This window comes from Elephas maximus, chromosome 5 (genome assembly GCF_024166365.1).
Source record: "Elephas maximus indicus isolate mEleMax1 chromosome 5, mEleMax1 primary haplotype, whole genome shotgun sequence".
NCBI classification, from domain to species: Eukaryota; Metazoa; Chordata; class Mammalia; order Proboscidea; family Elephantidae; genus Elephas; species Elephas maximus.
In genome coordinates this window covers 116,507,004-116,579,092 of record NC_064823.1, presented here as the reverse complement: position 1 = coordinate 116,579,092, position 72,089 = coordinate 116,507,004, and positions in this window count along the sequence as shown.

The window sequence follows — 72,089 nt, the reverse complement described above, 5'->3', positions numbered from 1 at the left end:
AAGAAGTTGTTTTTATTGTGTCACATGGATATTTCTTATTAGAACTTATAATTAAATATCTCTTCAGCTTTGTAACTAAAGAAGATTGAAGCAACAGAGCAAAACATCCAATTTCTATTCAGTTGTCTTGTTCACAGCTTTTAACATAAACAGAGTAACATATTTTCCTCAAGCAATTTGAATTAGTTTTCTTCAATTTACAACGCCAAGAAGCTGTGTGTAAAATTCATATGTATTCACCAACCTGCTTGCAAGTCTGCTGTGAACCCAGAGTTTTCTGTGCAATTTAGATATTATTTTATTTGACAACTAAATTTTATTTTAATCTATAAAAGGTGTTAGTGAGACTGTTTTTCTGTTCTTCAAACATTTTTATGCAGGCAGAGATATTATCATTATTCACATTAAAGAAACAAGTTCACCAAAATGTCATTGTCTTTGTATCCAATTAAGCAACAAAAAAACTCTTCAGACTGTCATTCTTCTCATCCAAGAGAGTTATCAGCAAATACAATTTAAGAAAGAACATATATTAATAACAAAAAAGTATCCACAATTATTTTAAAGCTATATGTGAAGATACAAATATTTTATTGAATTCTAAGTAAAACTTTAATTGCATAACTACTACTTTTTTCGATCACTTCAAATTTTTTTTTGAACGTCTGCCATGCAAATCATGAAACTATTAATTCTTAGATTTTCAAAAACAAGTGTAAGTTTCTCTGAAGACTAATTACCTTAGTCTAGGTTCTCTACAGGAACAAAATCAGTGAAACACATATTTATATATATACACAGAAAGAGAGAGATTTACTTCAAGGAAATGACTCATGTAATTATAGGGGTTGGCAAGTCTCAAATCTGTGAGTCCAGTGGCAGGGTGGAAATCTCTGCTGGCTCTTGGGGTTGCAGGGGCTGGTAAACCCAAAATCTGCAGGTCAGGTGGTAGGCTAGAGATTTCTGCAGGCTTATGTGCCAAGAACCAGGGTCAGGCAACAAGAAGAGTGCAGGCGCAAGAGGGAGAGAGAGCTTGTCCAGAACATCCATTTTCATACTGGATGAAGGTCACGCCCCCAAGGAAATGCCCCTTTCAGCTGATTGGCTGCTCACATCAGATCACAAAATGGAAAGTGATTGCATTATGGAAAAGCACCTGGTCCAGTGTTTGTCAAACCGCCAAGAATCATAGCCTAGTCAAATTGACACAAAACATTAACCATCATGCTAATAATGGAGATTAATGCATTTATGTTTTATTTTCTCATATAATGTCTTATAAAAACTGAAATTTATTTTGCAATTCATTATTTATACTACCATTCACCCTTTAAAATTGAATTAAATGTGCATAGCATATTTGGTTCAAATATTTTACAAATACAAAACATTTCTTGGGGATACATTTTGGTAATACGACATATAAATGCATCTTATTTGGACAAATATCCAGTAACTGCTTCAACAGATCAAATAGCTGAATGATTTGCTCATGGTTATTTTTATCTTTTAACATTTTCACCTTTTCTTTTCTTCAGTAAGTTAGCTGTCAATCCCAGCTTAACACTGAGAAAAACAACCTCCCAGGAATCATGTTCTTGATTTATATTGTTCTTAATTTTACAGATATCTGAAAACTGATGCAAAATTTCTCCCTTCCCTACTTGCTAACCCATAAGGCTGGATGGCTTTGAAATGCCCACCACAGATGCTTTCCTTTTCAACCAATTAATTAGAATCCTCTGTTAAAATTACACTCTTCCAGACCTTGGATTATTTTATAACTCTTGGATAACTACACAAACTTAGAAGATATTTGATGCCTGAAAGAGAGCACTAAAATGTCTAATGAAGCCCAGTGTCTTCAGTTTTTATGGTTGAGCTCTTAAATCACAAAATGTCAGAAGTCATTGGGCTAAAATAGAATCAGATATAAGTCTTGTCAAAGGGCATGGGTGGGCAAAGTAATCTGTCCCTCTTCATGAGGTTTTCTCTGCTTGTGACTCAAGATAATTTCTTTCTTTACTTTTAATGAAGTTGTAGCCGGATATGAAAGGGATTGGTGAAAGATAACTTGGAAAGTTATTATATTTGGAATTCATCATATTATTTTCTAAGTTTCTCTGAGCCAGGTTTGGCCTGTGTATAGCCTGGCTTACATCATGTGGAAAATTCTATGTGGACAAGTAAGTTCCCCTGTTTTAAGGACTGGCCAATCCCATCACTGCCAATGCTGAGTACCAAAGTAATATTATTTCTTTTCAAATGTGGGACTAGAAAATATTTAGACCATATTAGGAAGCTGTAATTTACAGTAGTATCACGATTAATTCTGTCTCAGACATGACAGTGACAACTTTGAGAGGGAAGTAGGGTGGACAGAAAGAGTTGTACAGAAAAAAGTGTGTATGAATCGACAAGTGAGTATAAGAATAAAAGAGAAATAATTCCTAAATTATAGAGAATGAGTGTAACAGAACATCTACCTCTTTCTTTCTCTCTCTCATATTTAAATATAAAAACAGACCTCAAATATCTCCTTTCTTCCACTCCGACTTTTTCAATCTTAGGCTATGCTTAAAAAAAAAAAAAGTAGCTATCAAGTTGATTCTGACTCATAGTGACCCTATAGGACAGAGCAGAACTGCCCCATAGCGTTTCCAAGGAATGCCTAGTGGATTCAAGCAGCCATAGTTCTTAGCCACTATACCACCAGGCTATGGTCAGTTGACATAAAAACAATTTTTTAACACTTGCTTTAAAATTTAACTTTGACACCAAGTGTTAAATGGTTTAGGGATATGAGGAAGATGATGTAAAAAACTAAGGAGTCAAGAGATGTAACAATTATATTTTATGATGTGTGAATTTAATTACCACCATCCTACCTACTCCAGGTCCCTTGAGTTTTGAAAAAAATATTGTGCATGATTTTACTGCTGGAAAGACAGAGTACAACTGGAAATTAAATATGCATTTCTCAGTCAGGTTTTTTTTTTTTTTTTTTTAATATACTTGGCACTGAGGCATTATTGAAATTTATCATGATATCTGTACAAGCTATTCTTTTGAAATGTAATTAAGAATGCTAAGGATAAATAAAAACAATGGAAAATAGTTGGAAGAAGAACTTAAGTACATCAGAAATTTATTTGCTGCAGGGAAATCATTTAATTATTTCTTCTAAGGACAAAGAATAAAGTGAAATTATAGATATAAGTCTAGGATTAAGACAGTATTGATTGTTTTTATGGCCTAGAATAAAATGTTAAGGGGCTCCTTAGAAACAAAAGAGATTGTCACGTACCTATTTTAGGTATAATTTTGCCTGAGGAGCAAGAAGTAGACTAAATAACCTCTCAAAGGCCTTTTGTTCTGATCTTTAAATAATTATTTAAATGAAATTAAGAATTAAATGCCTGCTTTGACCTGCAATCTCTTAGTGCACTGACCTGGGCTTTGTAACCTAATATCTATGAGTACTAATCTATTTTAACTAGGTAGGAACAGAAAAAATGAATTGCAAAACATGTTAATGAGATCAAAGATCTCAATATATCTTGCATGTTTCCAAGACCCAGAGGTCAAAATCCAGAAGAAGGAAGAATGAAGTGGAAGAGAATGAAAGGGGGAGCACTGTTCTGAATTTAGCTTTTAAATGTAGACGCTGTGGATGAGGGACTAAACATAATTATGTTTTACTGTGTACGTGATGAGAACAAGCTTTAGTTAAAAAAAAAAATCCTTTCTATGGGTCATTATAACTAAACAAAGTTGCATTTCATCTGAATAAAGACTTTATTTCCCTATTATGACCCAACAGTAGTCATTTCCAATCATAAAAATCATCTTCTGAATAGCAGTTTTAATTAGTTGAAACTGTAATCCTTAAAAATGAATAAGTACCTTTCCGAATAAAAAGAACCTGGATAAGCAAAGCATTATTGAAGAAGAAGAACAAAGTAAGAGGCCTCACATTATCTGACTTCAGAACTTACTGTGTACAGCTATGGTAGTCAAAACAGCCTGGTAGTGGTACAACAGATACAGTGACCAATGGAACAGAATCAAGAACCTGGATGTAAATCCATCTACCTACAGCCACTTGAATCTTTGACAAAGTCCCAAAGTCTGTTAAATGGGGGGAGATGGGGACCCATTGCAGTAGAGTCATTCTGACTTATAGTGACCCTATCATACAAAATAGAACTGCCCCAAAGAGTTTCCAAGGAGCACCTGATGGATTCAAACTGCTGACCTTTTAGTTAGCAGCCATAGCTCTTAACCACTATGCCACCAGGGTTCCCTTAAGTAGGGAAAAGATAGTCTTTTTTAACAAATAGTGCTGGCAGAATTGGATGTTCATCTGCAAAATAAATTAAACAGGACCCGTACTGTAACCTGATGCTCCAAGGTCTGATGTGAAGACACTCGAGATGAAAATAAAACAAGAAGTATTATTTAGTTGGCCAAGTAAAGGACCACACGGGGACTTGGGTCCCCAAGATGCCTCCTAGAATAGTGGCCCAAGGGGTTTATACAGATAAAATAAATCAGGTCTGGGGTCCCCAAGAGCTCCCCAGCGTGGGGCCAGCTTGCTGATTGGTTTGACGTGAGAGGGCACTCTTGCGGTGGTCCATCTTCTATGGCTATTCAGTCTGACAGGGGCCTTCAAAGACTACATTTTGCCCATGTCCAGGGCATAGACGAGGGTGTGTTTTTTGGCCTCTGACATCAATAAGATGTCTGAGGGGTAAGGTCATCAGTATTACACAATCCAGGAAAGCCTGAGCTGGTTCAAGACCAGTTTTAGCTGGACCCTAGTCTCATTTTCCTTAACTGAGTGGGAGCCAGAAGTATACCTAAATAAGGAGATACTCTAAAAGCAGAGGTTAGTTCCTGTTTTGCCTAATAAGAGGATCGCTTTCACACTGGGAGTTAACTCTTTATGTTACTGAAGATGGCAGGCTCGTCCCCTTGGTACTGCCCCTTGTTTATTCAATATGGCCAGTATACTGCCAGTCTCACTACCTTACATCTTACCCAAAAACTAATTTAAAATGGATCAAAAACTTAAATATAAAACAAAAACTATAAAGATCAAGGAAGAAAAAATAGGGACAACACTACCCCCACACCACCACTCACTGCCTTGCAGTCAATTTCAACTCATAGCAACCCTATAAGACAGAGTAGAACTGCCCTATAGAGTTTCCAAGGAGTGCCTGGTGGATTTGAACTGCCAACCTTTTGGTTAGCGGCTGTAGCACTTAACCACTATGCCACCAGGGGTTCTGGGACAACACTAGGTACCCTAATAAAAAAAAAATAGGATACAAACCATAACTAACAATACTCAAACAGCAGAAGATAAGCTAGATAACTGGGGTCTTCTAAAAATTAAATGCTTCTGCTAAATCAAATGATTTCACTGAAAGAGTAAAAAGAGACACTATAGACTGGGAAGAAAAAATTGGGCTATGACATATCTGACGAAGGTCTAATCTTTAAAGTCTATAGGAAAACCAATACCTCTACAACAACAACAACAAAAAATCAATTAAAAAGTGGGAAAAGGGTATGAAAGACACTTCACTAAAGAAGACATAGAGGCCACTAACAGATGCATTAGGAAATGCTCACCATCACCAGCCATTAGAGAAATCCAAATCAAAACTATAATGAGGTACCATCTCACCCCAACATTACTGGCACCAATCAAAAAACCAGAAAATAACAAATGTTGGAGAGGCTAAGGGGAGATTGGAACTCTTAAGCACTGCTGATAGAAATGAAAAATGCTAGAAATAAAAATTCCATATGATCCAGCAATACCACTCCTAGGAATATATTCCAGAAAAATAAGAGCCATCACAGGAATATACATATGCACACCCTTGTTCACTGAAGCATTATTCACAATAGCAAAAAATGGAAGCAACCTAAGTTTCCTTCAAAAGATGAATGGATAAACTATGGTACATACACACAATGGACTACTATGCAATGATAAAGAACAATGATGAGTCTGTAAAATATCTCACAATATGGGTGAATCTAGAGGGCGTTTTGCTGATTTAAATAAGTCAAACACGAAAGGACAAATACTGTATGAGACCACTGCTATAAAAATATAAGAAAAGGTTTATGCCCAGAAACTAACAATCTTTGATGATTACTGGGGCAGGGAGGGGGGAGGTGAAGAGGGAAAAACACTAACCAGATAGTAGATAAGTGGTAACTTTGGTGAAGAGTAAGACAACACACAATACTGAGGAAGTCAGCAGAACTTGACCAAGGCAAAGTCATAGAAGCTTCATAGACACATCCAAACTCCCTGAGAGACAGCGTTACTGGGCTGAGGGGCGGGGACCGTGGTCTCAGGGGACATTTAACTCAGTTGGCATAACACAGTTTATAAAGAAAATGTTCTATGCCCAAATGTGGTGAGTAGTGTCTGGGGTCTTAAAAGCCTTCAAGCGGCCATCTAAGATACATATACTGGACCCATCCCAGCTGGAACAAAGGAGAATGAAGAAAACCAAACACATAAGGGAAAGATTAGTCCAAAGGACTAATGGACCACAACTACCACAGACTCTGCCAGACTCAGCCCAAGACAACTAGATGGTGCCCAGCTACCATCAACTACTGCTCTGACGGGGGTCAAAACAGAGGGTCCCAGACAGAGGGGAGAAAAATGTAGAACAAAATTCAAATTTACACACACAAAAAAAGACCAGACTTGCTGGTCTGACAGAGACTGGAGAAACCCTGAGAGTATGGCCACTGGACACACTTTTAACTCAGTACTGAAGTCACTCCTAAGGTTTACCCTTCAGCCAGTGATTAGAAGGTCTATACGGCCAAGAATAACACACTCAAAGAATGTGCTTTGTAGTTCAATCATGAATATGAGCCTAAATGAGCACACCTCCCAAAAGCAAAGACAAGAAGGCAGGAAGGGTCAGGAAAACTGAATGAATGGAAACAGGGAACACAGGGTAGAGAACGTGAGGCTGCTGACACATCTCAGGGTTGGCAACCAATGTCCCAAAGCAATTTGTATATTAATTGTTTAATGAGAAACTAATTTTCTCTGCAAACTTTCACCTAAAGCACAATTAAAAAAAAAAAAAAAGAATACATTGATTTTGATTCATATCCTTCACATTAAACATTCTCTTTTTTAAAAAGTATAATATTTCAAGGTTCTTCTTCAGCCATTTTCTGTACAGCTGATATGAAAAGAAGACTGAAACTTCAATTTTTTGAAATGGATCTGCAATGGATACATTAATTTAGAATTTCACATTTAAAAATAATGTTGATAATATGTCACAATTTTGACTGGACTTCAGTTTATCCTTGGATTAGTTTTCTTTACATCAATCTGATTTCATTATTGTTTATTATCTGGAAAGTTACAATAATAAAATTTAACATTAAAAGAAAAATCTGAACAGAATAACTAGAATTTGAAAAGTTGCAGGGAGGGACAGGCACTTGAGAAGGCCATACACAACAGACAGAATTTCAAACTGATATACATCTTTTTTTACTAAACATAGTTTGGTAGGTTCTGTGCGTGCATGTACGGGTAGATGTGTAGGCATGTGTGTGTGAGTGTGTACGTGTATACACATGTACCATGTACATTTTAGCATTAAGAATTTCTTCCACAAAAATGTTCTCTGAAGTGGCAAAGAAAAATATGTCCCTTAACTTAATTTCTAACTTCAACTTCCTACATGCCTTCTAGTCAAGAATTCTGCTTCCCTACAATTTTCTTTTTTCTGTTTCTGAAGTTCCCAATATCCAAATACTACCTCATTCCTTCTTTCCTAACATCATCTAAAAAAAAAAAAAAAAAAAAGAGGCTGCATTATCCACACCTACATATCTTTCCCTCATTTTCTTTTACTCAGACTGATCTCCTCGATCTTACCATTTGAATCTACTTTTGTCCTACTACAGCTAGGTATTTTCATTTTACACTATAGTAATGTTTTCCTTTACCTGTACCAACAATGAACACTATCATTGACCGATTGCTTGCTTTGTATCGGACATTGTTTTGAACCTTTTACATGTGTTATATAATACTCACAGCAACTGTATTAGGTTGCTCATTGCTGTCGAGTAGATTCTGACTCACAGCAAGCCTATAGGACAGATTAGAACTGCTCCGTAGGGTTTCCAAGGAGTGGCTGGTGGATTCAAACTGCTGACCTTTTGGTTAGCAGCCATGGCTCTTAACCACTGTGCCACCAGGACTCCACAGGACTGCCCCATAGGTTTTCCAAGGAGTGACTGGTAGATTCGAATGGCCAGCATTTCTGGTTGACAGGCAAGCTCTTAACCACTAGGCCAACAGGGCTGTGATAGCAGAACTTTTCCACAGTTTTCTAAGGAGCTGCTGGTGGATTCAAATGGCTGACCTTTTGGTTAGCAGGTGATCTCTTAACCACTGTACCAGTCAGCCTCCCATTTGGGAGATACATGTTTTATTCACAGCCAATGTGCCACATGCAAGCCACCAACTGTTTGTCAGTGGAGGCTTGCATGTTCCTATAATGCTGAACAGATTTCAGAGAGCTTCCAGATTAAGGCAGACTAGGAAGAAAAGATTGGCAAGTGATCTGCTACAAAAATCAGTCTTTGAAAACTCTATGAATTCTAGCGGCCAGTCATGGACTGGTGCAGGACCAGGCGGTGTTTTGTTCGGTTGTGTTTGGGCTCACCATGAGTCAGGGGCCTACTCATAGGAGGCTCATAATAATAGAAATTATAGTTTTTAATCTATAGCTGAGAAAACTGAGAGGCAATTGTGTTTAAGTAACTCAGTATTACCAGCAGGACTTGCAATGTTTGTTATGTTCTGTTATTATTAAAGTTGCCAGGAGTTGAGCCATCTTGACAGCAACTAACAACAAATGGAGGAGCCAGGATGGGAACCCAGGTAGGGTTTACTCCCTTCCTCCTGCCTGTTCCACTGTACACTGTATTACATACCACTTCCTTTGATAATACTACACACACAGTCTCCACAGAAGGACCAAAGACCCAAACTTGAAAAATTACTGGCTGTTAAGTTCTATCTGTGAACTTGGAAGGGAATGAAGTTAATTTCCCACATCCAATTCAAAACCATTAACCTAGCACATTTAGCATAATGCTTTCAGAAGTTACACTTAACTACCTTCTAAAGATCATTTCACAATTATTGTTTCTATCATTTTCTAGTTGTTGTTACTGTTTCCTTCACGTCTCTTCATTGGCTATCCACTAATACATCATTGCACTTCCTAGACTGTTGTTTAAAACAACAAAATCTCTTAGTTAAAACTCTTTGTGTTATTCTTTTTTTAAAATATTATTATTATATTATTATTTTGAGAAGTTAGTGATGTCTGGAGATTGGAACATTGGATGTGGAATTAAAATACAATTACATGAATTTTAAATTTGAGTCAGCTACCACTTATCTGCAAATCTGCTGCAAAAAACCTCTTTAAAGTGTTGAAAAACAAAGATGTCACCTTGAAGACTAAGGTGCACCTGACCCAAGCCATGGTATTTTCAAGAGCATCATATGCATACAAAAGCTGAACAATGAATAAGGAAGACCTAAGAAGAACTGACACCTTTGAATTGTGGTGTTGGTGAAGAATACTGAATATACCACAGACTGACAAAAGGACGAACAAAACTGTCTTGGAAGAAGTACAACCCGCATGCCCTTTAGAAGCAAGGATGGCAAGACTGTGTCTTACATACTTTGGACATGTAAGGAAGGATCAGTCCCTGGAGAAGGACACCATGCTAGGTAAAGAAGGGGATCAGCGAAAAAGAGGAAGACCCTCGACCAGATGGATTGACAGTGGCTGCAAAAATGGGCTCAAGCATAACAACGATTGTGAACACTACGGGAACAGGCAGTGTTTCGTTCTGTGGTGTATGGGGTTACTATGGGTTAGAACAAACTCGATGGCACCTAACAACAACAACAGCAACCATCACCACTTATCTGGGTGAAATAGGGCAGCTACTGCTCTAAGTTTTAACTGTTCATCTGTAAAATAGAGACAATACCTACCCTTCCACCTTCACAGGACTGTTGTAAGATTTAAATTCAATATCACACACATAAAAGATATCCTAAAATACACATAAGTTTTAGAATTATTCATTGTCCTTGATAAGCAGCTACAGATTATCTTTGTTATGTGATTATTCTATTTTAATCTTTACTTACCCTTTGTTTAAAATCTACCATCTGAAAATATAGGTTTTTATGTAGATGCTGCAACAGGATTCATAAAACCTTTAACAAAAATCTAAGCATAAAGTCATATCTCCTTGCTATTTCACATAAGGAAGAGTTGGAAAACAACAGTCCAGCTAATTGGCTTTCTGCACCTATCTTTAATTTGTCTAGCTGTAGGCTGGCTTACTTCATCTGTTTACTGGAAAGTTGTGGAAGAATTGAGTTAGTTCAGTAACTTGGTTTGGTATTCAGAAATATGATTTGCAGTTTCAAAAAGCCAATGTTAAGTGAGTTAGCAGACAAATGGACCTAACAGAACACTTGCAATTGTTGTGTGCTATTCCAGGTGGAACAATTAGCTATTGCTTTGAACAGATTTACAGTATGTTTTATTTATGTATTATACACAATTGCTGTTAGTCACATTACCTTGTTATTCACCACCAATTATCCCTAGATACACTGAACTTTGTAAACCAAACTGAACCATCTGTTATATATATAAAACTCTGAATTCTTTGAAATGTTTCAACTCAGAAAAAAATGAATGTTTATGTTTACTGAAAAATTGTAGTGATTTGCAACAGTCATTTAAAATCTGTTTCTATAAAGCTGTAGCGTATATAGCGTAAATGGATTCAGGACTATACTAACTATCCTCTCAAATTTTTTGTCTTCCCCAGTGTAAGAGTGATTAGAGAACTCCTCAAACATGTTTCAAAGAGCCAACAGTTCTGCTCTTAGTAAAATCCTTGCTATAACTGAAGCTCACTTTGGAGACTCTATAAAACAGACTCATAAACAAATATAATGCAACTTAAGAAATGTTGTAACAGAGGCAGAACAAGCCAGGGTTGCACAGGGGCGGACAGGAATAGTTTTTGGTTAGAGCGCTGAGGCGGGAAGTCACTTTTGAAGGTGGAACTTGTAGACCCCAGCTCAACAGGCAAGTAAAAGAACATTGTTTTCTGGGAAAGGGAAATCAATAAAGAGTAGAGGAGATTAGGCAGGATATTAACAGGGAAGCTAACCTTATATTTCTCCCAGGTTCATATTCAAATAAAGAATCCAGCTTGTTGCTTTGTTATATTGATGCTCTTATTTATTTATTTTAGTCTTGTCTAGTGGTTAAGTGCTATGGCTGCTCACCAAGAGGTTGGCAGTAGAAATCCACCAGGCGCTCCTTGGAAACTCTATGGGGCAGTTCTCCTCTGTCCTATAGGGTCGCTATGAGTCGGAATCAACTCGACAGCAGTGGGTTTATACAGGTATAGAACACAAAAAATAACAAACCCTTTGAGGTCAATTCCGACTCACAGTGACCCTATAAGACAGAGTAGAAGTGCCACATAGGGTTTCCAAGGAGCATCTGGTGGATTCAAGTTGTCCACCTTTTGGTTAGCAGCCATAGCTCTTAACCACTACGCCACCAGGGTTTCCAACAGAGCAATAGTAATCTCTTATTTAGGGCATGATAATTTCTTTCTTCTATGTCTCCTAGACTGTGGTCTATATTCTTCCTGATTTATGTTCTTTTGGCCAAATCATTATCTTGTCCTAGCATTTTATCAGTTAAAATCCACTACTCATCAATCTTCAATAACTACTCAGTGGTTTCTCTGTTAGCACCAGCCTACCTATCTCATTTTTATAATTATGACGATAGCTTCTTGGATAGAATCAGCTTTAAAGCCTAATTCCAGAAGACGGAGATCAATCATATCCACACCTTCCCACTTCTCCATCATTTCCTTCACCAGTCTCCCACACAAGGCTCACTCTTTCTCTTTAGCCACAAAGGCTAGATCAGACATTACAAATTAAGAGGACACGTTCCTTGGGTTTGTTAGTTAATTCACTGAAATGACTCACAGAACTCACAGAGGATATTATACTCACAACTACTAGTTTCATCATAGTAAAAGGATTAATATGAGGATCATCATAAGGAAGAGTTTTGCTGAGGGAGGTCTGGGGAGGTTCCCAATGAGAAGCCACTGTGTCTCAGAAAGAGTACATCCCTTTCCCTTCACCAACCAGGAAGCTCTCTGAGGCTTTGTGTTCTGGGTATTTATTGGCCAGTCCTGCATAATAGTCTAAAACATGCTGCCTAAGGCTAGTTGATATTAGCCCCCACTTGTGTCTTTTCTGCTTTTGCCAGCCCCACACTGCCCTCACCAGTACAAATTCTCGGGTGTAGTCTGCAGGTTTCAGATAAAGACACTCCAATTACTTCAAGTGTTATTCCTCAGGAACCAAGGAAAAAGACCATCTTACTTTTGGTAAAACTATTTACCCCATGATAATAATGCCTATCACTTACCTGTAGTACTCACTATACTTTAAACTCTGAGAGTACAAAGAGCAAGTAGGTAGACTTGTAATCCTAATATCTTTAATGATGTCCACCATAGTGAGCACTCAAAACTTTATATTGGAAATGAATGCTTGTCTGCCATTATCCCTCTAAATCCATCTACTTCATATCCTTGCTCTGGAAAAAAAATATCTATTTTTACGTCCTCTACTATTGTTTTCTCTTGTTTTCCTCATAGTCATGACAATTAGCCCACCAAATTCTCATGTCTTCTTACTTAAATTTTGGCTTAATTGAGGTGTTTGTTAAATATAGAACTGTTTCAAAATTATTAATTTTTTTTTCATACCCAGCTATGCATTAACCAATTTTTCTCTATCATGCCAGTGGGAAAAATGTGAATAGAAGCCAATTTTTTTTTTTTAACAACAGTAATCTCCTAAGAGATAATTCAGAATTATCTTGGAAATTCTATACACATACACATTCCTTAGTTTCAGTAAGATTCATGTTCATAAATAAATGAGAATGACAACCTTTGAGTATACATATGCTTATATACCACACTTGTTCACGTACACACATACACACACATATATTTTTTCCTGCATTTGTGTTTTATTTTCATACCCCTGACCTATCTATGGAGTCTTGGTGGTGTAGTAGTTAAGAGTTCAGCTGCTAACCTAAAAGTTCAAATCTACCAGCCACTCCTTGGAAACCCTGTGGGGCAGTTCTACTCTGTCTTATAGGGTTGCTATAAGTTAGAATTGACTCTATGGTAACAGGCTTGGTTTGTGTTTTGGTTTGGTTAATTTGGGTTTTGTTTAACCTGACTATAGTAGAGTGCTGTCTGTGGACCCCTGGGAGTCTCTGAGATATTTCAATGGATCTTCTAGATTAAAATGACTTTCATAATAATATTAATACATTTTTTGCCTTTTTCACTTTATTGACATTTGCAATGATGTGCAAAAGTAACGTAGGTAAAACTGCTGTTAGCTTAGCAATAAAGAAGTGACCTGTGTGTAAAGAAAAACACTTGGGTAATTTTCAAGTTGTGAACTCTACTAGCCAGTTTTTCTGAGGATATAATTTTTCACTTGAAAGAATGACTAACAGACAAACTATGATTAATAATTTGAATAGATACTGGGCAGATTTTTTTTTTTCAGAATGAGTGAAGACTCACTTCAAAGAAAATGCTGACAGTATTTGTTGCCAATGATAAAATGCAAGCTTTCAAGTGAAAATGAGAATTTTGAAAAACTTGTTTGCATCATTTTGAGCCTGACAGTTTTAAGATTTTCTAATGAAATGGCTGATTATACTAACAAGTGTCACATTTTGATATGGTAAAATAAAATATGTCAACCTGTAGAAGGCTTGTATGATTCTGAATCAATATTTTCCAAATGACCAATGAATGATGTCACAAAATTACACATATGTAAAAGAGTATTGAAAGTGCAAAATGGAAAATAGATCTCATTGTAGCAGAGTAGGAAAAGTTCAGTGTAATGGCTCCACATTCCCCATTGCAACTGACCTATAAGGAACTACCACATATTTATTGAGTTTTAGTGTAGGCTAAGGAAGAATATCCACAATTATCTAAAAAGGGCTATAAAAACATTGATTTATATTCTAACTATATATCTGTGGGAGGCCAGATTTTATTATATACACCAAACAAACACATATTGAAAAACACTAAACATAGAAGAAAATGTGAGAATCTAGCCATCTCCTGTTAAACCACACATTAAGGAGATTTAAAAAATATCATATAATAGTACTTTTCTCATTAATTTTTTTTTGGTTTGTAAAATGTATTTTTTAATAAAATCTTTTACTTATATTAACATGTAATTTTTAAAAGTTTTTATTGTTAAATAAATAAAATAACACACTTTAAAATATTTCTTAGTTTAATTTCTAGCACAGTAAATATTGATAGCTATAAGCCCCCGAAGCAAAAGTCTTTCAAATGCTCAATATTTTTAAAAATTATAAAGCATTTCTGAAAGCAAAATTTTGAAGACCTCTGCTCTAGAATGAATTTGACTTTGTACTAAATCTAAGAAATACAGCATGCTTACATCTTGTTCCAGCACAAAAAACTGCAAATATTAAATAGACTTTTGGGAGGGAAAGTTAGTGCAATGTTCCTGTGTCTGCTCATTATATTAATTGAACTTATTTTACTCTGTATTTTTCACAAACTTGTCTAAAATCTAAAATTTCCTTGTCTTTACCATGAATATTTCTTAACAATTTGCTCAGTATTTTTTAATTTTTATATGTATGTATGTTTGTGTGTTTTAATTATTTATTCAAACTTCTTCCCTACTAACATTTTTTTTTTAATTTTTATTGAGCTTCAAGTGAACGTTTAGAAATCAAGTCAGTCTGTCACATATAAATTTATATACACCTTATTCCATGCTCCCATTTTCTCTCCCCCTAATGAGTCAGGCCTTCCAGTCTCTCCTTTTGTGAAAATTTTGCCAGCTTTCAACCCTCTCTACCCTCCCATCCCCCCTCCAGACAGGAGATGCCAACACAGTCTCAAGTGTCCACCTGATACAAATAGCTCACTCTTCATCAGCATCTCTCTCCTACCCGCCGTCCAGTCCCTTCCATGTCTGATGAGTTGTTTTCGGGAATGCTTTCTGTCCTGGGCCAACAGAAGGTTTGGGGACCATGATCGCCAGGATTCCTCTAGTCTCAGTCAGACCATTAAGTATGGTCTTTTTGTGAGAATTTGGGGTCTGCATCCCACTGATCTCCTGCTCCCTCAGGGGTTCTCTCTTGTGCTCCCTCTCAGGGCAGTCATCGATTGTGGCCGGGCACCAACTAGTTCTTCTGGTCTCAGGATGATGTAAGTCTCTGGTTCATGTGGCCCTTTCTGTCTCTTGGGCTCATAGTTATCGTGTGACCTTGGTGTTCTTCATTCTCCTTTGATCCAGGTAGGTTGAGACCAATGGATGCATCTTAGATGGCCACTTGTTAGCATTTAAGACCCCAGAAGCCACATTTCAAAGTGGGATGCACAACATTTTCATGATAGAATTATTTTGCCAATTGACTTAGAAGTCCCCTTAAACCATGGTCCCCAAACCCCCGCCCTTGCTCCGCTGACCTTTGAAGCGTTCAGTTTATCCCAGAAACTTCTTTGCTTTTGGTCCAGTCCAGTTAAGCTGACCTTCCATGTATTGAGTATTGTCCTTCCCTTCACCTAAAGTAGTTCTTATCTACTAATCAGTAAAAAACCCCCCTCCTACCCTCCCTCCCTCCCCGCCTTGTAACCACAAAAGTATGTGTTCTTCTCAGTTTATACTATTTCTCAAGATCTTATATAAGTGGTCTTATACAATATTTGTCCTTTTGCCTCTGACTAATTTCACTCAGCATAATGCCTTCCAGGTTCCTCCATGTTATGAAATGTTTCACAGATTCGTCACTGTTCTTTATCGATGCGTAGTATTTCATTGTGTGAATAGACCACAATTTATTTAACCATTCATCCGTTGATGGATACCTTGGTTGTTTCCAGCTTTTTGCTATTGTAAACAGAGCTGCAATAAACATGGGTGTGCATATATCTGTTTCTGTGAAGGCTCTTATTTCTCTAGGGTATATTCTAACATATTTTTTGAGTAATACATTAGATATTCATATGTCTTACCAGCATTTGAATATCTAAATGCTCTTTTTCCCAAAGGTTTTCTAAACTATTGATTTGACTAATTCTGGAAAACAAATATGAGGCCGACTACTGGTATTTTTCTTCCTCATCATCTTTTTCTTAGCTTTATTCAATGACATAGTTCTGTGTTCATTCTCACTTATAACATGATGATACGCTAAATCATTAGTCCACTGGAAACAACCCATTTCCTGTTTTTAAGAATTTTTTTTCAATTTCATAGAAATATATTCTTAGAAAATTAATATACCAAAAACCAAGCTCATTGCCATCAAGTTGACTCTGACTGATAGAAAGCCTATAGGACAGAGTAGAACTGCCCCACAGGGTTTCCAAGGAGCAACTGGTGGATTCGAACTGCCTACCCTTTGGTTAGCAGCCATAGCTCTTAACCACTACGCCACCAGGGTTTCCAGAAAATTAATATACTGAAGTTTAAATCACAAGAAGCAAAAGACAATTGAGATGGTAATTTGATAGTTCTGTCATCTATCAAAAGAGTTTTCTCAACCTCTCTAAATTAACTTCACCAGCTGGTAAGGCCACATTCAAATGCTTAATGTACTTAATGAGCATTTTTCAAATTCTTACTGTGATAGGCGAAACTAAACAATGCTGAGAATTTTTCAGGAAAAAAAGTGAAAAATATACAAAATTTGTCATGGCTCTGACATTGGATCGTCTAATCCAACCCTCTGAGCTTAGTTTCATCCATTCAGCATTTGTTCAAAAATATTTATGGAATATATAGAATTTATGAAATTTGGTCTGTATTCCAGAATCTACACTAGGATACAGACTTAAATAATTAAGATGTTGTACCCTATGTCCTCAAAACACTTGTAGCCTGGTGGAGAAGGCAAATGAGTAAACAAGGAAATTCAAGTACAAGAATAAAATATGATGAGTGTTATGGATTAAGTATGCACAGAGAGCGATGGATTAGCCATAAACAGGTCAGGAGAGCAACAAAATAGTGCCTCATCCAAAAAGTAATTATTAAGCCAATAGCATGTGAGAGTTATACTAAGTACTGTAAAAAATAGGGAAGAACATATAGATGGTTGATGTTATTGTTTTTGCTGTTGTTAGGTGCTGTATAGCCAATTCCTACTCATCCTCAAAATTATTGCTATGTTTGAGGTCATTTTTGCAGTCACTGTGGCAATCCACTTTATTGAGGGTCTTCCTCTGTTTTGCTGACTGATGTCCTTCTCCAAAAACTGGTCTGTAATGATAACGTGTACAAAGTACGTGATGCGAAGTCTCACCATCTCGCTTCTAAGGAGCATTCTGGTTGCACTTCTTCCAGGACAGATCTGTTTGTTCTTCTGGAAGTACATGGTATATTCAATATTCTTTGCCAATACCATAATTCATAGGCATCAATTCTTCTTCAGTCTTCCTTATTCATTGCCCAGCTTTCACATGCATATGAGGGATTGAAAACACCGTGGCTTGGATAAGGCACACCTTAGTCTTCAAGGTGACATCTTTGCTTTTTAACACTTGAAAGAGTTCTTTTGCAGCAGATTTTCTAAGGGCAATATGTTGTTTGATTTATTGACTACTGCTTCCATGGGCATTGATGGTGGATCCAAGTAAAATTAAAGCCTTGACAACGTCAAACATTTCTCCCTTTATCATGATGGTGCTTATTGGTTCTGTTGTGAGTTTTTTGTTTTCTTTATGTTGAGGTGTAATCCATACTCAAGGCTGTGGTCTTTGATCTCCATCAGTAAGTGCTTCAAGTCGTTTTTGCTTTCAGCAAGCAAGGTTGTGTCATCTGCATAACGAGGGTTGTTAATGAGTCTTCCACTAATCCTCATGTTGTGTTCTTCTTCATTTAGTTCAGCTTCTCAGGTTATTTGCTCATTGTATTGATTCAATAGGTATGGTGAAAGGATTCAACCCTGACACACATCTTACCGGATTTTAAACCATGCGGTATCCTCTTGTTCTGTTTGAATGCCTACCTCTTGGTATAAGTACAGGTTCTGCATGAGCACAGTTAAGTGTGTTTTGGAATTCCCATTCTTCTCAATGTTATCCATATTTTGCTATGATCCACACAGTCAAATGCCTTTACATAGTCAATAAGACACAGGCAAACATCTTTCCGGTATTCTCTGCTTTCAGCCATGATCCATCTGACATCAGCAACAGTATTCATCATTCCATGTCCTCTTCTGAATCTGGCAGTTCCCTGTCCTTGTATTGCTGCAATCGTTGATACCTTACTTTAAATCAGTGTCCCCAGCTGGGGGAGGAGGCCATTATAAAAGCCTGGTTAATTTTAAAAAGTCTCATTGACCAGTACACCTGCATCAATTAAATTGGGATCTCTGGAGATGCAATCAGTATTTCTAAAATTCTCAAATGATTAAAGAATCACTCTGAATTTAAGAACTCTGAGGAAAGGATTAATATTAACATTTTCTGTCCAACATCATATAAATGGAAATGTAGACCACGGGCTTCAATGCAAGTCATTCTCGGTTCAGAATCATTCTTTCCTTATGCCATTCATGGTAAAACAGGAGGGAGAGAGAGGCCTATGGTATAAGATAAAAAGTAGTAAATTTCATAAGAAATGAACAGAAAAAAAAAATGGTTTTAATAGGTCTGCCAGTATTATTGTTTTGGCTGCATCAAATAAGGCTAGATGATATGGTAAGATTTCATATTTGCTAATGTGGGTTTTTGGTTGAATGTAGGTCGGCAGTTCAAATCTGCCAGGCGCTTCTTGGAAACTCTATGGGGCAGTTCTACTCTGACCTGTAGGGTTGCTATGAGTCGGAATCGACTTGAGGGCATGGCACTGGGTTTTAAATGTAGTGAGAGGAGAAGATAAGGAAGGTAAAACAAAGAAGGAAATTATTACAGGGTATTTATCAACACTCTAAGACAACTAACAACTACAGCCAACACTATAACTAACTCTTAAGAAAAATTAAGCTAAATATTAACTGTTTATGAATGTAAGGTCAAATCTGGAGAGTTTAAAATTCAGTCATAGAGATTTGGAGCCATCCAATAGGCCACGGTTATAACTTAGACAAGAAGAGATGTCAAAACTGTAGATCATTCATGGGGCAATGTTTCAACATGTCAAAGGAGACAACAATGAATTGAGAATCTTGAGCAACATACAGGGGAATTTGATAAAAATAGAAAAAAAATCATTATCACAGATGAAGAGTTCAATATGGCCAAATCTAAGGTTATCAGATTTCTAGATAAAAGGACAAATTAACAGTCTTATGCTACAAAATACGACAAGGATAAGTGATTAAAGCATATTATTTGGTTTGCTGACTAGATGGCTACTGGTAATATTTTAGGATAGTAGTGTAGGAGAGTACTGAAGATGAAAACTTAATTAAATATTTTTAAGAATCTAGGTACTAGCAAGTGACGAAAGTCAATGAAACTAAACCATTCTATCAAGAATATTGAATGTTGAGGGAAAAAAAAAAAAATGGTAGTCCAAGGAGATAGCATGTTGATGAAAGAATGCTTTTAAGAATTAAATGAGTCATCTTTACTTTTTTATTCACTTCAGCAACCACAGCAACTTGTTAAACATTGATAAATGTTTGGCAAATCAATTTTTTTTGTATTGTTTCTACTATTAAGTCTACTCCAGATATACAGTTAAGAAATATAAAAAATTACAGTTAAGAAATAGTGAGAGTAAAATAGGAAAACAGTTGTGGAGGATTTGTTGCTCTATTTAGGTATATAAAAAGACAATGACACAGAGACCGTGGAAAGAATGTGGTGATGACAGTAGTCAAAACCATAAAATACCAACTTCGACAAGTGATTCATTACTTCTAATCTCGTTTAATTGCTCCCCAGACTACACTATATATCTACAGATTCCATTGGTTCAGACATTGGGTAGCTGACCTGCTTTTCTTTTATCCCAGGAAATCGTGTCCTGTAACAAACTTAAAAAATTGTAAGTGATTATTAAAAAATACACATAAATGCTTCAAAGATCCCTTAAAACACAAATTAATGTAATGCAATTTTGATTCCAGGAACCAGAAGGTAAAACCTGAGGCCTCTTCATATTGACAAAGCAGCTTCTACAGAGGAGGTAACTCTGTTTGACTTAAATCACTAATACATCTATGAGCAAAGACAGAGATCTATAAGCAGAGATAGATTTAGCAAGCACAACTTACAATCACCAGCCAGACAAAAGACTCCTTGACTGATGAGAGAATGTTGGAAATGAGGCAGTAGGGTCATCACTCTTCTCCATCTGCTCTCTTCTGTATATGGTTGAATGGAAAATCAATAAATAGAGATAACTTCCCTGAGCATTAAAGCTAGAACACTTGTGTGGTCTTTATTCTTAAATGGTATGACAAAGACAGCGATTGATTCTATGTGAAAGTTTACTGTGTATCCATGGTCTGTTGACTAGGACAGATTCCGTATTAATAAAAGTGTTTGTTGTTGTTGTTAGGTGCCATTGAGTCAGTTCCGACTCATAGCGACCCTACGTACAACAGAACGAAACACTGCCGGTCCTGCCCCATCCTTACAATCGTTGTTATGCTTGACCTCATTGTTACAGCCACTGTGTCAATTCCACCTCATTGAGGGTCTTCCTCTTTTTCACTGACCCTGTACCTTCCCAGGCATGATGCCCTTCTCCAGGGACTGATTCCTCCAGGCAACATGTCCAAAGTGTGTAAGACTCAGTCTCGCCATCCTTGCTTCTAAGGAACATTCTGGTTGTACTTCTATTAAGACAGATTTGTTCATTCTTTTGGCAGTCCATGGTATATTCAATATTCTTCACCAACACCACAATTCAAAGGCATCAACTCTTCTTCGGTCTTTTTCATTGTCCAGCTTTCACATGCATATGACGTGATTGAAAATACCATGGCTTCGATCTGGTGCACCTTAGTCTTCAAGGTGACATCTTTGCTCTTTGACACTTTAAAGACTTCCTTTGTAGGAGATTTGCCCAATGCAATGCGTCATTTGATTTCCTGACTGCTGCTTCCATGGCTGTTGATTGTGGATCCAAGTCAAATGAAATCCTTGACAACTTCAATCTTTTCTCCGTTTATGATGATGTTGCTCATTGGTCCAGTTGTGAGGATTTTAATAGAAGTATTTAGAAAAAATAAAACAGAGCCAAATTCTTTAGCCAACCTTAATGGCTTTCAGCAGTGACTGACTGTGCACTGCTTCCTAACATGATCACTCATATTAAGGGTAAGGCCACTTCAGTAAATAGCAAACAATAAATTGAAAAAAGTCTTTGTAGTCAGTAGACAATTTTCTCGTCTTTGTATTCTCAGGACTCCATACTATGTTCACAAGTGGTTCATGCTCAACAAGGATTTGCAGGAATAAATAAACAAACTTGAAATAAAATTATAAAAAGCAAGAGTAAGATCTGAATAAGGAAAAAGGTGTGATGACTGGTGTTTGGAAGTGAATGCCATCCCAATATTTTTGATATAGAATGTTTTAAAGTGATGGATGAAGTAATGAGGATCTGGGCAAAATGTTTGCAGAAATGAAGAGAAATTTGGAATCCCAGAGGGATGACCATGGCAGCACTCAGTGACCCACTGGATCCAAGCAGGCAGAAAAGCAGAAAGTAAAAAAAAAAAGGCCAAGCTTACTAGCCACAATGAGCTATTACATATCTTTGAAAAATAGTAAGTTGTCCTAGTTAGGAAGCAGAAGTATACTGAGCTAATTTCTAAGCAGCAGTCTCCTAAATAATGTATAATATTTTTGTGTTTGTTATAAAAACATACAAGATGTCTATTTACAGGTGGGATAAGCTACTGTTTCAAAAGTACAGCCGCTAGAATTCCTCCATCTCAGCATTCAGATTCCTCTGTTTGTATTCCCTGGTGTATTTGCAGAACAAAATTGAGTCAGTAAAGGAGGCAGTTATTTAGTATATGATTGACTGTGCGAATAATCAGTTATGATTCAGGAAAAACTCACGATTTCTGAAACTATTAAGCCATATACTAATCAGACAAATTTCTGGAGCTTTCTATGATCATATTAAACATAACAAAATGAGTGTCATGTACTCTTACATGCTCTGTTAAGCACTTTTAATGAGAAATGCTGTTCCTTAAAGTTGATTTACATTATCAGTAGAGATGAAGCAAGTTGGTATTGACAGGGATGAAGGTCCATATAGAGAGAAAATGGAAGACACAGAGATATTGAACATTATTTTGTTTACAAAGCTCATGCTCTCTCTCCTGAGACAAGCTGCGGCAGGCAATCAACAGCCTATTTGAATACTCTAGGCAGAAATTTTGCCTTTCAACGGTGCCGTATTTAAGATAACAGAATTTCACTTCAGTGAGCCTTTAGGTCTTTGCTCAAATGGCACCTTATCAGGAAGGCTATCTCTAAACTCCTTTTTTAAAAACAGCACCCTTTCACCTTACTCTCATCCGCTTACCCAGCTTTTTTTTTTTTCCACAACATTTATTGTTATATGTTATACAATATGGCTTATGATTTTCTGTTAAATTCCCTCCACCATGAGAGCTCCCATAGGAAAGAATTTATTTCTGCTTGCTTAGTATTACATCTCCTCCTAGGGGAACAAGTACACTGTAGGCTCTTAACAAGTACTTATCGAGGGAGTGAAAGAAATACCTCTTCAAGACTTTGCCACTTGATTTTCAAAACCATTTTAATGAAATCATAACAAACAAAGAAATCCCAAAGTGCAAATGGTTAATGTGCTTGGCTGCCAACTAAAAGTTGAAGGTTCAAGCCTACCCACAGGCATACCAGAATAAGGGCTTAGTGACCTATTTCCAAATAATTAGCCATTGAAAACCCTGTGCACAGTTCTACGCTGACGCACATGTGGTCACCATGAATTGGAGTTAACTCAAGGACAGCTAGTTTGGTTTCTGGTACAGCAAATACAGCAGCCTTTTCACATAAAATGTCAACTTAGCTCTTGCAAATAAAAAACATCTTAGTTTTTAAGATGCAAAAGAAGTTGGAGAAACCTGTTTTAAAGATAGTAACTATTTTGATCTTGGCAAAGATCATTAGCCCATTAACAATTTTTATTTTTTGATGGCCACCCATTCTTGGGCAAATAAATCCCCTGAAGCAATGAATGTCATCGACACATTGAAGTCAAAAGGGCAGCATGAAAAAACAATGCAAGAAAGAAAGTTTCTGTATGCTGAGAGCACCACTGTATGTGGCTTCTCTTCTTCACCAGAGGAAAATGAAGCCCTCAGGGTCAGCTTTCCGCTGCTGGAGAGGCTTAAAAAATTACAGCTGCCAAGTGTTCCAAGCTTTCAGAAATAAGAAAGGATGAGCCTCTGAGGAAGGGGATTTTAAAATACAAAACCTTTTTTTTGCTTTTGTTCTCTGTGAGAAGCTCATATTGCTCTATTTTATGCAGTGCATAATAACTTTAAGGATAATGACATATGTTCATTCATGTGGAAGATTGATAATGATTGGCTGAAAATCATCATCTATTAAAATATTAAAATCCACCTCATATCTAATCAGAAGAAATGTTGGCACTATCACTTAACTCTCTGATTGACTACACAGTATTTGAGTCCACGGAGTGTATAGAGAAGTGCCAATTAGCTTAGATGAAAAATTTCTGTTCTGTTGTGCTAGTATGTTTCTTTTGCTGTAAAGCCAACTTGGCTTTATTTTTTTCTCTTTGTTCATAAACTGCGATTGTGTCTTGTAATGAATAAACCTGTAAACCATCTGGCAGTTGTCTTACGGCTCATTACGTGGTGGTATGGACCACTCTGAGAGGCTGCCTCAGGTGCTATGTAAACCAGCACACGCAGAGGAAATCACATTTTATTACTGAGATCAAATTTTGGACAAAGAAGAGTTCTCCTCTTACTATCAATATCTAGGATGAAAGTGTGGTTAGCTAAATAATAACCCAATCCATAAATCTCTTGTTGGGTCCCAAATTACAGCTCTTTGCATATGCATATCAATGTGCTTCTCCGTGAGCTAAGGAGATAAAGTTTACACACTAGAGTTGTGACCTCCAGTATACTTCTCATGTCTTAATTATTAAATACGCAGTAATGTTTTTCCACATATTTCAACACTGTTTTATAAAATGCTGTGAATATTTCATGGGAATTAGGAATTGGGTGTCTACCATGCCAGTCTGACAGTCTTCCTGGAATGAAATTGTGCCCTTGGAGATCTCATCATCATGGACATATATCATCAGTTCTATTCCAGAATTTTTTACTATGTATTTCATTTTTTATTCAAATCCTCCACATGTAATACCATGCTGCTTCATGTGCACGATTTTTCTCCTTGGAAAAAAATCACAATCACTGCTCTAAATGGCAATCTGTCATTTGGTTGAGTGAATGGTTAAGTTTGCTGTGGCTGAAAAACTGTGTGGAAATAAGATTTTCAAAGAATGAAGCTGAAGGGGAAAAGACTATCCAAAGTATTCACAATGTACAAATGTGATATAGTAAATTTGTAATTTCATTTGGGGCAGATTATGTTAAAATTCCTCTACATAGCCATGAGATAGACTGGTAATTCAGGTAAATAAAAGCAACCTACAATGAAAACATGCACACACATACGTATACATATATGCATATGCGTGAATATGCACATACACACCTATATATATGATTTGTTTATGTGTATTTCCAATGGAAATTAATATTTAAAATTATTATGCTGTTACCAGAGAAAAAGACAACTCGATGAAAGTCAGATAACAGTGTATTTAAAGAAATGACTCTGGTGATATGAGAAGAATTGAAAAGCAATTTTTGAAATTTTAAGCAAGGTGATTTACAAAAAAAAAAAAAAGTATTCTCCTGAAATTTACTAGATGCTTAGAAACACCAACTTAATCATCTCCCCAAAATACTGTAATACTTGCCAATACACTTCTATTTGATTTATTTTATGGTACACAAGCCAAAAATAAGTACAGTTACAAGAAACATTGATATTTTATTTTGATCATTATTGTGCAATTAATTTTCAAATGGATGTTAAAATGCACAAAGAGAGAGAGACATACACACACAGGATTAGAGATTTGAGTTGGTTGATAAATACTAGGAAATGGTATTCTTAAATACTGAGTTGCAATATAGGGAAAAGCCTGGGTGAATTACTTTTAGAGTTAGATGGCGTACATGTATTTTTGAATACAGGTGGAAGATATACTTTTCTCTAATCAAATTTGGTGCAAATCTCAGGGCTTAGAGCCATTAGGCTGTAGAAACTGTTCCTGTCTTCCTGGCTTTAGATAAGTCATTCAATCTGTCTAGGACTCAATTTCCTTCTATGACAAATGAAGATAATAATATATGTACAATATAGGTAGCTACTTCGTAGGTTTCTGGTGAGGTTAATTAAAATAATTAAAAGAGCTTTCAGTGATTTAAAATTAAGTTCAAAGTAAGTTGTGGAAAAGCAGAAACTTTAGTTTTAATCTTGCTTCTGCCACTCTTCAATTACCTGAGCCTAATTATGTAAAGTTATGTCTGTGTGTGTGAATATGAGTATAGATTTTTTCACATTGTCAACTTTACATTTTTCCAAAATGAAAATCTAAGTATGCCATTTCCATACTTTTCCTTTAAGATAAAAAAAATATATATTAATTAGTATGATACTGACACCTACTACTTAACCCGTTGTATTTCTACAGCTTCTTGCATTGTCAAAATTTGTGCTCTGTGTAAACACCCTATTATTTGCTTTTTTGCCAAAATGGCATGGTCCTTTGCCTCTGGGTCTTTTATTAAGCTGTGCCCTTCCATAAAATATCTATCACACCTCTTCTTTTATCTATCTCCCAACTCATCCTATAGGGTTCAATATATTGTTCCATTCCTGAATCCCCAGTGTCCCTACTGTGTTCCTGCAGAATAATATGCTTAACTCTACTATACAGCACTATATCAAACTATATTGCAATTACCTGTTTGCACTGTCTCTATCAGTTTCTAAATCTTTTGAAGGCGAGACATTTTATTACTGTATTTTTCCTTGGAGGAAATACTAAAAGAAGGCACACAAAATGCTAAGACATGTTGGATTATTTTTGTCTTCTGTATTTTCTAAAAATGTTTTAATACTCTGTCTAAAATCTAATGCTGAGTATGGGCTGGAGTTTGTCACTACATTGAAGGTGTTTTGTGTGTTTGTTTTTAATGCACTTAATTGGTGTTGCAGAATTCATCTTACCATGTTCAAGAGTGAACTTTAAAAACCAAACAACTCAGAATGTGTGAAATGACTCACCTAGTTTACAAGGGCAGTAGAATTGTAGATGTGTTTTATGTGGATTCTGAAAGAGCTTTCTCTTATGCTTTGTCTCGTATCTTTTGTTGGTGAGGATTAGTAGATTTTCTGAATCACAGATGGAAACTTCCACCTGAACACAGCTCCTGCCAAAAAAGTCCCATGGAGAGCACGTTTCAAATCTGTGACTCAGCAGAGTTACAACCAAGGACCGGAGGACACAATTCAGAGCACTAGGCTAAAGATAGATGGCTGTGAGTTACAAGAGGTACCGAAGAAAAGGGCCTCTCGTTTTCTTCCATACCATCATGCAAATAAATTTGTTTATTAGCGCCTACTGTTCTGGTGGCGTAGTGGTTAAGTGCAACAGCTGCTAACCAAAGGGTTGTCAATTCGAATCCACTAGGCGCTCCTTGGAAACTCTGTGGGGCAGTTCTACTCCATCCTATAGGGTCGCTATGAGTCAGAATCGATTCCACGACACTGGGTTTTTTTGGGGGTCTCTTCAAAAGTTCAATGGAACAACACCAAAACTCAACCAAAATCAGGTCATTAAAATTGGGCTTCATGCATGGTCATTTAAACAAAATATGGAAAACCATACTTAAAGGCGTTTCTAAAAAAATAGGTACGTATTGCGTTCCTAAAAAAAAAAAAAAATTTGTAAAAAAAAGAACTAGACATTTTGGGAACCATCATGGAAGTCTTCAAGTAATTAATAATAATGGTGCTGGAGAAATCAAATACCCCAAAATTGGAGCATCATTATGAAATAATGCATTAAATAAGGAAACTCAATCATTACAAAACACATTTAAATATAAAATAAATTTAAAGATTTATGTATACAAAGGAAAGTCTAAAAATGTTCCCATTGGTAGATCTACTTTTTTCCTCTTTACTTTTTAGTATACAACTTCTTAACAAAATCAGGACAGGTGCACTTACATAGATCAAAGGAATATGGGTCAGCATAATAAATGTCACATATGCATATACAGAACCAAGTTTCTGATTGGTCTGGGTAAATGTCCAGTACAGTTGTGTTCTAAGGATTCTTTCCCACTGTCTTCAGATAGCCGCTAAGTGCAGCTCAAAATCCAGCATAAAAGCTAATTACTATTGTAAGTTATGAATCAATTTTCCTCCTCTCTCTGTGTCACAGAGGATTATTATGCAATTAGCTGCATAAAGGAGATTGTATGCCTTATCTCAACACACATATTCTTGTCCATAGTAAGAAGCAGCCACAAGTTTTGTTGGTCATTGTGTTGTGATGATTCTTATTCACAAGTGTGCGCATTATCTATGCATTGACTCAGTAAATGTCCTTGGAAAGAAGGTCCTGGCAGATAAATAAATATTTGCATTTCAAATTAAGATATAAACATCTTATGAGGGTGCTACAAAGAGTACAGTAAATGTAATTGGAAAGAGGTTTCCAGGAGATAAATAAGGATAAATATTTTTATCCTATAGATGACGATATAAACTTTGCATGAGGTTTCCATAGAGAGTGCAGGACTCATGCCTGGAAGAGTTCTGAAACAAGCTTTTTAGAACTTCTGGAATCTGTGACTTGATGTCTTTTGTCAATTTTGGGAAATGCTAGCAGTATCTTTGTATATGGCTTATGTCTTTTTTGGGTTTTCTGCCTCTTCTTGGAATTCAGAAGAAAATACCTTAGATCTTCAATTAAGTTGCAAATATTTATTATATTCTTTCCTGTTTTTCTCATTTTTTTCTTTTCATGATTCAGTCTTAATATTTTCTACTGATCTTTCTTTTAGCTAGCTGATTTTCTTCTCTCCTGTGCTTAATTCACAGTTAAATCCATCTATTGAGTTCCTTGTACTCATCCTTGTACTTTTTACTTACAGAATTTCCACCTGAGCCTCTGTATAGGTTCTGTTGCTCTGATGAAATTCTTAGTATTGTATTTTATTATTGAATATATAAATCAGAATTATATTAAAGTTTGAATCTGAAAATTTTCATGTCTGAATTATCTGGTTTTTATTGTCTATTTTTCCTCGTTTTTTGGTCTTCTTTCATGTATGCTTGGTGAGTTTTGATCACTGTAGAGGTAAGTTTGTAGAAACTCTTACGTAGATGATTTTATTTTCTCCTGGAAATCCAATGAAGCAGGATCAGTTCATCTTGCACCAGTCTAAGAATGAATGATTTAAGACACTGTATTAGATTATTGAGGTTTGATGTATATCTAGTTTGCTTTCACTCCTGCAGTGTCATTTTTCATAGTTCAAAAAAAAAAATTGAGTTGGCTCTGAACTCCAAATTTTGTCTCCCCAGCACAACAAAACTGCAAAGAACTCTACTTAGCTTTTGGCCTCTCTGTTTCCACTTTTTACTTGGCTTCTTCACGTTTCCTTTCATTCATCTTAGATATCTGCATGTTCTCTGAAGAGAAAAGGAGAGCAGAATGTGTGTGGGCTCCTTTTCTCCAGGATCTTGGCTCCCCAAATCCTAGCTAAATTGATAGCGCTGATGTACAGTTTTCATCTTCTAGTCTTGGGAGCCTGAGAAAATCCATGAGTCACTGCTTTTTAGTCAACCTCAGGGCCCTGTATCTCTAAAGTATTAGTAAACATCTTGTTTAGCTCATTTCAAGTCATTTCTGTTTTTTTTTTTTTTTTTTTTTTTTAGAATTTGGCTTTTCAAGTTTTGACTCTCTTGGTTATTCTCTGCTGGTTTTAAGTAACTATTTTATCATTGCTATTGTTTTAAATTATATATATATATAGTTGCTGTGCTCAGAGGGAGGTTCATCTGGTAAAACCCAGTCTGTTGTAGTCAGAAATGAATGTTGTGTAAGTCTTTCCTTAAAAAGTCTCAAATAAGATTTACAGTCAGAAGAAGTGTAAACAGAAAAATTCAAAACAAGAGGGGTCATGAGGAGTGGAAAGATGGCTAAGGGATTCCTGGAAAAAAGGGAATATGGAAGGAAGAACAGCTTTAAAGTGTTTTAGAAAAAAAAATTGAAATTTGAAAAATGTTCTGCTTTAAAAAAAAAGTTTAAAAACAAACACTTGGATGGCGTTTTGCCATCTAGTCAAGAAAAATGGATTGATTTTTATTTGTAAATTGTTATTGACTGTGAAAATCAGCTGGCTTCTGGGTTTTTCTGTTAGAAATCAGAGCATAGTTCATTAGGCTGAATAAATGTGTTGCCTAGTAAGCTTGCATGATGTGAAATTGCATTCAACTAGTGAGTAGTTTAATGATTTTTTCCCCTAAGATGTGAACACGTGAGTGTGTCTAAAGTGGTCTGTTTTACTCGGTTGAATTCACAGGCAAAGAGCTTACATGCCTCACAAAAAGATATGAGAAGCCATAAAAGTGATGAGGCAAAACAGATACCCAAATGGCACCAGTGATCTAATTTATCTGTGAACATTTAACTGAAATTAATTCCTAAACGATTGATCATATTTTGTGACAGTCACTATAACTGCCTCTATGCATGAGTTAGAGTCATTCATTGTGGGAATTGTAAAGATGACCAATGACTTGACTTTCTGATGAGTCAAATCACAAACGCATTAAAATTCTTTGTGTCATTCATGAAATATCTACTCATAAACACTTCAGGCATCTGGAGTTGTCAGGAATAATTCACATATTGACTTTAATATAACCCTCTGAAATATTGTCGACCAATACTTATTAGATGCCTCCTGACTATGTGACCAATTAGCAATGTGAACATCTGGAAAATGTGCAAATCTGTCAGGGAAATCTCCTTCCTCTGTTGGAAGGGAAGATAATCATGTATATAAAATCATTCACTGAACAAAATTGACTGAAGGTATAAAAATGTCCCTGGCATTTGGTACATGCTGAGAATACAGGGATACCAGTAAACCATTTACCCTTGTTCTCAAGAAGCATATAATATTGTGATAGCAGATAAATAAAGCAACATAAAGAGTAGGATGTGATAAACACTATTTATTTATTTCATCGACTGCCTTTTGAACAATACTGTGTACTAAGTTTAAGGAAGTGAAGTTTAACATTATAAAATTATATAAATTAATTTGTAATTATGAAATGTGATACATTTTCAAAATACATTAGAAGATCTCAGAGGCAAGAAGTTTAAATCAAACTGTGGATATAGAAAAGGATCCTATGACATCAGCCATAGTTGTCCTGGTTCCTTACTGAATAAGATCAATATTCACTTAGGGTGAGGTCAAGAAAATCTACAAACGTTATGCTAAGGATTCTGAAATTTATTTTTGAAAGAGGCTGCAGAAGTCATTAAAAAAAGACTCCATTATTATCTGCTATGCTATGCTATCAGTGAGGAGTCCTGGTGGTGCAGTGGTTAAGTGCTCAGATGCTTACCAAAAGGTCAGCAGTTCAAACCCACCAGCTGCTCCATGGGACAAAGATGTGACAGTCAACTTCATTAAAGATTACAGCCTTGAAAACCCTATGGGGCAGTGCTACTCTAACCTATAGGGCCTCTAACAGTTGGATCTATACCGTGGTAACAAAAGCTAGAAGTTTTTCTGTCTTTCTGTAAACACACACACACACAGTGGCCTATGTAAGTGGAAAACGTTGAGGTCTTACTAATTTTTTAATTCACTTTACAATATAAGTAAAAGAGCATAATAGAAGATTTCAAAAGGCAGCTCAAGAAGACAAAGTAAAATATTATAACGAAATGTGCAAAGACCTGGAGTTAGAAAACCAAAAGGGAAGGATATGCTTAGTATTTCTCAAGCTGAAAGAACTAAAGAAAAAATTCAAGCCTCAAGTTGCAATTTTAAAGGATTCTGCAGGCAGAATATTGAGTGACATAAGAAGCATCAAAAGCAGATAAAAAAAATGAACATAGTCACTGTCCCAACAAGAATTGGTGGGCATTCAACCATTTCAGGAGGTAGCATATGATAAAGAACTGATGATCTTGAAGGAAGAAGTGCAAGCTGCATTGAAGGCACTGTCAAAAGCAAGGCTCCAGGAATTGAAGGAATACCAATTGACATGTTTCAACAAATGGACATAGCCCTGGAAGTGCTCACTTGTCTGTGCCAAGAAATTTGGAAGACATCTACCTGGCCAATCAACTTGAAAATAAACATATTTATACTCGTTCCAAAGAAAGGTGATCCAACAGAATGAGGAAATTATTGAACAATATCATTAATGTCATCCACAAGTTAAGTTTTACTGCAGACCACCAAACCATTTGTATCAGCACATCAACCAGGAATTGCCAGAAATTCAAGCCAGATTCAGAAGAGGATATGGAATGAGGGATACTACTGCTTATGTCAGGTGGATCCTGGCTGAAAGTAAAGAATACCAAAAGATGTTTCCCTGTGTTCTATCGACTATGCAAAGGCATTTGACTGTGTGGATCATATCAAATTATGAATAACAGTGTGAAAAATGGGAATTCCAGAACACTTACTTGTGCTCATGCAGAACCTGAACATAGGCCAAGAGGCAGTTGTTTGAACAGAGCAAGGGGATACTGTATGGTTTAAAACCAATGAAGATGTGCATCAGGGTTGCATCCTATCACCATACTTATTCAATCTGTATGCTAAGCAAATAACCTGAGAAGGTGGACTATATGAAGAAGAATGTGGCATCAGGATTGGTGGAAGACTTGTTTACAACCTGCAATATGCAGATGACACAACCTTGCTTACTGAAAGTGAAGAAGATTTGAAGCACTTACTGATGAAGATCAACTATGACAGCTTTCAGTATGGATTAAACTTCAACATAAAGAAAACACAAATTCTCACAACTGGACCAATAAGCACCATCATGATAAATGGATAGAAGATTGAAATTGTAAAGATTTTATTTTACTTAGATCTACAATGAACACCCATGAAAGCAGTAGTCAGGAAATCAAAGGATGTATTGCATTGGGAAAATCTGCTGCAAAAGACCTCTTAAAGTGTTGAAAAGCAAAAAGGTCACTTTGAGGACTAAAGTGCGTCTCATCCAAACCATATTTTTAATAACCTCATATGCATGTGAAAGCTGGGCAATGAATTAGGAAGACTGAAGAAGAATTGATGCCTTTGAATTATGATGTTGATGAAGAATATTGAATATACCATGGACAGCCAGAAGAATGAATAAGTCTTTCTTGGAAGAAATACAGCCAAAGTGCTCCTTGGAAGTGAAGACGGGGAGATTTTGTCTCATGTACTTTGGGCATGTTATGAGGAGGGATCAGTCCTTGGAGAAGGACATCATACTTAGCAGAGAGTCAGCAAAAAAGAGGAAGACCCTCAATGAGATGAACTGACATAGTGGCTGCAACAATGGGCTCAAATATAACAAAGATTGTGTGGATGGGTCAGGACTGGGCAGTGTTTCATTCTGTTGTACCTAGGGTTGCTATGAGTCAGAACTCACTAGATGGCACCTAACAACAACTCTTTCCTTTACATTATAGGAATCAAATACAGGTTGACGGAATGAATGAATGAATTGATTAAACACATGGATCGAACAAATGTCCCAAGTCCTGAAAAGTGAGATCCAATGTAGTTGCAACATAGTAATTTGTATCATTATACCCTGGGTCATTCTGCATGATTGTATGTGAACCTTGCCTTCTCTACCATTGTCTTTAGATGTTTCTGTGGGCATTATGACACCATGGGTAGCGGTAAGATGTTGATGTATCTGCCATTTCTAAATGCAATCAGTTTTCATTATTCTAGAAATAGTATGATTATAATTCACCAATTCAAATACTTTAAATCTTAGTCATATTTTTCCTATTTGTATTTAAAATGAAAACTTACCATGAAAACGTATTTTTTGGTTTTCACAAGCATATAAGGGGCATTTTAAGGGGTGCCTTCCCATCCCACCTTCTCTAATTTTGGAATTGGTTCTCAGCAGCAATCCCCTAATGAAAGCCTATGCCCCAGCTTCCATGTTTCTGCCATAAGTTTAACTGTGCTTCCTTTTTTTAGTTTCCATGAAATGTCTCTTTATCCTCCCAGTGACTACTTTTTAAAGTTTGTGTGTATATTTGTGTGATATGTGTGTGTATGTGCAATATCCCATATGTACAACAGAGAATATAAAAAGATTACATATTTGAGAATATGGACAGTATTGTGAAGAACGGGAATTTCAGAACTGTTAATTGTGCCCATGCCAAACCTGAACATTGGCTAAGAGGCAGTAGTTTGATCAGAACAACGGGATATTGTGTGGTTTAAAATCATGATAGGTGTGTGTCAGGGTTGCATCCATTCGCCGTACTTATTCAATCTGTATGCTGAGCAAATAATTCTATATAAAGAAGCATATGGCATCAGAATTAGAAGAAGACTCATTAACAACCTTTGATATGCAGGTGACACAACCTTGCTTGCTGAAAGTGAAGAGGACTTGAAGCACTTACTGATGAAGGTCAAAGACTACAGCCTTCAGTATGGATTATAGCTCAACATAAAGAAAACAAAAATCCTCACAACTGGACCAATACAGAATATCATGATAAATGGAAAAAACGTTGAAGTTGTCAAGGATTTCATTTTACTCAGATCCACAATCAACACCCATGGAAGCAGCAGTCAAGAAATAAAGAACGCATTGCAGTGGGCAAATCTGCTGGAAAAGACCTCTTCAAAGTGTTAAAAAGCAAAGATGTCACTTTAAGGACTAAAGTGTGCCTGATTTAAGCCGTGGTATTTTCGATTGCTTCATATGTTTGGGAAAGCTGGACAATGAATACGGAAGACCGAAGAAGTGTTGATGCATTTCAGTTACAGTGTTGGTGAAGAATATTGAATATACCATGGACTGCTGGAAGAATGAACAAGTCTGTCTTGGAAGAAATACCGTCAGAATGCTCCTTAGAAGTAAGGATGATGAGACTTTGTCTCACATACTTGGACATGTTATCAGGAAGGATCAGTCCCTGGAGAAGGACATCATGCTTGGTAAAATGAAGCATCAGTGAAAAAGAGGAAGACCCTCAATGAGATGGATTGACATGGTAGCTGCAACAATGGTCTCAAGCATAGCAACAATTGTGAGAATATTTTACCAAATAACCCCCACCCCATGCACACACCTTTTGCCCAGTGAATGTATTAAGGTATGAACCATCTTTAATAAGTATTGAACTGTGAGAATCTCCACTTTCAAACAAAAGAAAAGCTGTTTTATACACAGAAGGTCAGTTTGAGCTATCAACAGATAGTTGGTTACATGTCTGCTCATTGCCTAAAAATTTCCACTATGGGGCCAGTGATTTCATCTACATTTTTTTCTTGATTCAACAGCTTGAACACCTCTACACTTTCTCACCAGTGTTATTTTCAAGATTAAATTTGGAAAGTGATGTAAATATGAGAGGGAGATATCTAAGAGAATTTGCTGGTTCAAAGTCATTAGAATATTGCCTATAACTGATAACTTGTAACTCTACATTCCCTGCTGCCCAGGTAGTCTACTTCTTTATATCAGAGAAGCTTGCTCTAAAGTAACATCCTTAAAGTAACATCCAAAATATGCACAATAATAAAAATGCTCTTTTCTGGTAGTCATCATTTTTTTAAATATGCACGACTCCTTTTTTTGACATCCTTTTGAAAACATATATTGATGTAAATGTTTATCAATGAATACTTCATGCCACTCCCTTTTAAAATGGCATGGTTTGGATAAGCAATGGGAAAAAAGTAAGAGACATTAAAAACAAGCAGAAAAAATTCTAGAAATAAGCAAACTCTATCTACAGTCCTATCTATCTATCTAGACTTCCTACATCTTTCTGTCAATTCCCATTCCCGCTTTCAACACACCTATGGCACAACTATTATCTGTGAGTTGGATATCTTCTACTCCTTAAATATTTAGGGACAAAAATATGATACACTTTGATCTTCTCAACTCTGTTGCATTTGCAAGTCCAAGACTTTTGTTGCCTAAATGGCTAAATGGAATTTAGAAAAAAATGGGTTTGATTCTGTATTGTCTTTCTTAATGCATGCAAAAATTTGGAAGTCAACAAAGTTTCATTTCTATTGATCACTTAACATTTACCAGAGTCTGAAGAGTGCTCAGACCTGGGCAAGCTGGGCCTCTCCCCTGGCCTTGCACCTCAGGAGGACCCAGCATTTTGGGATTGCTTCATTGCCAAAACCGGCTTAGTGGCAGTGACATATGGGCAAAATGCTCCAAAACCAGACCAAAATTTGTGTCATACTTGGTCCTTATTTATCCCCTCTGGGGATTTCTCTGTTTCTGTACCCCACATATGGGCTCAACCAATGCCTGAAGTATGCCAGAACTTATCCCTTAGGAGTTGCCCTGGGAACCCATATCTAGTATTGGTTTCTAGGAGGATGGCCCAGTGAGCTGACTTCTTCTGATTGGCATGGTTTTTCTTTCACAAGATCTATGAGAGATTCTAGGCTATCGGAGTGGTGCTGCCACACTGATTTTGGGTGAATCTCACTTAAGTTGGACGTAAGATATGTTCAGGCATCTGGACTACTCATAGTCATCTCTCTGTATATATGCTTGAGCCATATACGTAGGCCTGAACTTTAGTACCTACCCATGTTGTGAGTATAGTCTCACCTCTGTTTATAGCACCTAAAGTCAGTGAGGTTGATGGCAGGCATCCTTTACCTTGTGTTTCTCTATGGTAGTCACTCCAATGCCTCCATGAGCTCCTTCATTAGCCAACTGATTAGCCAACCAGTGAACCTATCTTGGAATGCCTGAATCTATCTTCTCCAACTGTTTTCAAAACTCTTCCTGGGAAGCAAGGAGGGAACACATAGTAAAGGACCATTAGTACAAAGGTTTTGAAAACCCTCACAGAAGATGGGTTAACACTTCTTATGAAGCCTGTGGAAGGTTTGGAGTGACTACCCTGGATGTTAGTTGTGGGTAATACATACAAGTTAAAGGATGCCTGCTGTTGGTGATGTTATAGAAGACAAAAGCTCAGCCAACATTGACAGATCACATGATAAGAATGCAATAATTATGACCTAAAAAGTTCAAGAGAAGACATGGTTAAATAATGTGTTGTTCTATGTTTATAATGTTTCAACCCCAAGATTAAATTTAACATGACCAGAATATGAATTGTCACTTATATTTTCCTGCATAATCTAAGACTTGGATTTGTTGTCATTATCAATGAAGCACAGTAACAGCCCTTGAGAGAGCCATTAAATGCCAATAATCATGGTGGCAAGATGGATGATGCAGTAGTATGAGTAATGATGTAATCAGCATTAAATAAACGGCATTGAGGAACTACATAAGGCAAGAAGACTCAATCGTTCCAATATAAATAGATTGTGACAAGCCACGACATTGTAAGTAATAAGAGTATTGTTATGTTTTTTTCTCATGGTTGGGGAAAAATGAAATAAAATTCGTCAGGAACAGTGCATTTGACAATAAAGAACTTGAGAGGATGGTTACTGGACATGAACAGGAAGAGATAATGACTGGACACTGAAGAATTTTTTTGTGTTCTAATTGGGAGATAAATATATAAGTGCCTCTTCTCCACCCATTATTCTAAACCTTCATTGACATGGGACCGTGATGCTGTAAAACATTTCTAAATCAATGTGTTTATATGGACAGGGGACCTACAAAAGTATTTCCCTGGGGTCTACACACGTTATGGGAGATCTTGGTCAGGACAGTGGTGAAACTCAACACTGTAAACACGTGGTAGCAAAGGCAGAGATAGGGGACCCATACCCCAGTGCATAGGGGAGAGGGATTCAATTCTTCAATTCCTCCTTCCCTTTGATCCAGGAGGGATCATCAAACCCAAACCAAAGCTAGTGCTGTTGAGTCGATTCTGACTCATAGTGGCACTCAAAAAGGCTCTAATGAGCCTTCCAAAAATTAAGTATCAAGAAGAAAAAAACTAATCGGGTTTATAGTACCAGTTAATTTAGAAGACACAACATAATTTCTCATTATTAGTTACTGTGCTTATTTTTATTAAATTATTACAAGCTAATTTGATAATGTTGTTTATTTCAATTTTATAAGTAGTTTTTATACCCAAAAAGTAGTATACATACCTAAAAATTATAAAAATAGCAAAAGAAAAAGAAATTGCCTCAGTCTTACCTGCCAAGTGCCACTACCAATAGCTTATTGCATTTTAATTCAGACTTTATTCTATGAATTATTAGGGAGCTTTAAAATAAAAATAAATACGATCACAATAGCAGATAAAACTTTGTACCAAATGGTGCAATTAGATTATATATAATAGCATAGTAAATGACATTTTATGGATATGATATGAATCATAAACTATCAATAAATGTGCAAACTTTCAAGTAATCTCTCACTGAATCTCCAAATATTTTGGCAACTGTTTTCTTTTACTTAATTTTTCAAATTTCTATGTAAATATAATATTTTAACAAAGAACACTTTTTAGTTACTAGAGAAATATAGGCATATGAAATAAAAGAGTAGTTATATTTCATTCCAAGCAAATAAAAACAAACCAAAAACAAATATGTGACTATCACAAAAGTTAAAATAATTTATTTTAAAACAATTTATGCAAAAATAGTTTTCTTTACCCACTCACCTATTTAAATCACAGCAATTTCTCGTATTCCATAAGTAAATTCCATAAAGATCGACACAGTGGCTGCAACAATGGGCTCTAGCATAACAACGATCGCGAGGATGGCGCAGCACTGGGCATTGTTTCGCTCTGTTGTACATAGGGTCACTATGAGTCGGAACTGACCCGATATCACCTAGCAACAATGACAATAAGTAAATGAACAAATCTAATACTAATTTTTCAAACCTTTCAAAGTAGTTCACACTTTTCAGATATGTTTATTTTACTGCTTCACACAACATCTATAACTACAAATATGTAAATGAAATAGTCCTACGTAAAAATCTCCTTTCTACCAATAGATGGCACTGAAAATGTGTACATTTCAATAATAACTTATGTTCACCACTATGATGGTTTAAGATACCTTCTACCTATAATGGAAGTTCACGTCTGGTTTGGTTCAAGAACACCTGTCAACCATAAAGTCACTCTGATGTGAACAAGAGGAGTTTTGTTACTCAAATAGAGTGGAAAATAGTTTCATTTGGAATACATGTTTACATACATGCAATGATGGCCCATTGCATCAAGAATCCTTAATTTTGTTGATAGTGTAAAATTTACTTGTGGTCAATTAAATTTGTATATGTTGAATGCAATATTATATTTTGTCTGCCATTTTATTTTATTTTTTTAAGCTGGTGAAGTTGGCGTTTATATTTTTGATTGTATCCAAATCCGCCAGGTGCTCCTTGGAAACACTATGGGGCAGTTCTACTCCGTGCTATAGGGCCGCTAGGAGTCGGAATAGACTCGACGGCACTGGACTGGGTTTATGTTTATATGAGTAAACAATGCATTTAGAAGAGTTTTTCAGAATTCAGAGGAATTTTGTTGTTGCTAACACATGTATAGGTGTATACCTGGATTTATAACGTTTAGTAAAACTAGGAGCAAATATTTGAATATTTGTGTTTGTATTATTTTATTATTAACACCCTTCATTTTACTCAAATGCATACAGCTAAAATTCTTCACCTCCCAATGTTAAAAATATGTATGTAAATGTATATATTTCTGGTATCTCAGATATTTAGAATCTTTTTATATCTAGTTCATACAAGGAGGTTCATTTCAACAACTCACGGGGAAAAAAAATACCTTATATTCATTATGCATTTGTAACAGCAGTTTTATTAAAGTGATTTATTGCCATAAGATAAAATCCTAATGATATTCCTATCTTATAACTGTGTTTTATGTTGGCCCTGGTTGGTGTGATTTATTCAGGTTTCCTAAGAAAGCCTGAATCACTGCGTAGCTGTAGCTGTTATATAGCAAATGCATTTTACGTCGTAATAATATACATTTTTCATGCCCGAATTTTTCGATATTCAGATATTCTTGAGTAGTTTCAGTGTTTTTATTGGAGCCCAGTGAAGTCTCATTACCTTGTACAATTTCTCTGAATTATTTTTTCCTGATTCCTACATTTTTTCTGCTTTTTGAGTCTGTGCGGAAAGCAAACTTACCTGACATGGGGTTTTATTTAATTCTATTCCGATTGTCTCATCTCTGATCAGAGATAGCTCAATATGAAACCTTTCTTTGTCTTCTTTGCTATCAGGAAATCAGCTTAATTTGTATCCTTTTCAGAGCTGCCCAAACCTTATTTCTTGATGCCCCCTCCACATCACCAAGTGGCTACTTGTGGAGAACAATAAGCACTCATCTGTCCACCACCCCAACCTATCCCTTCCTTGATTACCTTCTTCCCTTCAGACCACCACATTCAGGTTTATAGAATATAACAGACAAAAATCTTAATCATAAGGAACAGCAGCCATCCCCACCCCCCCCCCCCCAAAAAATATATATATATATATTTGTTACCTTACCTTGAAAATTCAAGAAAGACTTCAGGCATATTTAAACATGGATGCATTTAGTATCTTGTGGTTTCCAGTCTCTAAGATGGCCCCCAATGATCCTTGCTTCCTGGTATTTACACTCTTCTGTAGTTTCCTCCCACACTGCACCACAGTTGGTTTATATGACCAATAACATACAGCAGACATGATGGTATGTCACTTCAGAAGCTGGGTTATAGAGGACTGTGTCTTTTGCCTTGACCTCTCTCTTGCTCATGCACTCTGTCTCTGTCATTTGAATCACTTGATTGGATGAAAACAGATACCATGATATAAAAATATTACAGGTGAGCGATTGAAGTCTCCAGTCAATAGTCTTCTAGGAATCGAAGGCTGCCAAATACCATTTGACTGAGTTTGAAAGCAGGTTCTACAGTTTGAGTCAAAGCTTATGAGAGACCATGAGTCAGAATCAACAGCTAAACCCTTCCAGATCCCTGACACATAGAAACGATGAGATCATAACTGTGTGTTTTTTCAAGCTGTTAAATTTTGGAGTAATTTGGTATGCAACAGTGGGTAACTAAAACAAATCTCGAATAATATTATCAGTCTCTCTCTTTCTATACATGGCTCTGATTACAACAATTTGCATCAGTTCTAGATACAAACGGATACAAGAGATCATATGATACAATCATGATTTTTCTCTTTCCTACTTGGATTCTATACCAGATGTTGTAAAACTATGCATGACTCCCTGGTCAAATTCAGCTCACCACATGATTTTGTAAATAAAGTTTTACTAAAACACTACTATAACCATTTGTTTACATTTTGTCTATGGTTGTTGTCATACAACCCTGGTAGAGTTGAGTAGTTAAAACAGAGGCCATACGGCCCACAAAGACTAAAATGTAAAATATATTCCATCAGGCTCTTTACAGAAAAGTTTGCCAAATTCTGTTCCACATAGTGGACAGTAAACACCTTGGCTTGTATCCTCGGAAATTGATGTCAACTTCAAAAAGCCAAAGAAAATCCATAGCTTGACAGACAAGCTTAGGAGAGAAATTTTATTCACCTCTCTTATATCACGTGCTTTTGTGCCATTTATGTGGCCAGGTAGAAAAATTAATCATCAATCCTAGGTTATGTGACCACTCTTGCTTTTAAAGGAGAAGGAAGAGGTTTATTCACGTTAGATGACATTGATCCCTCACAAGAAAAAAAGGATTTTTTTATTAAAAGAAGTGTGTTTGTTTGTATGCAAGTGTACTTAGAAGAATGAGAAAGTTGGGTGACATGTTCAAGTGAAAACTCTATAGAAACACAGTACAAAAAATAGTCACTATGATGAAAATGACAAAGTAATAGGATTTCAGAAATGCCCCAAAGAATCATGATCCTTATCCCTAAAGCCTGTAACAATTACCTTTCTTGATAGAAGAAGACCTTCTATTTTCTCTTTTTTATTGCTAAGGGTGGAAGCAATACATCTCTCATCTCCTTACTCCTATCCTTTTTATTTTTATTCTTTTAGGTAGCAACTTCTTGATCTACAATTAAGAAAGGAAAAAAACTTTAACTACAGGCTTTTTAGGTCCCGTGTAGGTCATGCGTTTTGTTGTTAATTCCCATCAAGTTGGCTCTGACTTTTAGTGACATTATGGGCAACAGAACAAAATGTTGCCCAGTCCTGCACTATTCTCACAATCATTTGTATGTCAGAGCACATTGTTACAGCTATTGTGACAATCCATCTCATTGAGGGTTTCCCTCTTTTTCACTGACCCTCTACTTTTCCAAACATGATGTCCTTTTCTAGCAATTGATTTTTCTTAATGACCTGTCTACAGTTAGCAAGACGAAGTCTCACCATTCTCACTTCTAAGTAGCATTTTGGCTGTACTTCTCCAAGACTGATTTGTTCATTCTCCTGGCAGTCTATGATATACCAAATATTCTTCATCAACATCGCAACTCAACTGTGTCAATTTTTCTTCAGTCTCCTTTTTCCACCATCCAGCTTTCACATGCTTGTAAGGAGATTAAAAAGATCATGGCTTGGATCAGGCAAACCATAGTCATCAAAATGATATTTTTACATTTTAAGATTTTAAAGAGGTATTTTGCAGAATATTTGCCAAATGCAATATGACATTGTATTTCTTGACCACTGCATCCATGTGCATTGTTGATTCAAATAGAATGAAACCCTTGACAACTTCAATTTCTTCATCATTTGTCATGATGTTTTTTATTGGCCCAGTTGTGAGGATTTTTATTTTCTTTACATTCAGGTGTAATCCATACAGAAGGCTGTGGTCTTTGGCTTTCATCATTAAGTGCTTCAAGTCATCTTCATTTTCAGCAAGCAAAGGTGTGTCATTTGTGCATCGCAAGTTGCTAATGAGCCGTCCTGCAATCCTAATGCCATGTTCTTCTTCATACACTCCAGATTCTCAGATTACTTGCTCAGCATATAAATTGAATAAGGCGGAACAATATAGCTGTGCCACGCACTTTTCCAATTTTAAACCATGCAGTATTCCCTTTCCTGTTCAAACAACTCCTCGTTGATCTATGTACGTGTTCTGTGTGAGCACCATTAAGTATCCTGGAATTCTCATTCTTCATAATATTATACAAAATTTGATATGTTCCACACAGTCATGTCTTCACATAGTGAATAAAACACAGGTAAACATTTTCTGCCTTACACAATAGCTGTAAGATCCATCTGACATATAGCAACGATATCCATCATTCCATTTCATCTTCTGAATCTTGCTTGAATATCTGGCAGTTGTCTGTCCATGTATGGCTATGCCTGTTTTTAAATTCAGCAAAATTTTGTAGGCACGTGATATTAATGGTATTGTTCAATGATTTCTGCATTCCTTTTGATCACTTTTCTTTGGATTGGGCACAAACACGGAACCCTTCTAGTCAGTTGGCCAGGTAGGTTTCTTCCAAATTTCTTGATGTAGGTGAGGAAGCACTTTGAGAGTTACACCTATTTGTTGAAGTATCTCAGTTGTTATTATGCCAATTTCTGGAGCCTTGCTATTCAGCAATGCCTAAAGTGCAGCATGAATTTCATCCTTCAGTACCATTAATTTTTGTTCAAGTTCTACCTCCTGAAGTGGTTGAATGACAAACAATTCTTTTTGGTACAGTGACTGTGTATTTCTTCCAACTTCTTTTCCTGCTTTCAAGACCATAAATGCATTTCATAAATTTTACTTCTATCTCCACCAAAATACTATTAAATATTTGAATCACAAGAGTGATTTCCAGATTCTAATGTATATTTTAAGGCACTATTCATGTAATTTTCAGGTACAAACTGTAGGATAAGTATTTTTTTTTTTTTTTTTGCCATCATGTTGCTGATCATCCTGGAAAGTGCTAACTGGGACATTTCTTCTCAGGAAAAACCAATCATTTATCAACACAACGCCTGGTCCAATTTTTGGAATAGAGTTTAGGCACAGGATATGAACTTGCTATTTCTTAAGAAAATGAGAAGCTTACACACAAAATTTGGTGAAATATCAAAAACGTGAACTTCAGCTTTATATCTAAATCTTGATTTTACCACCTGTGATACCTTGAATAAGTTGATTGCCCTGAGTTTAAATGTTCTGCTTTGTATAAATGGATCTAGCAATGGTTATTTTTCAGAGATATTTAGATGACATAAGTAAAAGTCCCTAGGCCATAATAAAGAGTAAACATTAAGGTCTTGTTATCAAAGAATCTGCATTTTATGAGGAAAACTTAGTTGAATTTTCTTCATGTAAAATCTTCAGATCCATGATTAATTTGATTAAATTTTACTGGTTAAATCTGTCTCAGTGGAATTAATTGTGAAGAAAGTCTCATACTTTCATTCATCCAGTAATTAATCTTTGAATTAACTATGGATTCAATTCTAGTACAGACATAGGTAGACGGTTGTTTTCTATTTGCTTCATTTTTAAACTGATCACAATTGACATTAGATTCTCCTCTACCACTATATTCTGAATGGAAATCACAATCTTTCTCTGGTATTATTACATTTTATAACAATGTTACTATATTTTACAGTAGAACAGTTTTATTACTAAAGGAAAAAAAAATATCCTAGTGCTTATAGATAAAGAAAGCAAAAAAAGAACCAAAAACCCTCCCCACCAGCCTTGGTTTTTATAACATTACTCTCTTGAGTCTTAATTCATTAACCTCTTTTACTTTTTTGTTTTTTTTCTTTTTGTAGGCCCTTGATCCACTCTCTTTTAGCTTTAAATTTTCTTCCCCTAGTTTGCATCCATGACTCTTGCACTCGCTCTTACTATACCCCCTTGGAAACCTCGGTGGCGTAGTAGTTAAGAGTTTGGCTGCTAACCAAAAAGTCAGCAGTTCAAATTCACCAGGAGCTCCTTGGATACCCCATGGGGCAGTTCTACTCTATCCTATAAGATCACTATGAGTCAGAATCGACTTGATGGCAATGGGTAACTTAGGAAGAAATGCCTCTAAGCATTGTTTTAATAATTCTTTCTATATTATCAGCTACAGAATACCCTCTGAATCTAAGATATCTCTACTATCTTCTGCCCTTCCAACCTATCTATAGATAGATTTATTAAGACATGGAACATAGTTTTAAAACCAATACAACCTGGGACTACACACCATCTACAGAGATTACTGTCTGCATTAACATGAATTTACTACTCTATTATTTTCATTATGAGTCACAATCAACTCTAAGGCCATGGGTTTTGTTTTTTTGGTTTTATTATCTTCATCAACATAACTTTATTTTTCCAGGGGATTCTTGTCCAGGAATATAAATGTTACAAATAACTTTAGTGTTCATTCCAGATAATGTCTAAAAGACCAACCAACTCTTCGATAGAAAACTCAAAGGGCAGTTTACACTCCAAGACTCTTTGACCTCTAATTGCAACACACTCACCTTGCTGTATCCACCCATCATTAACCATTATATCATGATCTTTACCCAGTCTTAGCCAATTCCCCAAATCCCCCACCACAGCACTCCATCTCTGAATTGAAAGACTGACTTTAAAATCTCATAGATATCTCAGAGTTACTGTTTCTGCTCTGAGACTCTACTAAGACAATTGTGTTATTGCTCTGCCTTAGTGCAGTGAGAAATACGTTCAACTTTGTCATGTATATATGTGTTTTGGCTGTATTTTTGGGAGACAGCATCGGGCATATCTAAAACTGAATGCGTATGTCTCCTCTGAGCAGCTCCTGTTTCTTTTTCTTTTTATCAAAATGACTCTCTTTCTCGATGGGAAAATTGACTTTAATTTAATGTCAGTTGACTTGCTTCATGGGTTTGAGTAGCACACTAATTTACAACCTTATAATAAAAATAATAGCAGATAAGTATTAAGTTCATATTCTTCCAGGCACTAAGTAATTTTATATTGCTTAAATAATTTAAATGTTTAATCCTTACTTTTTTCTTACCTTAAACTGATATGCAATAACTTCCTATTTAAGTCTTTTATCATTTAATAGTACTGTTATCTACATTCACCAATAGCCAGTCCAATCAGTCCTCAGTGCCTTTCATTCCTATTTTGGAAGTATAATTTTGATCTCTTTCCAATTTTAAAGCAACATCAATAGATTTTATCCTAACTACACTGTCTCCTCACTTACGGACATGGTTCGGTTCCAAAGATCACGTCATTATGTGAATTGATGTTCTGCAAAAAAAATGACTATATCAGATCACAAAATGGAGGATAACTACATCATTACATAACTGGCAAATTACATCACTACATAACTGCTGAACCACTGAAAATCATGCCCCTCCCACATTAACACATAACCTTAACTATCAAAGGCATCCTTACTTTCACCTCTTACATGAACATTCATTACTGTCAGACTTCCACTATTAATGTGCAAAATAGTCAAATCATAGGTTTTAACTATTGTTGCAAATGTGAAATATCAGATAATGAGATAGTCAATAAATGAAGAGAAGGTGTGATTTCAATAAAAAGTTCCTGAATGGCACAAATAGTTTGTGCTTAACTACTAACCTAAAAGTTGACAGTTCAAACCTAGCCAGTGGTGCCATGGAAGAAAGGCCTGGTGATCTGCTTCTATAAAGGTTACAGTCAAGAAAACCCTATGGAGTAGTTCTACTCTGTAACATGTATGGTTGCCATGAGATGGAATCAACTCAATGGTAACAGGTTGGCAGGTAGTTCTAATAAGGGGGAAATTCTGCTTCAGTGGTGGAATTCTTTTCTTCCATGTGGAAAACCCAGGTTTAATTCCTAGCCAATGCATCTCATGCACAGATTCTACCCATCTGTCAGTGGAGCTTGGGTGTTGCTATGTTGCTGAAAAGGTCTCAGTGGAGCTTCCAGACTGAGATAGACTAGGAAGAAAGGCCTGGTGATCTACTGCCAAAAAACAGCCAGTGAAAGCCCTATGGATCACAACAGTCATATCCGTAATCAACCATGGGGATGACACAAGGCCAATGGTTGACAGCTAACAACAACAAGAAAATTTCCATGAATTCTTAATTTTCCATCCCTGGCTGTACTTAGAATAATCGTTAAAAATATTAATGACACCAATGAGGTTTTTTTAAAAAAAAAAAATCCTTAACTTATTTGAACTTAAAATTATATAAATCATATATATATTTTTGAAAAGGCTAGTAAGAAGAAATATGTACAGTTTGATTTAGAATAACATAACTGGCCCAGATTCTGGTAAAATTATGGTGGTGGTGGTTGTTGTGTACTGTTCAGTCTGTTCCAACTCATAGAGACACTGTGTAACAGAGTAGAACTGCCCCATAGAGTTTCCTAGGCTGTAATCTTTTTGGGAGCAGGTGGCCAGGTCTTTTCTCCCACAGAATCGTAGGTGGGTAGGTATTTAATAAAACTGTGTGAACAGTGCCCAGTTCAGGGTAAAAGTTCAATGAATGTTTGTGGAATAAATACATGAAATTAATTTGTGAAAATCAAGCACTGGCTCTTGGTGCGGACATTTGTCTACCCCACTTCAACACCTCCCTTCCTCCTTGTCACAAGAACCTCACCTTGTAGAGGAGCATATTATGACCAAGGATAAAAGGTCTTCTCCTGCTATTAGTTGTTGATCATGAGACTAAGCTTCATTGAAGGACACACAGGTATATATATTACGTGTGCATGTGGGAAGCCTCCTCACCACAGAGCTCTTGCTATAGGATAATTTACTTAAAGCTTATAAAGCTTAAGTTTAGCATCCTGATGTGAATGGGCCCTGGCAGTGGCCTTAGCAATATGGTGTATGTTTTTGTAAATGTGCAAAAATAAAACATTTGTGCCATATTGGTTAACAAACCTAAGTCCTTCCACCTTAACTTCCTCGGTGTCACGTTTTACCTCCTGTTGGGTGTTATTTGTATGACATAAGGAATTTTGAGGATCTAGCTATGCTAATCTGTTTCCAAAGAAATACAACTAGAATGCTCCTTAGAAGGAAGCAAGGATGGCGAGGCTACTTCTCACTTACTTTGGACATGTTGCCAGGAGAGATCAGTCCCTGGAGAAGGACATCATGCTTTGTAAGGCAGAGGGTCAGTGAAAAAGAGAAAACCCTCAATGAGATGGATTGACACAGTGGCTGCCACAATGGGCTCATGCATAACAACGATTGTGAGGATTGCGCAGGACCACGCAGTGTTTTGTTTTATTGTGCATAGGATAGCTATGAGTTGGAACTGACTCAACAGCACCTAAAAACAACAACAACAACGTACCCTTTAGCTGTTCCGTAAAGCCTGGGGCATCCTCTTCTTAAGAGTTATGTTTTTAATCCAACAAATAACTATATTAAAATACATTTATCAACATATTAAAATAGTAGTATATATGTTCCTGTATTAACTCATTAAGTAATATCTAAATAATGAATTTAATAAGTATCATAATTTTGAGGATGAGCAAAAATGATATTCCCAAATGTCTGCAATAATCATTATATGATATGAAAATATTTGTGATGTGTTTTGGTGGCAAAGTCACATACCGCTAATTTCGTTGTCGTCTCTTACGTGTTTTTATAAAATGCAACAATGCTAAATTGAAGTTTGATATTAGTCGAAAGGCAATTGTATTTTTTTAAACTATGAACATTTATGAATCCACTGACTTCTGTTCAAGGACCCTAACTTAAGTGCCTCTGAACTACAAGAAAGCTAAGTTGCATATATATTAGGATTAGGTTAAATATGTGAGATAAAGATAGAGAGAGAGAAAGAGAGAGAGAGATAAGATAGAGATATGGATAGAGATATAGAGATAGAGATATAGAGATAGAGATATAGAGATATATGGAAACCCTTGTAGCATAGTGGTTAAGTGCTACGGCTTCTAACCAAAAGGTCAGCAGTTCGAATCCACCAGGCGCTCCTTAGAAACTCTATGGGTCAGTTCTACTCTGTCCTATAGACTCGCTATGAGTCAGAATCGACTCGAGGGCACTGGGTTTGGTTTATATGTATATGTATGTATATATATATATAGATATATAGATATATATAGTAGCAGTTATCGCTAGCTGTCCCACTATGGGAATGACTACAATGAATCCTTTTCCAGTTCCTGTGCCAACTCACCCATTCACTACACAAGCTATAGGATCAGAGGTGTGTTGTAATATGAATGTGCCCTATGGAAGCAGTCCAGCTGGAAGTTTACAGGCAATGGACAAGAAACAAGGTTTGAAATGTATGCAGGCAGAGCTAGTCTATGGAAAATTCTTTCTATCATCACACATGTAGAATTATGAGCAGGAGATTAAGTTTTCTTAGTTTGCTTAGGAAACACAAAAGCTATCGCCTTTATACTGCAGCATGTTGTTGTTGTTGTTGTCTGGTACTGTTGAGTTGGTTCTGACTCATAATGACCCTAAGCAGAACAAAACACTGCGGGGTCCTGTGCCATCCTTACAATCATTGCTATGCTTGAGCTCATTGCTGTAGCAACTGTGTCACTCCAGCTCCTTGAGGGTCTTCCTCTTTTCCGCTGACCCTATACTCTGCCAAGCATGATGTTCTTCTCCAGGGACTGATCCCTCCCGATAACATATCCAAATTATGTAAGACTCAGTCTCACCATCCTTGCTTCTAAGGAGCATTCTGGTTGTACTTCTTCCAAGACAGATTTGTTCATTCTTTTGGCAGTCCATGGTATATTCAATATTGTTCACCAATACCATGATTCAAAGCTGTCAATTCTTCTTCGGTCTTCCTTATTCATTGTCCAGCTTTCACATGCATATGATGCGATTGAAAATACTATGGCTTGGGTCAGCTGCACCTTAGTCTTCATGGTGACATGTTTGCTTTTCAACACTTTAAAGAGGTCCTTTGCATAGATAATCCAGCATAGATAATTACAAATGCACTAACAGTCTTTTCTTTTTTTGTATGGGAATTGCATGGAATGGAATTTATTAGAATTCCTGTGTTTGTAGCCAATGTTTGTGGGGAAGTGTAGCTATAACCTATAACATCTTATTTTATGATTTTTTCTAATTCTAAATAATTATTCACTTTCATACTAATTTGATATTTGTGGTATTGTGTTCTTTTTCACAAAAAGGGCCACAGAATTGCAAAAACCTCTGGTTTACAAAACCTAGGCCTCAAACAAGGTCATATTCTTCCCTTCCTCTCTCTTGCTTCCTGTGATGTGATTAACAGATGTGATGACTGCAGCTCCAGCGGCCTTTTTGGACTATGAATTCAAGGGCTGCACTGTGGGGATGGTGGAGAGGTGATCTGGAAAGGGGTGCATCAGCTGGTGCCTGATGTCTTTACCATCTCTGGACTACTTCCATCTGGATCTCTTTTACGTGAAAGAAAAAAGAACTTTTATATTGTTTATACCACTGTTGTGCTAGGGTTGTTGTTATTGTTTATGCAGTTGAACCCTAATATTAACTGTCCAGGTTTCTAATTATGAAAATATTTTAAAATGACATTTTTATGGCAAGACAATTTATGATCACTCTCTATCATAATACAAACTTCTTTGTGATTATTCTAGTTTTTTTTAATAAAGAAGTACTCTTAAACATTTCAAAATTAAGAAATGTGTATATACGTGGGACAGAATCACATAAAAATAAAAGGAAATGTAAAATAATAAAATTTTCATGCAAAATTGTAACAAAGGGCTTAAATTGAACAATCATGGAGAGCACATGAAAATTCCTGGAGAAATCTTAATTCTGTTCTTTAAAATTTTAATAAAAAATGTCTTTGGTAGAAACGTTCTGTTTGTGCGTTCGTATGCATTTTCCATCTCTTTGTACCCTACTCCGTGCTGTGGGAAGCGTATCTGCGTGGACCATATATCAAAAGGCTCCTATGCCCTGTACTTCTGGTTGGGTTCAGCAAATTGAGGAGAGAGTCCAAGTAGAAGAGCAGAGGGAAAGGAAGTTGAGGTCTGAGTATTTATTTCCCAGCTGCTGCTTCTCTGTGAGGTCCAAGATGTTTCTTAACCAAAGGGCCCTGGTCTTCTAGAGAGGGCCACCTCTACATGACCTTCTCCTTAGGTTTTGTAACTACTGCTTTCCTTCATCTCTTTGAGTCAAGAGTATGGTAACAGCTGTTACTAGCCCCAACACTGCACCCTGCATACTGATTCTCCCAATATTTTCGTAAATTTTCTCTTTGTAAAAAAACCTTGAAATTATCGTGATTTCAGCGTATCATTTATTTCCTATCAGTACTCTAACTGATACTATTTAAATGTACTCCATAACTTTGTAATCTCTTTTCCTCAAATTTATCTCTGAATGTATTATCTAGTTTAATCTGAAGAGTCATGGCCCACAATTTAACTCTAGTTTATGATTTTATAACTTCCCAGATCTTCTCTATGCTTAGTGAACAAGTAACTTTTTATGTCTATCATGTTTGAACTTTTTGATGATTTGCTCATGTGGTCTTGTTAGAGACAAGTAGATTATTCTTCAGCCAATTGTATGCTATAATTATCAGTGCATTGCAATATCAAATAAACATGGTAAAACCCTTCGAGCATATTAATTAACAAAAATGCAAGCAAAGTAGCATGCAGCATATATCATAGTGCAATATTTTTAAATGGAACAAGATTACAGCAGGACTGAAAGTGAACCATAGAAAGAGAATAAAATCCAAACAGGCTGCTGGTGAGTAGATTCCGTCTCATAGTGACCGTGTAAGACAGAGTAGAACTGCTCATAGGGTTTCGAAGGAGCAGCTGGTGAATTTGAATGGCTGACCTTTTGTTTAGCAGTCTCAGTTCTTAACCACTGTGCAACCAGGGCTCCTAGAAAGAGAATAGTTAAGTACAAATTTGATGAGACATCCATGAGGAAAATCCATGATTCCAGAATTAAATTATTTCTACACTGAACAACTCATCAATGAGAACCGGTAATCACTAAGTCAAAGTGAGAGCATGTGCAGAGCCTGTGACATGGAGCAATTAGAAGATGCCAGGGCAATAAAAAATAGAGCACCTGGAAAGATTGCATTGATTAAGGGCAGGGGTGCACAGCCGATTATTGTAATTGCTGTCAATAAGTTGCACACCTGTAAAATGTTGAACTGGCAAAAGTTGTGGATAGATATGTTTACAACAAGAACAAAAAAAAAAAAAAAAAGAAGAGGAGCTGCTGAGGCTGCTTATGTGCAACTGAAATCCCTATGTGATTTGATTCCTAGGTTTGGAGGTTCAGGGTTATGGTTTCATGGGACATCCAATTCAATTGCCCTAAAAATGTGTTTAGTGCTTCTGTTCTACCTTCTACTTCTTCACATAGCGCCTGGCATCTTAAAAGCCTGCAAGCAGCTATCCAAGGCACAACAATCAGTCTCTGTTCACCAGGAGAAACAGAGGGAGAAGGAGAGTCGGGGTTAGGAGGAGGATATGGAATGTGCAGCTCATTGCCTTCAAGAACAACAGCCTCCTTTGCCATGAGGCCAGAAGAACTAGATGGTGCCTGACTACCATTAGTGAACGTTTTGATAAAGATTCTTTGTCAGTAACCTGATCAAAAGGGAGAAAATGTAGAACAGAATCTGAAACTCTCATGGACTCCAGGCTTAAGGAGCCATGAAGGTTAGATGAACCTCTGAAACTACTGCTTGAGATAATTTTGAAACCTTAAACCAAAAACGTCCCAGGAAGTTTTCTTAAAACCGAACAATAGTTTAACTTAACTAGTAAAAGTATCTGCCTTGAGAATTATGCTCTTTTAAGAACTAATTGTATGAGATCAAATTGATAACAGTAACTCGATAACATAAACTCACTACCTTAAGGGGTAGTGAGTTTATGTTAATGGAGAAGTAACAACTCAGAAACGAAGGTGAGGATGGTTGCACAACCCAAAGAATGTAATCCATGTCACAACATTGTAAATGTAGGAACTGTGGGAGAAAAAATAAAAAATAGAGCACCTGCCCCAAGGATCCTAAAATCTAATGAAGATTAAATTGATAATGTGTTTAAAAAGGAGAGAATATGACTTATAATATATGGAAAAGACGATTATAGACTGATAGATGTTAATCCTTTCAGTTAAAGGAATGAAATGAAAAGAATTCAAAAACAAAGGGGACTGAAGAAATTTTTTTTCTCTCTTTTTTAAATGTACTTTAGATGAAGGTTTACAGAACAAATCAGTTTCTCGTTAAACAATTAGTACACATTGTTTTGTGACGTTGGTTGCTAATCCCACTACATGTCAACACTCTCCCCTTCTTAACCTTGGGTCCCCTGTTACCAGCTTTCCTGTCCCCTCCTGCTTTCTCATCTTCGATGCTGAGCTGGTGTGAACATTTAGTCTCGTTTTGTGATATGGGCCCGTCTAATCTTTGGCTGAAGGGTGAGCCTCAGGGTGACTTCAGTACTGTGTTAAAATGGTGTCTGGGGGCCATACTCTCCGGGTTTCTCTAGTCCCTGTCAGATCAGTAAGTCTGCTCTTTTTTTCTAAGTTTGAATTTTGTTCTACATTTATCTCCAGCTCTGTCCAGGATCCTGTATTGTGATCCCTGTTAGAGCAGTTGGTGGTGGTAGTCACGCACCATTTAATTGTCCTAGACTCAGTCTGGTAGAGGCTGTGGTAGCTGTGGTCCATTAGTCCTTTGTACTAATCTTTCCCCTGTGTCTTGGGTTTTCTTCATTCACCATTGCTCCAGAGGGGAAGGATTGAAGGTGTTTATAGCAAATGAATGAGGACAAAGATGGGAGAACAGAAAGATTTATCTGGAATGTAAGAATCAATTAAGAAAAATTGTTGGATTTATGAGCAAAAGAAAACATTTCGTGCTTGATCTGCTTTGCTTATATCTCATATATATATATTCTAATATAAAGAATGTACAAGGATGCTAGAAATAACAGATGTGGAAAACTTAGAGTGTTTATATTTTACAAAAATTATAGTCTTTCATTCAAAATTTAAAATTGAGAAGCACTTTTAATTCACAAGGTAATACATAGGCTTTTTCTAACTTCCTTCAGTGCATGAATTGTAACTTTTTGTTTTTCTATTTGTTTAATTGCTTAATTTGCTTGTTTTGGAAAATTTTCTTCCTGAAATCTAAATAATTTCCATCTAGAAAGTTCATAAGTTTAGCCATCATTTAGTTTAAAAATTGAGCTAGATTAAAGTACATGTACAGTTGTGTATATTGTAAATGATACTTTTCACTACAATAATGTAATTATATTCAACACTGAAATAAGATTCCATGTTGAGCATGAAATTAGATTTTATCACAGAAGGATAATTTAATAAGTGCCCAATAATCTGAAAATTTGAAAACATAGAAAGGAATATACATTTCTCATGATAATAGAACAAAATATTTTTATTTTTTGGAAATTTGTACTCATAATTTGAAATTCATTTGTATACTCATTTTTAATGATTGATATTATCACATTTTTACTTTGATTAATTCAACCTTGCCAGTAATCACCAAAGCCTAAAATACACATTTTTCATGAAATTCCTCCCAACATATGTGAAACTGTTCTTTTTTATTTTATTTTTCTTCTACCTGCCTTTTTTTTTTTTTTTTAATACTTAAAAAGAGATTTTATGGTATTATGGAAAGAAAAACAGATGAGAGAAGTCAAGAAATGGATAAGAACCCCATTTCTGTCTTAATTTGATATTTAGTTTGGTTCAAGTTAATTAACTACTCTGCACTTCATTTTCATTACCTAAAATATTATGGGATTGGATTAGGTGAGACTGAATTTACCTTCTATATCTAAAAATACGTGATTCTAACATTAGAACTATCGTAGTTAGCTAGTGCTGTTGTAACAGAAATACCACAAGTGGATGGCCTTAACAAACAGCAATTTATTGCCTTACAGTTTAGGAGACTAGAAGTCCAAACTCAAGGCACAAGCTCCAGGTGAAGGATATCTCTCTTTGCCAGGTCTGGGGGAAGGTCCTTGTCTCCTTTCAGTACTGTGGAGATCTCATTGTGTCTTGGCATCCGTCTTCCCCTAGGAGGTTCTTAGCGCAGGAGTCCCCAGGTTCAAAAGATATGTCCCACTCCTGGCTCTCCTTTCTTGGTGGTAAGTGAGGCCCCTGTCTCTCTGCTTGCTTCTCACTCTTTTTATCTCTTGTAAGATAAAAGTGCTTCGAGCTGCACCCCAGGGAAACTCCCATGACCTTGGATCAGGCTGTGAGCTGAGTAAGGTTGTTGCATCCCACCCTAATCCTCATTAACATGACCTAATCCTGTCTCATTAACAGAATGGACAGTTTACTCCCAAATGAGACCATAACCACAGGCATGTTGTTGCTGTTTCATGCTGTGGAGTGAGTGTGTTCTGATTCATAGTGACCCTGTAGGACAGAGTAGAACTGCCCTGTAAGTTTTCCAAGGAGCAGCTGGTGGATTTGAACTGCTGAACTTTGGGTTAGCCTCTGAGCTCTTAACCACTATGCAACCAGGCTCCAACCACAGGCATAACCAAGGTTAGGAATTCCAACATATCACAAAATGGAGTATAATCAGATCACAAAATGGAGGACAACCACGCAATACTGGGAATCATGTCCTAGCCAAGTTGACACATATTTTTGCAGAACACAACTCAATCCATGACAGGCACCAAAAAATATACATTAGGTAATCTTTGAAAAATATGTGTACAGACTAATGTAAATTAAACTATATAATTATCTGACACATCTATTTAGATTCCAGTATTTAAAAAAAAATTTTTTTAACTAAAAAGAAATACAAATTAAAAAACCGGCAACACTTAATTGAGGTATAACATATACTGCAAAGTGCAGAAATCTTAATTGTTCAGACTTAGGAAAACTGACGAATATATGCACTTGTATTACCATGACTCAGATCATTTTCCTTACCTCACAAAGTTTCCTGGTATCACTCTCCTCTAATTCAGAGGCAACTTCTATTTCAGTCTTCTGATTTCTATCACCATAAATGAGTTTTCCTTATTTGTGAACTTCATGTATATGGAATGATACAATATGTATGTAATTTTTCTGTCTGACTTCTTTGGCTCAACTTTTCATGTTGTCTGAACAGATCGATTCATGCTGCTAGACAAGGCAGTGCACTGTACTTTTGTCATGGATGAATAGTACCCCATTATATGAATATAACATAGTTTGTATATCCAGTCTACAGGTTGAGAGACATAGGGGTTGCTTCCAGTTTTGTGCTAGTATGAATAAAACTGTTGGAAATTAGTTTGAGAGTCTTTTTGTGGACAAATGCATTTATATTGCTTGGATATATACCTAAGAGTGCACAAACTAGGTCAGAGAGGAGTTGTATATTTACCTTCATTAGAAACTCCCAAAAAACATGTTGAAATGGTTGAATAATTTTACACCTCCATCAGTAGTGTAGAAAAATCCATTTGCTCTGCAATCTCACCAACTTTGGAATGCTATTTGTCTCGGAGCTATGAAGGGGGATGGTTTAAGTTCTATTTTCATTGCTTTGTTAGGTCTGATCTGTGTAACACCCAAGGCTTTTCCGATCCTTTCATTCTAACTTGGTTGGACTCAACTTTCAAAACCAATTTCTTCTATGTGTCTGGTCAAAGGTAGCTCAGAAGACAGGCCTGAATCTGCTTCTGAAAGATCACAGAAAACTTTATGGAGCAGTTCTACTGTGCACACACGTGGTCACCATGAGTCAGAATTGACCTAACATCAGCAACAGACAAGGCCTTGCTCTAAAGCGTGGTTCTTATACCTTAGATTCTTCTTTTTTAACGTCTCAGATAGCTTCTTGGGGTGTTATATGCCTGTTAAAGGGCTCAGTCTTCTCCTTGAATGTTCTCTCCTTTTCAAGGCTCTACCTTCAGTATCTCTGTCCTTTTTTAGCTGCCACTCTCTGGTAAGCCTCTTTTGGCCTTATCCTGTACCTTCACTGCCACACCCAGGCCAAAAACTTACAGAGAACACACAGACTTCTGGGACTTACTCCTCTCCATTGTCTGGCCCTAAGGATACTAACATCTTCAGCTTGCTGAGAGTGTTCTCTCTTCCTTAAAGCAATAGAACCACCATGCTGCTTGGGCTATAACTTGCTGTATCACAGTTGGGAAATTGTCCCTGGCCAAGAGTAGGAGTCATTACTGGGCTCATTTTATAACTTTCCCTTTTTTCAAGAATTTGTGCTGCCTTTTATATTTTGCCCTGTTTTATAGCTGTTTATGACAGAGGGGCTAATCATTCCCATGATTTTTAAACTAATTTGTTCTTATTCAAGACATCTTTTTTTTTTTTTTTTAATTTGGCATTCAGATAATTGCAGCACTTTTTAGTATCTCTAATCTGCCATACCATCATAAGTGAGAGTAAGTATAGTATAGTTACAACTGCCTATATATAAACCCTGGTTCCACCTTTTTTCCACCACTTAGGAGCACTGGTAGCACAGCAGCTAAAATCCTGGCTATTAACCAAAAGATTCGCAGTTCGAATCCGCAAGATGCTCCTTGGAAACCCTATGGGGCGGGCATATCTACTCTGTCCTATAGGGTCTCTATGAGTCAGAATCAAGTCGAAGGCAACAGGTTCAGTTTGGGTTTTTGGTCCACCACTTAATTATTCACATGAATTTCAGCCCTGTGATTTTAAGTAGTTATATATTTTCTAGTGGAAAGTATATCATTAAATTTACAATATGGATAAAATGGAAATGAAAATTTCTTTAAAAAAATGTTACACTAGAGCTCCTAAAGATATATATTTTAAGTAAACAGTTACATAGGAATGCCTTTTGATGTATTTTGTAATTATACCTCAGTGATGCATTAATTTGCTATGATGGGAAAACAGGTGCAAGGCCCAATTGACTTTTTCTGTCTTCTAGATCTTGAAATGGCTCACTTCTTAGATTCCATTCTGACCTTATTTAAACTGTAATTCAAATGTCTGCTTTCTTGTTACATGTCTGTCTTCATTTTTATATATGCTTTACAAGCCAGGTTTCTAATGTATATCCATATACCTCATTATTACCATCATTGCTGTTGCTTACAATCCTTATTCTAGTCCTTACTGCTTCATTTCTCCACCTCAGCTTCATTCTAACTTTCTCCTTGTACTTTTGCTTCTCCCTATCAGGGCAAGAAGTTCAGATCCTTGTGGTGCTAGTATATATCTGATGCCTCTGTCTTACTCAGTATTTTTCCATAGTGTAAATTTTCAAAAACTCTTTTCAGCTTCATAATGGGGAGACCTCAACTGGATGTTCTTTTAGGTGAGAAATACCTGTTTCCAGGTAGTGTACAGAAAAATAAAATCATCAAAAATCAAAATCAATTATATCCCTTCTTTGTCTTTTTTGTTTTAATTTAAATGAATTTAATGGAAAACAAAAGAGATTGGGTGCATATAGATGAAACAGAATTGTTAGATGCCATTGAGTTGGTTCAGACTCATAGCGACCCTATGTTCAAGAGAATGAAACGCTGCCTGACCCTGCACTATCCTCACAACATTCGCTATGTTTGAGCCCATTGTTGCAGCCACTGGGTCAATCTATCTCATTGGGGGTCTTCCTCTTTTTTGCTACCCTCTACCAAGCATGATGTCCTTCTCCAGGGACCAGTCCCTCCTGATAACATGTCCAAAGTATGTGATAGAATGTCTCGCCATCCTCACTTCTAAAGAGCATTCTGGCTGTTCTTCCAAGATAGATTTGTTCGTTCGTCTGGCAACGCATGTTATAGTCAATATTCTCCACCAACACCATAATTCAAAGTCATCAGTTCTTCTTAACAATTAATATTAACAATGTGTTAATAATTGCTGAGGGTGGGTGATGAATATATAAAGTTTGTTATACCGTGTTCTCATATTTGTGTATGTTTGAAAATTTTCATGATGAAACCAAATTGTATTCACCACATCATTTAATCCATAATACTTCAGTGTGCAGCTCTAGAAGATGATGACTTTCTTTTGCACACTCAATCCTTATCACCCCTAAAATGATTCATAATAATGATTCTTGAATATCCTCAATCTATAGGTGAAATCTTCCCTGATTATAGCAGAGCGGATTTGTATAAAATATAATCAAAGTTACTGAAACCAATAGAGACATCTGCCTTTTTTAATTAAAAAAAATAAATTGTCCTAACCTATTGTTGTGAAGTTTGCACAAATTTATTATACTCAATTTAATATCATAGGTTTAATATTGTAATTCCTCAAATGTCTTACATTATACAGCATATTCAAGATAATGAAATAATTTTACATCAATATTCTCATTTTATGAGGCACGCTGTACATTACCATACCATTAAAACCACTTGCCATTGAGTCAATTCTGACTCATAGTAACCCTATAAGACAGAGTAGAACTACTTCATAGAGTTTCCAAGGACTGCCTGGTGGATTCAAACTGCTGACCTATCATGGTTAGTAGTCGTAGCTCTTAACTACTATGCCACCAGGGTTTCGTTTATTGAGAGTTGATCAAACGTTATGTAGACCTGCAGTCACGTTTGCCTGTCACTCTTAATACCACTTGTTAATAAGTCATTTAAATAATGTTTATCTATTTAGTATCCTAATAAAGGGTAAGTTTTGAAAGGTATGTGGTTGATCTCATTCTAAAGATGAATAAACAGGAACTCAGAGAAATGATTGATGTGAGCCATAAATGGAGAAGTCAGGGCTTGAACTCTGACATCTGCACTTTTTCTAGCTCACTAGGATGATTTTCCCTATGTAATTGTTATATGGATATTGAATCCAGTGTTTCTGCTCCATTGGTCATGGTACAAAGTACCATTTCTTGCTATTGTAATCATCAATTATGGAAAGTAGTAATTGCCATGATTTCAAAGGTAGTCATTCCAAGGGGAAGATAAAATCATTCACCCTAACCATTACCGTTGAATATTATTTTTTTCTCAAAAGTAAGCAACAAAAAGATATTACCAAATTAGCCTATATCCAAAACATTTTGACATTTCTCTAACTTTTACTAAAGACGTCAGTAATAAGTGCATCCTTTTCCTTACAATGAAGTATTTGTTGATATTAATTTCAGAATCAACTCTGATGCACCTCCAAAGAGATCCCAAGTACTCTCAATTGTATCTCTTCAATATTTTATGGATGTATTCTCAACCCAAACCAAACCAAGTCCACTGTCATCCAATCTGTTCCTATTTACAGTGACCCTATAGGACAGAGTATAATAGTCCCATAGGGTTTCCAAGGCTGTAAATCTTTAGGAAAGCACACATCTTTTCTCCAGTGGGCTTGAACCACAGACCTTTTGGTTACCAGCTGAGAGCTTTAACCACTGTGCCACCAGAGCTCCTTGGATACATTTCCATTTCAGTTAATTTATTCTACCATATATTAATAATCAACTATGTACAAAGGAAAGTGATAATCATTATAGAGTTTATAATGATGATCAAGCCTTTTTATAATCTTCAAGAATGTATGTTTAAAAGAAAAGTGCATAAAATATTACAATAAAAAGTAAAAAAATTGTCTTAGGAAAGACACAGAAAAAGTAATATGGGTATTTAAATGGTGCAGTGGTTATGAGCTTGGCTGCTAACCAAAAGATCTGCAGCTCGAACCCACCAGCTGCTCCTTGGAAGACCTATGGGGCAGTTCCACTCTGTGCTGTAAAGTAGCTCCGAGTAGGAATCAACTGACTGCAATGACTTTAGGTTTTGGTAGGACTGCTGTGGGTTGGAATCGACCCAACAGCAATGGGCTTAGTTTGGGTTTGGATAACTATTAGCTAAGAATAGAGTGGAGGCGTGGAAGTGAAAAGAAGACACCCTGGTCAAATCTGAAGTGGTATGGGAGAACAGGATTTAACAGGCAATTTAGATACTTACATATTTCTCTCCTTTATCCTTGGCCTCTAATGTCAATCTCCTTTCCCCTACTTCCTCCAAAGCATTCTTGACATTTAAAACAGTATTTACAGTAATGCTAAATATTCTGATTCCATTATTAACCCATTTAAATTTTATTCACGGTGCTGAGTGTAAACTTGTTGAGCAGGGCTCAAAAATAATACCAAGCATTCTCATTTGTTTTCTAGTACAGTTAATATTGTATGACATGCTTTATTATAATTCTAAATCAACTCCTACATCATATTTTAATCCACATTAAGATCCAAATATCTTCATTAAGTTTAGTGTCTCCCAATGTAGTTCATTCTTGGAGAACTGTGGAAAGAATTACGTCGCCTCAGACCTTCATTTCTGGAGATTAATTAATGTATTAATATGCCATTGTAATTTAAGCAAAAATAAATCTGTTCAAATAGAATTTGAAGAGGATGAGATCATGTATTCTAGGAAAGTCTCAGCTCTTTTAGTGGAATTTCTTGGCACCGGCTGCATGGTCTGAGCACCAAACCATCTCTGCTCCCCTGTCATCAGTAGCTCTTTGAATATCCATGCCAACATGTTGGCCATTTACCAGGAAGACATAATCTGAACGCACATAATTAGGTAGACACAGTAAATCTGCAGGTTATTAAAAAATAGTTCACGTAGTACTTAAAGTAGCACTATATATTTAACGAAAATCTTTTCTAAAACATACTTTAGAAAAACCTAATACTGGAGTTAAAAATAAAACCTATTACTGGAGGTTCAGTTTTTACTAATGAGATTAAAATGTAGAGGGAGTAGTTATATGCTAATTCATAAGCAGAAAAAAAAAAAATTGCTTCCTTGTAGAGTTAATTATAATTTGTTTAACCTAACAGTTTCATCATGCATTGTTTGATGAAATAACCACTGATGAATGTTAAGACAATGACGATTTTTTATGGATGATGAATCCTTAATTGAAGAATCAAAACAAAGAAGCATAATATTCCCTTCGATGGATTAATTCAGAGCTCACATTGCAAATAAAAAAGAATACTTTATAGTCAATTCATTTTCAAGTTTTCTTTTTTTTAACGAGAAATTCAAATGACAGAATGCAAGTGTCATTATTAAACGTTTGTTTCAAAAATGATAATTCTCTTAATAATTGCCTTCAGCACCTAGAGACATATCAGACTAGACAGTTTATGATGAAGAATTCACCTTATCTGTGCTAAGTTTAAAAGTTTGGTCTTCTGCACCAGAAGGGAAGTACAATTTTATTGGGATAATAAAAATATTTAAAATTGAAGATACTCCTACGCCTATAATGGTACCTATTAGCAATCTTCCTACATGAATGTATTTGAAAAATTAAGTCTCCGTGTTGACTTAAGATGAAGACTTCAGAGTGGATATAATCAGTACCATCTTCTTATAAAAATTACATTTGGGCGGTGGTTTGAAGGTTCAAAACAGCTTTGACTTTTCCCCCCGAATCTCCAAATACTATTATGAAATTGTTAAATCTAGGCCAGTTAGAAGGGGAAAAAGTCAAGCATTATATATTTATGCAATGTGTTACTTTAAGTCAGAGAATTAAATAATTTTATTAGACCAATTTCAGCGGTTCTTGACTGCTTGGAAAAGGGGCGATTAGACATATTATAATCACCAGGGATTTTTTTCCAAACCATGCAAGCAGTAATATTCCTTGAGCCCATTCTCCCTGCTTGCCAATGATTGTTTCAGGCCAGCCATCTAACATTTAATTTTCTTTACAGAATACCTGCCAAATTATAACCTCCCCTAATTCACCAACTTAGGCTATTTCCAGTCAATATTTCTAAAAATGTTCCCTATGACAAACTGAAATCTTTTTTTTTTTCTGCTCATTCTGTCTTTGGTCCTAATCACCTAGGGCCATACAGATTATGAATTATTCCACTTCCTTATACCATTTTGTTTTGTTATTGTTGTTGTTAGATGCCGTGGAGTCGGTTTCGACCCATAGAGACCCTCTGCACAGAGAATGAAACACTGCTTGGCCCACACTACATCAGACAACGTTCTGCTGCTAGTCATAAGGTTTTCACTGACCAATTAGACGGCCAGATCCTTCTTCCTTGTCTATCTTAGTCTGGAAGCTCTGCTGAAACCTGTCCACTATGGGCGACACTGCTGGTATTTGAAATACAGGTAACATAGCTTCCAGCATCACAGCAACACCCAAGCCACCACAGTACAAACGACAAACGGACAGGAATTGTGGACCATTAGGCTTGGAAGCAATTAACTGTTATTCAAGCTTTCTTGAGGAAATGTCTCCTTTACACTCATGTTCAAGTGGTGGTTAGACAAATTTACTAACGAATAGTACAAAAAAGCTTGACTTATTTTTTTTTAATTATTTATTTTTGGATGAGGAAGCTCACCTATTGATGTTAGGGAGAAAAAAACACATGGCAGCCTTGGACAACAATGTCAGAATCTAAATGTTAGCCCGAATGAATCATTAGTCTGACTCAGTATGGCACTGCTGATATCTTTAAACAAAAATGCCATATTAAAATATTAATTATGCATCTGACCAGAAGGAGCTGCCAGTTATATTTAATGATTAATAGAGTCACCCAGACAGTTATGTCAGTCATAATTGCTTGACAATAAAGGAATAATCTACTAGTTAGAGCAATGACTGCTGAGTCAGCAAGATTTTAAAGCCATGCCTCAAACATTCCACCTCAAACAAGGAAAAGTTTACAAAGTGATGAAATATGTGAATAATGCGTCTGTAGTTACATATGAAGCTCAATTTTCTTTAAACTCTTTTCATTTTTAAAGCTAGATATTGAAAATGTGTTTTAAGCAGTTGTAGGCACCTTGAAAGGAGCTCTTGTGGCACATGACTGCTAACTGAAAGGTCAGCAGTTCTAACCCACCAGCTGCTCTAAGGGAGAAAAGGCCTGGTGATCTGCTCCTGTAAAGATTACAGCCTAGGAAATCCTATGGGGCAGTTCTACTCTGTCCTACAGGGTCGCTAAGAGTCAGAATTGACTCAGCTGCTCAAATCCACAACAACAATGCATCTTTGAAGAAAAGTCTCGTGATCTACTTCCAAAAAATCAGCCATTGAAAATCCTGTGGAGCACAGTTCTACACTGACACACATGAGTTCACCATGAGTTGGAATCTACTGGTGGTGGTGATAGATACACACCCTAAGAAAATGAGCTTTCCATGACATTAAAAAAGACAGATTTTATGAAAGAAACGATGAAAACATTTTCTGCTAAGCTCAGGCCTTTACTAGGATAAGAGCTGAAAAAAGAAAAGAAATCAGATATTTGTTTTATATCCCTTAAGGGGCATTCCTGGAATTTATCTTCCCCAGTTTTATGAATATAGACTTAATTTAACATTTATACTTCACAATGCTCCGATGTTATCTTTCAGGCTATGAACTACAAAATGCTACAGCTCTGGGGGGAAAAAAAAGAAAGAAAAAGAAAAGAGGTGTGATAGTTTCCCATCCCTATTACCTAAAGTGCAAACCCCCTGGCTTGTAGTACAGCATTTAAAACATTTTAAAATCAACTCCCAAAGTACTGTGCCAGTTTTATCTCCATGTTTCAGTCTCAATTCCTTCTTGCACCAGCCTTTCTCTCCTCCTGAAATATACTTTCCATTCTGTCTGCAAAACTCATGCTCAGGCTTCTGCAACCCAGTTCAAACTATCTCCTCTCACGTAAAAGCTTCCCCATCTTTCCCTAAGCATCACCAGGGCCTCTCTCCTCTGCTCCCACAGAGTTCACTATTCACATACTCTATTTTATTAATAGTATAATTCTATCTCCCAGGACACTGAGATCCCTTAAAGAGCAGGGAATGTGTGCCATTTATCTTTGTCCCCCCAATGCCAGGCACGGTGCCTGATACTAGCTAGAAACTGAACTTGGAGATTTTTTGTCTTGGCACCTAATCTCATCTTGATCTTTAAAACTAGCTCCTTAATCTTGGTGAAGTTCTTTCACCCTCTGGGCCTGGAGTATCATGGGCATGGACACATATCTTCAGGCAATAAGATAGGAGAGACAAAAAAAAAAAAAAAAGAGTTTGGAGTAAGAGAGCCATTTATTGGATGTGTTAAATAAACTCCCTGTCCTCAATTATTTGCAGAGTAAAAGAGATTAGCAGTAACTACATTTTAGGGTTGCTATGAATTTTTTTTTTTTTTTTTTATGAGTTGGAATCAACTCCATGGCACTGGGTTTCTGGGTTACATTATGGATTTGTGGTGAGGACTGAATAAGATTATATATATATAATGGGAATGTATATATACACACACACACACACACACACATATGCTTTGCCATCATATAGCATGTAAAAAAGCATCTGCCATAATTTGATTAAATGACTTCCAAATGCCTTAGGAACCTCGGTGGCCCAAGCAGTTTCCAATGGTCTGAAAGTCTAAGGAGTGGAAGTTCAAACCCACCCTCAGTTCAGCAGAAGAAAGGCCTGGTGAACTGCTTCCTTAAAGATTACAGCCAAAAAAAAAAAAAACCCTTACGTTGCCGCCGTACTCTGTAAAACATTGGGTCGCCAAGAGTCAGGAGCTGACTTCAAAGCAGCTAACAACAAAATACCTTAGAAGCCTGAATGTACTATGGATTAAAGTCAATTTTTTAGAAACATTGCATAATCCAAAAAAAGGTGATGATTTTGTCATAGTCAGTGTTTTTTCAAAGGAAAATATGGCTAAATTAAAGCTCGTCAAAGCAAAATGGTAAAAATAAAGAATTATTTAAAAGGATGGATTTAAGAAATCATTAAAAGTACTAACTCAAGGCAGATAAAATTTTGGATCTAGTGAGAATATTATTAACAGCCACCAGAATTTTGAGGACAGAAATAGGAAAAGAGAAGTAGAATTCACCAAAATCTTTACATCTGGTTACGAACTAAAGGCCAAGAGAAACGAAACGGAAGATTCGAAGGTGCGGGCTGGAGGTGGAAGGATTACTGTGATCCTGATATTGCAGCGGGACCTCAAAAAAGAAAATCATTTCTATTAGAGAGCTGTGTAATTTTTTTTTTTTAAGCATTGTTATGGAAGGTGAGACCCAAACTTTAAAATTCTAATAGATTAAAATTTCAAGGATGAATTTCAAATCCAGTTATTTGTATTAAATAATATAGACAGTTACTGTATTTCTTACACCATTTGCTGATTAAAACTGAAAGAAAACAATCAGTGACTTGTTCTCAAAATAATAATTTTTCATCATTTATGTTTTTGAAAAAAAAAACAATTCACTCTACTAGGAATTATTTTTCTGTTTCCATTACAAAAATATATTTGACCTTTAGTTCAGGAATATACTTATGAAGTGCTTTCTAAAATCAATAATTTAACTATGGTACTTTCACTGGTCTGATTACACACATACATATCTCTCTCTATCTATATCTATATATATACACACACACAGACACATGTATATATGTGTGTATACACATTCACACACACACTCAATACATATTTAAATACTTTAAAGTCCTGAAAACATATTTAGAAAGAAAATGTTAATAAGTGGTTTATTCTATATTTTAAGTTTGCCATGAAATTATCAAACTTAAAAGGGAGCTTTTGGACACTCATAGCTGGACCCGGACCATCCTCTGTCATTACTTTCTGGAAGCTGTATTGTCAGTGATCATTTACTTTGAAATAGATGTAACGAATAACTCTCTGAAGTTCTGCTGTCACCTGAAAAGTATACTCTCCAAATTGCAGTGTTTACGTTTCAATAATGAAGAGGGATTTTTTTTAAGGGAATTTTCCTCAGACCTTATACTTTATTTTCTTCTTAGCTTTCCAAAGAAATCTGAATAGTGTTATGTAGCATAGCAAAGCCTAAATGTTTCCTGATACCAAAGTCCATCTTCCAAAGAAAAGCAATACATCACCCACATAAGAAGACCATCGTATTGACAAATGGCTTAAACAAAAAGTTATACTATTGGGATGTCCTCTAAGTGTTCACCTCATTTACAGACACATAAACCAACATATTTAGTACATGTTCCCTCTCTCTCTTTCACACACACACACATACACACACCTTTTAATGAAAACTAGTTATTAGGAGGAAATTATTAGGAGAGTTACGCACCACCTTAGCTTATACAGATGCTGGAAAGCTTTTTTTTTTTTTTTTTCTACATAGAGTTTATTTTTAAGAATGTATGATGACTTTTGGAAATCCTATATCCAGATTTTTTTTTTTAAGTTACTAGCAGAGCATAATACTTGCTAAAATGATTCTACTCCCAAACGAAGAAAGATTGAGCATTTTTGGAAAGATGATGGTATGCACATCCATCAATCACAACCTTTCTTTCAACTTGACACTTCACAGTATCTAATTCCATAGAGCAATGCTACTGAGGCATGCAGTTCTTGTGATTTTTAAATTGAGAAAGACACTAGACACTTTAAACTGAAATGTAATTTTGGTGTTTTCAAGAATAAATGAGCATTTCAAGGGCTCAAAGATAGTGTTTCCGTGCCTACTTTTTGAAAGTTATCTGGTATATGTTCAGTATATTTTTAAAAGACCTCATATTTATTTCATTTGTATTCCATTAACGTTCACATAACTTCTAGGGACTACAAAACTACTACATATGGACTTTCAAATACTTTAATACACTGTCTTTTATTGCCATTCTGCTAATTGTTACCCAATAGTTAAATCATAATTTTAACAAGATTCTAGGGCTATAGAAGCAAATTGGTTTTCTAGAACTCCCTTCCACCTTTAAGGTCAATAGCTAAATTGTATCAACTAGGTGATTATTTGGGGGCCCTGGTGGTGCAGTGGTTAAGAGCTATGGCATGCTATGGTTGCTAGCCAAAAGGTAGGCAGTTCAAATCTACCAGCTGCTCCTTGGAAACCTTATGTGGCAGTTCTACTGTGTCCTATAGAGTAGTTATGAGTCAGAATTGACTCAATGGAAAAGGGTCTTTTTTTTGGGGGGGGGAGTAGGTGATTATCTCATTTTCAAAGAACTTTGAGAGAGAAGATAGTTTGTAGCCTTTGCTAAACACACTTTTGTACATTTTTTTTTCCTCTAAGAGAGACTATCTAATATTTCTTTCAACTTTCTTTATATGACTTATATTCCACTTGGTAAGATAACTTTTTTTATGCATACTCTTAAAAAAAAAAAAATCATAGAAATGGAGTCCTTAAGAAAAAAATCTATTTATTCTCCAATTCCTTTCAACAAAGAAGAACTGCCCCATAGGGTTTCCAAGGAACACCTGGTGGATTTGAACTGCCGACCTTTTGATTAGCACCTGAACACTTAATCACTGCACCACCAGGGCTGCTTGCATATAATACCAAGGATAAAATGAATAGTGATGAAATTTAGATTAAAGAAAGTTGAAGAAATAATAAAGCTAGGACTCAATTTAGTGTGGAGAATTAAAAGGAAGTGATTCTTAACTGTCGATAAAAGTAAGTTACAAATGTGCTCTAGGCTTCACAGGTTGACAGGAAAAGTGGTTTATATTTTTCCAGCTTCAAATTATTCTGTGGTGCAAAAGGTTAACATACTTGGCCACTAACCGAAAGAGCAGAGGTTTGAGTTTACCTCGATGCACGTCTGAAGAAAGGTGTCTTAGTTATTGTCTTAGTCATCTAGTGCTGCTGTAATAACAGAAATACCACAAGTGGATGGCCTTAACAAAGAGAAATTTATTTTCTCACAGTCTAGTAGGTTACAAGCCCAAATTCAGGGCGTCAGCTCCAGGGGAAGGCATTCTCTCTCCGTAGGCTCTGGTGGAAGGTCTTTGTCCTCAATTTTCCTTTGGTGGAGGAGCTTCTAAGGCCCAGGGATTCCGTGTCCAAAGGATGCACTCTGCTCCTGGTGCTTCTTTCTTCATGGTAAGTGATCCCTCTCTCTCTCTGCTTGCTTCTGTCTTTTATATCTCAAGAGACTGACTCAAGCCTAATCCTGTAGGTTGAGTCCTGCCTCACTAAACAACTACTGCCCATTCTCCCTCACTGGCACCATACAAGCAGGATTTACAACATACAGGAAAATCACACAATACCAGGAACCATGGCCCAGCCCAACTGATACACACATTTTTGGGGGGACATAATTCAATCCATGACAGTTATCTAGTGCTGCTATAACAGAAATACCACAAGTGGGTGGCTATAACAAACAGAAATTTATTTTCTCACAGTTAAGAGGCAAGAAGTCTGAATTCAGAACACGGGTTCTAGGGGAAGGCTTTCTCTGTTGGATCTGGAGGAAGGTCATTATTTCTTCAGCTTCTGCTTCCTGGTTAATCGAAAATCAGCATGTGTCTTGGCATCTCTCTTCCCCCATCTCTGCTTGCTAGCTTTCGTTTAATCTCTTTCATATCTCCAAAGAGATTGACTAAAGGCACACTCTACACTAATCCTGTTTTATTAACATAATAAAGATAACCCATTCCCAGATGAGATTATAACCACAGGCATACCAAACCAAACCCAAATCCATTGCCATCAAGTCGATTCCAACTCATAGTGACCCTGTAGGACAGCGTAGAACTGCCCATAGGGCTTCCAAAGAGAGGCTAATGGATTCAAACTACCAACCTTTTGGTTAGCAGCCTGAGCAATTAACCACTGCACCACCAGGGCTCCAAACCACAAGCACAGATATTAGGAATTACAACACATATTTTTAGAGGACACAATTCAAACCATACTAAAAGGTCTGTTCATCCACTTCTGAAAAATCAGCCAATGAAAACCCTACAGAGTGCAGTTCTACTCTGACACACATGGAGTGGTCATAAGTAGAAACCAGCTCAGTGGCATCTGGCTTTGTTCCATGCTATATGTGGTCAGCAGAATTTTAAGATGGTCTTTAAAATTCTTTACCCCTGGTATACACACAGGGAGTCCTAGTGGCAAAATGGTTAAGTGCTTGGCTACTAAGTGAAACATTGGCAGTTTAAACCCACCAGCCCCTCCGTGGGAGAAAAATGTGGCAGTCTATTTCTGTAAAGATTACAGCCTTGGAAACCCTATGGGGCAGTTATCTGTGAGTATGTATCAACCTGACAGCAAGAAGTTTGTTTTGTTTTCTGTTTTTTTGTATACACACAACTTCTCCCAGTCATTCACTCAAATCCTAATCTAGCTGTTGTTATGAAGGGATTTTGTAGATGTAATTAAGGTCTCAAGTCTGTTGAAGTAAAATAGATTATTCAGGTGGACTTGACATTATCACATGAGTGCTTCAAATCTGGGTCTGAAGATCAGAAAAAGAGAAGGAAGAGATATTCAAAGCATGAGATTGATTCTACTTCTAACAAGGGAGTTTCTCCCTAGTCACCTTTGAAGATGGATGGGACCACATGGCAAGGTATACAGGCAACCTGAAGGAGCTGAAAATGGCCCTTGGATAGTCAGCAAGGAATTGGGGAACTTTGTTCTACAACTGCAAGTCCCTGAAATCTGCCAAAAACCTAAATGAGCCTGAAAGCACATTCTTCCCCTCAAGCGCCTGGACAAATCTAAGTCCCATCAACACCTGATTTCAGCTTTGTGATACCCAGAGCAGAGAACCCAGTCACACTGTGCAGAATTTCTGACCTAATGCACTAAGAAAGAAAAAAATGCACTACGAGATATTAAATGAAAGTTGTTTTAAACTGCTAATTTTGTGGTAATGTGTTAGGCACCAATTGCAAACAAATACACTATACAACTCCCTTGCTACAACTCCTCCACCCCCCTTTCCTCTGCTTCTAGCGCAGGATACATAAAATTGTTTTTTGTGTTTTTTTTTTTGCAGGAAAACTTTGGGTTTGTCCATTGTTTTCCTGTGTCTCATGCATTCCAAATTGGGAATGTTACTTACTTAGATTCTTTAACTTTCAAAAGAAGATGTTACCACAAATAGCCTCCCAGATGACTTTCACGTACACGTTTTTTCTGCCGTTGAACAGAAGCATAGGAGATCTACATGCAGGCACTTATCAAGGTGAAACACATAAATCCCTGCTGAGTTGAGAGAAAGGGTTCTCCTGAGGACTGCTGTGGGAGCTCTTAAAGGTGTGCCCAAATTAGGCCTAGTATTTGTTGCCTACAGTGCCAGACTATGTGATTTTGAGCCTTCCACACTTAAGAATCACTTTTAATAGACTGCTTTTGTGCTTAGTTCATTTATACTTAGGGCTATTTCAGAACCACTTTTTTCCCTCCTTTGCTGTGTGCACCAATATTCAGGGACTTGGGCTGATAGAGATTTGGTTGTCTGCAATTCTTGGCTTTCAAGGTTGCCCTGGACAAGAACACAAACGGATAAGGGAGCATGGGAGATGGAAAGCAAGGATGCTAGGGCCCAGGCTTGAATTGCCATACCTCACTTCTCCCACATTACATTGGTCAGACCTCACTCTTACTTCATGTTCTCACCTTACTTCAAGAACAGCTGAGAAATGTAGCTAGTTATATTTTTGTTGTTGTTAGGTGCTGTTGAGTCAGTTCTGACTCATAGTGACACCATGCACAAGAGAACAGAACATTGCCCAGTCCTGTGCCATCCTCACAACCGTTGCTATGTTTGAGCCCATTGTTGCAGCCACTGTGTCAATCCATCTCATCAAGGGTCTTCCTCTTTTTCACTGACCCTCTACTTTATCAAGCATGATGCCCTCCTCCAGGGGCTGGTCCCTCCTGATAACATGTCCAAAGTGAGATGAAGTCTCATCACCCTCACTTCTAAGAAGCATCCTGGCTGTACTTCTACCAAGACAGATGTGTTGGTCCTTCTGGTAGTCTACGGTATATTCAATATTATTTGCCAATACCAAAATTCAAAAGGATCAGTTCTTCAGTTTTCCAGAGAAGATCCATGCAGAAATAGATAAAGGGTAATGGATTTGACAACTCGCCAGTCTCTGCTCAGTTCTTGCAAATGAACAGGAAACAATGGCATGGTTTTGCATTGTTTTTCTCACATATATTTTTTATTCACCCTAATTTTATTCTTACTTTTATTTTATCTTGTTGTTGTTTTTAAACCTTGTGTGTTTTTCAGTTTCCTTAATTATTTTAGAATAAATATCACAACCATGTTGCCTTAGAGATGATAATAGTACTTATTCCATAGGCTTTCTGTGAGAATTCAATGAATTATTACATGTATAGCACATAGAATCATTTACTCACATAGTAAGTGAAAAAACTGTTAATTTTGTTATTATTATTTACAGTACTCTAAAGAAAAATATAAAAACAACTGCTTAGGAAAGAAATCATTTTTCATAGAGTTAAAATCTAAGAAATGTCTTACCATTAGATCTTCATAAACAATGAATGTTATTCTTGGCAACAATAGATACGATCCTGAGTTTCATAGAGTACTTATTTATGACTTACCAACTTGCATGTCAAAAATGTAAACCTGAAGCCCATTTCATTGGAAGCAATACCAATTAGAGACCAAGCAAATAAC